This window comes from Gossypium arboreum, chromosome 4 (assembly GCF_025698485.1).
Source record: "Gossypium arboreum isolate Shixiya-1 chromosome 4, ASM2569848v2, whole genome shotgun sequence".
Lineage (NCBI taxonomy): Eukaryota > Viridiplantae > Streptophyta > Magnoliopsida > Malvales > Malvaceae > Gossypium > Gossypium arboreum.
In genome coordinates, this window is record NC_069073.1 from 100982064 (window position 1) to 101054152 (window position 72089).

The 72089-nt window shown below is 34.6% G+C and overlaps 3 protein-coding genes, 1 long non-coding RNA gene and 1 other non-coding gene across 6 annotated transcripts; 1 reads left to right on the forward strand and 4 right to left on the reverse strand.

Moving 5' to 3' along the window:
* Positions 1-8034: 8034 nt before the first annotated feature.
* Positions 8035-8812, reverse strand: LOC108489010 (uncharacterized). The gene is made up of 2 exons (XR_001871869.2): positions 8696-8812; positions 8035-8251 (listed from the first exon to the last, which is right to left on the reverse strand). It is a non-coding gene; the product is annotated as an uncharacterized LOC108489010 (long non-coding RNA).
* Positions 8813-25839: 17027 nt separating this feature from the next.
* LOC128291963 (small nucleolar RNA R71) lies at positions 25840-25946 on the reverse strand. The gene has a single exon (XR_008281947.1). It is a non-coding gene; the product is annotated as a small nucleolar RNA R71 (small nucleolar RNA).
* Positions 25947-33064: 7118 nt separating this feature from the next.
* Positions 33065-34272, reverse strand: LOC108488162 (uncharacterized mitochondrial protein AtMg00860-like). The gene is made up of 2 exons (XM_017792460.1): positions 34162-34272; positions 33065-33460 (listed from the first exon to the last, which is right to left on the reverse strand). Exons 1-2 carry the CDS (start codon positions 34270-34272, stop codon positions 33065-33067), a joined length of 507 nt encoding a protein of 168 aa, XP_017647949.1.
* A 20450-nt stretch (positions 34273-54722) lies between these two features.
* LOC108487379 (interactor of constitutive active ROPs 2, chloroplastic-like) lies at positions 54723-58686 on the forward strand. The gene is made up of 4 exons (XM_017791707.2): positions 54723-55144; positions 56172-56255; positions 56567-56750; positions 56911-58686. The coding sequence occupies exons 2-4, from the start codon at positions 56236-56238 to the stop codon at positions 58570-58572; spliced, it is 1866 nt and encodes a 621-aa protein (XP_017647196.1). The 5' UTR covers positions 54723-55144; positions 56172-56235; the 3' UTR covers positions 58573-58686.
* Positions 58687-60772: 2086 nt separating this feature from the next.
* Positions 60773-68838, reverse strand: LOC108489361 (E3 ubiquitin-protein ligase UPL4). 2 transcript variants are annotated; one of them, XM_017793867.2, is made up of 18 exons: positions 68577-68838; positions 67302-68007; positions 67066-67176; positions 66872-66988; positions 66608-66766; positions 66348-66509; positions 65933-66085; positions 65727-65848; positions 64486-65626; positions 64244-64339; positions 62843-64087; positions 62497-62730; positions 62291-62395; positions 61847-61927; positions 61687-61755; positions 61450-61578; positions 61265-61348; positions 60773-61172 (listed from the first exon to the last, which is right to left on the reverse strand). In XM_017793867.2, exons 2-18 carry the CDS (start codon positions 67938-67940, stop codon positions 61107-61109), a joined length of 4713 nt encoding a protein of 1570 aa, XP_017649356.1. In that variant the 5' UTR covers positions 67941-68007; positions 68577-68838; the 3' UTR covers positions 60773-61106. The 2 variants fall into 2 exon arrangements, with proteins under 2 accessions (XP_017649356.1, XP_017649355.1); XM_017793866.2 differs by having other exon boundaries at positions 68524-68838.
* Positions 68839-72089: the final 3251 nt, after the last annotated feature.

Below are 72089 nucleotides of genomic sequence, written 5' to 3' on the forward strand. Positions count from 1 at the left end.
GAGTTTAGGGCTACTGTTGATGACGATCTAGAGAGGGTTGAGTTTTGGCTTGAGAATGTCTTTGATGAATTGTCTTGTACTCCAACAGAATGTGTTAAATGTGTCATGTCTTCTGAAAGATGCTGCATATCAGTGGTGGAGCACTTTAATTTCTGTAGTACCGAAAGAATGGGTTATATGGGAATTCTTTCAGACATAATTTAAAAAGAAGTATATAAGTCAACGATTCCTCAATCAAAAGCGCAATGAATTTTTAAAACTAAAACAGGGTTGTATGACCATATCTGAATATGAAAGATAGTTTGTTAGATTAACAAGTATGCCCGAGAGTGCATTTCAACTGAGGTGGTTATGTGTAGAAGGTATGAAGACAGGATTGAATGAAGACATTAAGCTTTCATTTGGAATACTTAAACTGAAAGAATTCGTTGTGTTAGTTGATAGAGCACACAAAACTGAAGAGCTTAGAAAAGAAAAGAGAAAAGCTAAAATTTAAGCTAGAGATTCGAGGAAGAGATTTATGAGAAAGTCTTATCAATCAACATCGAAGAAATCTAAAGAACAACACCACCGTCCTACGGTTTCAATGGGACATTCTAATAGAGATAGAGATGCGAGACACTCCAGTCCTAAACTCCAGGCTACATCTATAGCTAGCTTGGGTAGTGTTAGAAATGCTAGACCTGAGTGCAAACACTGTAACATGCCACATTATGGCAAGTGTCGAGTTAAAAGCGGAGCATGTTTCAGGTATGGTTCCTTCGACCACTACTTTAGAGATTGCTCTGAGAAGTCTGAGAAAGAAAAAGCTCAAACCACGAGGTCAAGTAATACAGCTGTTAGAGGGAGACCACCCCGAAATAATAAAAATATGAGTGGTATTCGTGGTACAATGAGAGATTCAACAGTGAAATTCGAGGCTCGAGCACCAGCTAGAGCTTACGCTATTTGCGCTCGTGAAGATGCATCGGTGCCAGATATTATCACCGGTACTTTTTCTCTTTATAACACTGATGTAACTACTTTGATTGATCCTGGATCAACCCATTCTTACGTGTGAACAAGTTTAGTGTCTAGTAAGCGTTTACCTGTTGAGTCCACTGAATTCATGGTTAAAGTATCGAACCCTTAAGTCAGTATGTTTTAATTGATAAAGTCTACAAGAATTGTCCTTGATGACTCAGGGTTATAGTTTTTCGATCAATTTAATGCTTTTATCGTTTGATGAGTTTGATGTGATTTTGGGTATGGATTGGCTGGCTTTGCATGATGCGGTTTTGAATTGTAGACAAAACCTTATTGTGTTAAAATGGCAGAACGGTGAGACTCTTTGTATTGAATCTAATGATTCAAATGGTTTGCTTATTGTGATATCAGCTATGCTAGCACAAAAAATATGTGAGAAAAGGTTGCGATGTTTACCTTGCGTATGTATTGGATACAAAGATGTCTGAAGTGAAGATTGAATTAGTGCCAGTAGTTTGTGAATATCCAGATGTATTTCCAGAAGAGTTACCCGAATTGCCATCGATCAGAGAGGTTGAGTTTGCTATTGAGATAGTACCGAGAATATCACTGATATCGATAACTCCGTACAGAATGGCTTCGACAGAGTTGAAAGAGTTGAAAGTTCAGTTGCAAGAGTTAACGGATAGAGGTTTTGCACGATCGAGTTTCTCGCCCTGGGGTGCATCGATTTTATTTGTAAAGAAGAAAGATGGATCAATGAGACTGTACATGTATCAATTATCGACAGCTCAACAAGGTTACGATTAAAAATAAGTATTCTTTTTCGAGAATTGATGTTTTATTTGATTAGTTGAAAGGAACAACAATATTTTCAAAGATTGATTTGCAATCTGGTTATTATCAGTTGCGGGTTAAATATTCGGATGTGCTGAAAACCGCATTCAAAACCAAGTACGGGCATTATGAATTTCATGCTATGCCGTTTGGGTTAACTAATGCTCCTACAATTTTTATGGATTTGATTAATAGAATTTTCAGATCGTATTTAGACAGTTTCATTATTGTATTCATTGATAATATTCTGATCTAATCCCGAGATGAGTCTAAACATGCCGAGGATTGTGTTACAAGCATTGAAAGATAAACAACTATTTGCTAAACTTAGCAAATGCAAGTTTTGGCTCTGAGAAGTCGATTTTCTGAGACACATTGTATTGGTGGATGGCATCCGAGTGGATCCGAGTAAGATTTTGACAATTGTTGATTGGAAACCATCATAATATTTTTAAGGTCAGAAGTTTTTTGGGGTTAACGGGCTATTATCCGAGATTTGTTAAAAGTTTCTCAATGATTGCTACACCAATGACTCGATTGTTACCAAAAGATGTGAAATTTGAGTGGTCTGATAAATGCCAACAGAGTTTCAATCTATTGAAAGCACTGTTACCCGAAGCACTAGTTTTGGTTCAGCCTAAGTCGAGTAAAGAATTTTTGATTTTCAGTGGTGCATCATTGAACAGTTTGGGTTGTGTTTTAATACAAGAAGGCAAAGTGATAACCTATGGTTCCAGACAATTAAAGACGCACAAGAAGAATTATCTGACACACGACTTGGAATTAGTCGCTATTGTGTATGCATTAAAAATTTGTCGACACCACCTGTTTGGTGAGAAATGCCACATATTCATCGATCACTAGAGTTTGAAGTATTTGATGTCACAGAAAGTTTGAATTTAAGACAGCGAAGATGGCTCGAATTGTTGAAAGATTATAAGTTAGTGATTAATTATCATCCGGGGAAAGCGAATGTAGTCGCGGATGATTTGAATAGAAAATATTTGTTTGCTCTGAGAGCAATGAATACACGATTGACATTGTCTGATGATGGTTTGATCTTAGCTAAGTTAAAGGTTAAACAAATATTTTTACAAAAAATTTCAAATATGTGATAATGAATTGCAAGCTAAAAGAGTATAGTGCGAGTCGACTAATAATTCAGAATTTTAGACCAGATTCGATGATTGTTTGCTGTTTCAAGGTAGAGTTTGTGTGCCGAGGAATCCCGAGCTTATACAAAAAATTTTGCAAGAAGCACACAGTGGGAGCTTGTCTGTTCATCCGGGGAGTAATAAGATGTATAGTGATTTGAGACAAATATACTGGTGGTCGGGTATGAAACGTGACATTTTTAATTTTGTGTTGAGGTGCTTGATTTGTGAATAGGTTAAATCCGAACATCAAGTGTCTTTAGGACTATTGTAGCCTATGATGATACCTAAGTGGAAGTGGGATAGAGTTAAGATGGATTTCGTATTGGGATTACCCTTATCTCCGAAAAAGAAAGATGCTATTTGGGTCGTTGTTGATCGTTTGACGAAATCTGCACATTTTATTCCTGTACGTACTGACTTCTCACTTGACAGATTAACCAAATTGTATATTTCTAAGATTGTGAGGTTGCACGGAGTACTAGGCTCCATCATTTTGGATAGGGATCCGCGATTTACATCATGATTTTGGAAGAAGTTGCAAGAAGCTTTGGGTACGCGGATGCATTTTAGCACTGCATTTCAACCTCAAACTGATGGTCAGTCTGATAGAGTGATTTAGATTCTGAGGATATGCTTCCTTATTGTGTTTTAGAGTTCGAAAGTAATTTGGAAAAATATTTACTGTTGGTTGAATTTGCGTATAATAATAGCTTTCAATCGAGCATTAAGATGGCACTGTATGAAGCTTTATATGGTCATAAATGCCGAACTCCACTGTACTGGATCGAGCTTAGTGAGAAAAATATACATGGGGTTGATTTGACCCGAGAAACCGAAGAGAAGGTGAAAGTGATTCGTGACAGTTTGAAAGCCATCAAATCGACAGAAATTATACACAGATATGAAGCTTAGAGATATTAAATTTCAAATTGGTTATAAAGTATTTTTGAAAGTATAGCATTGGAAGAGGATTCTCCGATTTGTTCGCAAAGAAAAATTGAGTTTGCGATTTATCAGATTGTACAAGATTATCGAGAGAATAGGGCCAATGGCATATCGACTTGAATTACCGTTAGAGTTGAAAAAGATTCACAATGTGTTTCATGTGTCTATGTTACGACGATACTGACCAATCCCATCGCATATAATTTCTTTGGCAGAGGTAGAGATTCAGCCCAACATGCCGTATAATGAAGAACCGGTCAGAATTTTGGCATGAGAGATCAAAAAGTTGAGAAATAAAAGAATTACCTTAGTAAAATTTCTTTGGCATCGTCATGGGATTGAGGAGGCTACTTGGGAACCTAAGGAGACCATGAGAAAACAATACCCTAACCTATTTTCTGGTAAGATTTTATAGACGAAAAGTCCTAAGGGGGGAAGAGTTATAACGACCGTTTTCAGTGAAATCAGAATAGTGGTTTTGGGACCACAAATTTGAAGTTTTAAATTTCATTTTAATATTATTTTGAGGTCTACAACATGATAATATGATAGTATAAAAATTTTGTTAAGAAATTTTACCGTATGTATGCTTAATTTTTGAAAAAGGACTAAATCGTGTAAAGTGTGAAATGTTGTGTTCTATTAGCTTAAGGTGTTAAATAGCTATAGAACCTTAAAGTAGAAGTATTTATATAGTAATTAGACCATTAAATGAGTTAATGGATGTGCATGGCTTGGTAATTGAGTAATTATTAAAGTTAGATAAGGGTAATATGGTAATTAGGCAATTAAATGGTAAAAATAAACAAAACAAAAGCTAGATATCATCTTTTCCTATTTCTTTCTTCTTCAACCGAAAAACACAAAGAAAAGGGGAGTTTTGAAGCTTGAAATTCGGCTAGGCTAAATCCATTGCATATGAAGAAAAGCAATAAACAGAATTAGATTGAGGAAAGGACAAAGTTATCGAGTAAACGATCATTTTCCATCATACGAGTTTGAGGTATGTTCATGTAATTAAATTGAATAATTATATGCTTTAAATGGAAATATATGTATGTGAATGATTTAATTATTATGTATAACGATCGAGAGCATAATCGACAACGTATAAAGAATATTGAGCCCCTTTTGAACCTTAGGAATTCGTAGGATACAAATGACATGTCATTAGGGTTACCATTTTGGTTGATGTCTTGCATTTGTTGTAGACTCACCGCAGCTCGTATGAGCTTACCGATTTGTAACTCGTGAGAGCTCACCCATATTCAACTCAAAGGAGTTTACCAATTATCACTCGTAGGAGCATACATGTACAAGAATTGATGGATTATAGTTTAGTGCACCACGTGTGTACCACTCGCGTATCTAACGATATTCTAAGTGGTTCAATGGGCATAGTGTTATTATGAGATTATACAAGTTCGATATGAACAAGTACAATTATTTACATGGAAATGGTTGATATTTGATATATGTTTACATGGCTTAGATGTTACAAGTACATGGAATTCAATTAATTGATGAATTCATATATGATTCTCAGTTTTATGTGAATATATGACTAACATGATTATGGATTGTATGATAGACTTTGGCCAAATTGAATTGTGCCTTGCTTTGAGTTGCTTAATTAAATTGTAGTCAGATGGTAAGTCTAATTTCATATCACATGGACTTATTAAGCTTAATTGTTTACTTTTTTTCTGTGTCTTATAGTGTTTCAGAAGCTCACTCGGATTGGAAGTTTTCGGAGATCGCATCACACTATCAAACGTCATTTTTGTACTTATGACATTATATTTCGGGTTAAATGGCATGTATAAGTCTTTTTGGCTAATGGTAGCCTTTATGTTTTATTGTGTATTTAGCCAATTGATTTGGCTTGATTTTGGTATATTTTGTTATATAATTATGTAAATGGCCTTATTGTATTTGATGTATGGTTGTCATGTAATGCCTTGTTTGTGAATTGGTATTAGGGTACCAAATGGTTGAAGTTGAAATGTGATATGCATGTTAAATTTAGCACAAGATCTCATAGGTGAGGTTAACCATTTAGGTATACTTTAGAAGTATATTTGGTAAGTTTTAAAGTGATCATTTGAATGTGTTTATGGGTATCATGTTGTATGTGTGGGAATACATGTTATAAACTTGATATTGGTTGGTTTTGAGTGCCTATTTATGCCATGGTTATATGCAAATTGATATGTATAGGTTGGTACCAATATGGATGAGGAATATGACTTGGAAAATGATCTATTTTTGTCCACACGGCCAGAGACACGGACGTGTGTCTTAGCCGTGTATGACACACGGCCAGGTGATACGGCCGTGTATCCCCTGATACTTTTATAGAATTCAAGTTAGTAGTTTCAAACGGCCTAGCACACGGGCTTGTGGCTTGGTCGTGTGTCACAAGTCAGTACACCCTTCAGTTTTCACACGGCCTAGCAGATGGCCTGACACATAAGCGTGTGAGGTCATTTCAAAGGGTACACGACCTATCACACAAGCGTGCAGTCTGGTCGTGTGACCCAAGTCAGTGAGTTAGACGGGGTAGGACACAGGCTGAGACAGGGCCGTGTGTCCTCATTTCAAATGTCCACACGGCCTAAAACACAGGCGTGTCACTTGGCCATGTGAGACACACGGCTTAGCCACATAGGCATGTGTCCCCTAAACTTTGAAAATTTTCCATGTTTTTCTAAAAATTTCTTAAGTACTCGGTTTAGTCTCAAACCACTCTTAATGTGTATTTTGGGCCTCGAGGGCTCGTTTTATGGATTATATGATTGAATTTGAATGGTTTTTGTTTACATTGAGAAATGAACATGAATTGTATGATTGTATGAGTTATAAGTCTGGTAATGCTCCATGACCCTTTTTCGATTTCGGATACGAGTTAGGGGTGTTACAGATGTGTGGTGTACCACATGTACCTCATGTTGACATAGTAAACACCACGTGTAACACCCCTATCCCACATCCATTGCCGTTATAGAGTTTTGAAGCATTACCGATCAAACAGACATAATTTCAAAACATTTCATATCATATAATATTCAAGTCAAAACCAATCAAACACATCCAAAACATGTCATAACAATTATCCTAGGTGCCTAACCAATGTACCCTCATAGGTACCACAATTATATCAATAAAATATATCAATAGAATGACATTCAAATCCAACTTGTAAACATGGCAAATTTAATCTATTTTACCTAAATCATGTTCATTTTAGCATTAACTTAAAATATTCCATAATATGACCTCAAACATAAACACGTATTATATGTATATAACCAACCAATATTAAACTTATAATCCCATTTACTTTACAATCAAACTACAAAATAATTATTATTTAGACACCCTAGGTACATGCTGACACAAGAAAGGATAAAACATCACCACGTTTGAGTTCGGGACCGTTATTGGATGCTGAATCCGCGATCAAAATTTAGTACCTAACCTACGCACAAAAAACAAAATCGTACGTTGAGCAAAACTCAGTGGTTTTTCTATAATCCGAATATTTAAAGATAAAACAATTTAATATATATAATAAAATTTTAAGCACAATTGAACATTTTAAAACCATACAATATTCAATTTTCAATTACTTGCTATAGAAATAGCTTTTCACAATTTAAATAACATTTCATTTATGCAATTGCTTTATCCATACCATAATCAATTTACTATTTCACTTCATTTCTCATATCATTCTATTTCAGTATCAATTATAAGGCTTTATTATTCATTTATCCCTATTAACACGACTCGGGCTCGGAGGATACACGGATCCAACCAAAACACACCAGTTTGGCACCCACTGCCTCATCGGATAATTCAAAGTAATAATTTGACACCCAATGTCTCATCGACTAAACCGAAGTAAATTGGCACCCAGTGCCTCATCGAATTAATTCAAAGTAGTAAATTGACACCCAGTGTCTCATCAACTCGAAGTCGAAGAAATCCCTGAACTCTTCCAATCCTATAGCATGCCATCTATATCTAACTTAGCCCGATACAGTTAATAGGGTTCCAATTCACTTTTCAAATACAACCAATAGTCATTTCAATTCAAATAATCAATATATATATACCAATTCAATCGATATAATTTCAATAAATTCACCACATACTAAATCAATCCATTTCAATTGCAAAACACAATAATTCTCACCTCAACACTTACCATATACATTAAATTGAATTATAACAATTAACAACTAAATTCGAATTATAGAAATACAAATCGGAAATGCCGAGCTATTCCTCGTCGACTTTATCTTTTCCCTTTTTAATCGAGGGTTCCGGTACGACGTTAGCTACGAAATTAAAACAATTAAAATTCATCAATACAACACAATTCAATCTCATATTTAATATTTTAAATTTTTACTTAATATTTACTTAAATTCCAATTTAGTCCCTAAACCGAGACTAACTTTATTTCTTTACAATTAATCTTATATTTTCATACAAATTCCTTTAAACTAAATTGAACTCCCTAATTTCACTTAAATACCTAAATTTTGAATTTTCACAATTTAGTCCTTATTACTCAAAATTTACAATTTATTCTACAATTCAATCCTTTTTCATTTCTAACTTAAAAATCTATCAATTTAATCCCTAATACTAAAATTATTCAACATAATCAACACTTAAAAACTCAAAAATTGCTAAAATTTTGACATGGGTCGGGTAGTATTTAATATCGAGATTCTAAAAACATAAAAATTACAAGAAAAGAGACTAAATTAACTAACCGATTGAGCTTTGAACAATTGAAAACCCTAAGCCTTCGTCTCTTTCGTTCTTTCTTTCTTTCTTTCTTTCTTTCCTTCCCTTTCTGTTTTGTTTTTGCTTTTGTTTCTTTCTATTTCTATTTCTTTCTTTCTTTATTATAATATAATATAATATAATATAATATAATATAATATAATAATATATATATACTTAACACTTAAGTTTTAATATTATAATATTATAATATATATTTTTAACTTTAAAATTTTATAATAATATACTTATGCCGCCTCATTTATGAGAAATGATATAATTGTTTCTTTAGTCCTTTTAATTTTTTAATTTATAGTTTAACTTTCACCCTTTATACAATTTAGTCCTTTTACCTAATTACCCTTAATTCATGCAAATTCACCTAACCAAAATCTAATTAACCACACAACTATTGAGTCTAATTTACGAAGACAGAGTCTTGAAAATACATTTTTCGACACTAGTGACTATCGGGTTATTACACCATGTTAGCAAATATTAAGAAATCTTAAAAATAAATAAAATTTTCTAACAATTATTTTAAAAACCATGCCTAGGATGAATATGGAAATTTATTTAGAACTTATAGAAAATTATTTAGAAATTATAAGAAATTATAAAAGTATTACAAATTATTAAAAATAACGTTTAGATTGAACGTGAACAAATGGTTGTTAAGATTCAATTAAGTTTGGACAACCATTTGTTTAGGTTCATTCTCAAGTGATTTATTAAATAATTATAAAACAACATATAGAATTGTAAAAAATTAAAAATGTTAAGAAATTATAAATAATTATTAAAATTATCAAAATTAATAATAAAAAGTTATTATGTAAGGTTGTTATTGCATATATTTGTGTATAAATATATTTGAATTATCAAAATTATTAAAACTATAAGAAATTAATAAAATGACTTATTCACTTGATTAACTACAAATATCAACTCGGTTAAGAAGATACATATGTATGTGTGTGTATATATATGTATTTGAATTATTTAAATATGCTTGTGTGTATAGTTTTAATAATTTTAATAATTTTAAATAATATCCTTTAATTTATAATTATTTAAGAAACCACCCTAGAAGGATTGAATAACCATTTATCGAGGTTCAATTGTTTTTTTAAATAATTTTCACTAATTTATAATAATTCTTAATAATTTTAAATATTTTTATAATTTTTATGATTATTTGATAATTACATCCTAAATGAACATAGACAAATGGTTGCCTAAGTTTTCCATATTCAAATGAACCTGGACAACCATTTGTTTAAGTTCATCCTGAATTTGTTTTTTAAATAATTATAAAAATTATTTATTTATTTATACGATTTTTTTAATATTACAATGTTAGCATGAGGCACACATTGCATGCCACATGTCATTGTCTAGTTTCTCTATCAGCCATGTCAACACTTAATAGTAGAAATGGAGGTAAAAATAATATGGAGGCCCTTGTACTAGTTGTTATATTGCATTTTGCTCCATCTACTAAAAAAGGGCAAATTAGTCATTGTACATTAGATCAAAGAGCAAACTGGTCATTTCTGTTAAAAATTTCATCCAATTCTATTGTAAAAAATTGGCATGACTGACAAAATAACCAAATAGTGACATGTGGAGTGCTACATGTACCTCATGGTAACGTACATAGACCAGTTTTTAACAATCGAAGTGGATGGAATTTTTAATAGAAGGACCAATTTACTTTTAATCTAATGCTTAGCGACTGATTTACCTATTTTTCGAGTAAAAGAGGGCAAAATGCAATCTTGTTCCTAGCATAAAGTTCTCCATGGTTCTTTTACCTAGAAATGGATAGAATTTTTAATAGAATGACCAATTTTCTATTTGATCTAAAATGCATAGACTAATTTGTCCACTTTTTTGTAACACCCTAAAAGTTTTGAAACTACATTTGGTACTATTCCGAGATTATGCCCAGTGAATTTTGAGGAAATTCATAAATGAATCAAATAGAAAGGATTCATAAAGAATTAAATTTCCATTAGAGCTGGAAACCAATTTAAAAATTGTGAATGTGAAAATGTGGATAAGGGACCAAATCGTAATATTCAAAGTTAGAGAACTAAAATACAATTCAACCAAATTGAGTATATATGAGTTAATGATGATTTCCTTACACGAGAATGATTGGGAATATGTATAGCCATGATGAAGATCACTTTTGGGTCTAAATTGGAAAAAGATGGGAAAGTATAAGGACTAAATCGTAATTTTTCATTTTATTGAGAAAGGTCATAAAATAAATTTTAGTTAGTGTGAATAATAAATTATTACGAGTGATAAGTGTGAATTATGGGAAATTCGATGTATTAAGTGTTGGGATCTAGTACCCTCAGTGTAGTAATATGGTCTAAGTACTTGTAATTTTTTGAACAATGTAGTTACTAAAACTTCATCATTATCATTAAATATCTTTCATATAAAGTCCTCAAATAGTTTTTGCATGCAAAAAAAAATTAAATATTAGATCATTAATTATATAATGTTTAACTAATACTAAGTTGTATTATGCGGTTGGATCATAATGCAAGAAGAAAATTTGTATTAATAGATAATCTAAATAGTCCATAGTCTAATCAAAATTGAGCAAGTCGATTAAAAGACTACCATGTTGTCTATTAAGTCCAAATAGGGATATATCTTGTCTTGAGTATCAGAGCAGATGACTCCTAAAAGATAGAGGTATAAGTGTGACTATCTGGACTAAGAATACATCGGACTAGACCCAAGAAGAATAAATCCTAAATTTGTTTATGAATATGTTCACTTGAAACGTTCATAGTGTGACTTATCTTGGGATACAGACTATCTGTGTATGAATCGTTTACTTTGATATATTAAAAGCTTCAGTTCAATTGGTAATAGAGCCAAAACCTAGTAGTTGGGCATACAACTTCTGTATGACATAGCTTCACTTATAATAATGGAATTCATAGCCTAATAAAGAGTAAATGATATTCTCTAATTGTCATTTACATGATAGACGTAAAAGTAACATGGCTTCAGGTTATTTGTTTAAAGACAAATGATTTAACTACTATGTGTTAGTAATTGACTTTTTAATGAAAGATGTAATGGTTACCATGAGATAAAATAAGATCATATTGGGAGAATGAGTTTTATCCTAAAGAGATTAAGGATAGATATCCTATGAGGGAAACATACATATGATAAGGTCATTGGATGAGAACTTGGTATGTAGCTTTCATAATGTTATATAATAAAGAGAGCTCAGTCATGGTACTTTAGTGGAATAACTCCATAACTAAATAATGTTGTAATTAATAGACGAAGAGTCAGAACTTAATTAGAAATTATTTGAACCCTTACTATATATGTTCAATCATTCTCTCTATTTGCTCGATACAATTTATGATATGCATTCGAATCATTGACATGAAATTGTGAAAACAACAAATTAGAGAAATAACTCACATGTATAGCTATCTACAGTGAATGAATTTTCTCGCTATGAGCAAGAGAAGACTTAGTAATTAAATTAATATATTCATATTATTATTATATAATTAAAGTTTTAAGTGAAAATTAACTTTAGTTATGTCATCATAGTTTAATGAGAACAAGTTAATTAAATATATTTACTCATAAATTCTATTATAGTAAAGTTATCATGACTTTAATGTAATTAGAATTTAGTTGAGAAAATAATTTAATTAATTAGGTAAATAAATAATATTTTACGCTGAAAAAAAAATTATTGGGTTGGAAAAATTATATGAGTTGGTTTAGAGATTGGATAGCACATATAATTGAATTCGATACATGAAAAGGCTCGATATACCCAAATTTATTCTATAGGAAAAATGTTTATAGGAAGGGGTAGCAACCTAGTTCTTAGATAATATCCAAATTTATTCCATACATAAAATATCTTATATAAACAATATTTTTACCATAAAATTCTTGAGAATTGATCAAAGTGCCCTTTTAAGGTCAAATTACTTTTTTGCCCTTTTATGCCTCAACGCACAATTTCTTCACAAAAAATGATTATCAATCAACCCAATTTCCATAACTCTCATTTAATACTCAATTCAAATCATCGGGTATTGAGAATTATACTTTCACCCCTTTTTTTTGGTAAAATTGGTAATTTTTCAAATTTGTCCCTGTATTATCAAATCTTTCTAATTTGGTCCTAAAAATGATTTTTAACACGCTAACATGTGATCCAAATTATTCTTATCCAAATTAGTCATTGATAGCTCATGTTTCCCATTTTTTTCATATTTACACTTTAGTCCTTGAATGTTTCAAAATCTACGATTTGGTCCTTTCATCTCATTTTCACTTCTAAAATTCTTTTCATAAATCCCTATATCTAAAATTAATTTATTTTCATAAGAATTCATTTAATTGAATCATTTTCCAATTTTCTCAAAAAATTACTATATCCAATATTGGAATATTGCCATGTATTTAATTAGAAATTTTGAGATATTACAACTCCCCTAGGAAAAATTTGTCCTTAAAATTTCTCTTAGAAAGTTACCAACTCTCTTGATGTACTGAGTCTCTTTCCTTAACTTTCTTTCAACTTAGGGCATTAATTCTTAATTCGTTTAATATCACCATGGTTTCATTTTAGACTAAAATTAACTCGCGTCAGACTTTAACTGAACCAACAGTGGTTTATCATCCATCTTTCTCAAGGTATTGACTTGTGGTAAATCTCAAGAATCCTTGGCGAATGGAAATGAGTTCCACTGTAGATCTTATGTTATGAACAATTGTGCATGGAAAAAGAATAATAATGCAGGAGGAGAACGTAGTTGATAGATTTAGAGAAAGGAAAAATATTCCAAGGTTTTTACATTCCTTTTCATAATTGATGACACCATTATTTATAGTCTATTAACCATTCAGAACAAGAAAAAACCCATTAGCGCTTTAGGTGGTCTCCTTTCTAGAATTCCTCTGCGTTCAGCTGTTGGTGCAATGCTACTGTAACACCCCTTACCCGTGTCCAAAACTGGGATAGGATACGAGGCATTATTAACTTATTGATAAGCGTACAAACTTTCCCGAGTCATAAAAATGCGAACAAATTAAAAACCTTTCAAAATTTCACCTTTACAACTCTAATGTGGGTCTACAAGGCCCAAAATATACTTAGAAACCAATTCGGGATCAATCCAGATCTCTTAAAGAGCTTTGGAAATTTTCACTAAAGACAGGGGCACACGTTCGTGTGGAAGGTGACACGCCCGTGTGATCGGCTTGACATGGCCGTGTTGGTGACCCATGTGGCTCACACGGCCTGGTGTCTATCGGGACATGCCCGTGTCCCTAGCCCGTGTGAAATTTAATTTTTAGTTCAAGGTGCAGTGGATTTCACACGGCTTGGCACATGCCCGTCTGCCTGGCCCGTGTTTTCGTACACGGCCTCTACACGCGCCGTGTCCAAAAATTGGGGCACTCTGTTTCTAACGTCATCATAACCAAAAAGTCACACGACCGAAGCACACGCCCTTGGGGCTGGCCGTGTGTGACACACGCCTGTGTATCTACCCGTGTAGACAATATAAGACTATTTTCCAAACCTCATTGCCACCCTTGTTCACCTATCTTCATGCTATAACCAACCAGTACCAAAACAAGCAAAATTTCCATAATCAATTCGAGCACAATAGACATTCATGCATCCATGATGATGCATCTTCTATAAACTCAAAAAGGAATGTTAGCCATCATTCAAGGCTTAATACAAAGTGTGAGATTTACCCCAAGCCAATTCATTTGGTAAATGCTCAAGACACAAAATGATAAAGTCTAGACCCTACACATGCCATAATTCAAAAATATAAATCCAACTATACCGAGTGTTTCGGATGATAGTATGATCGATATCTCTGACATCCGATGATCCTTAGGCTAAATAGGCGGCACTATAAGAAAAATGGAAAGGAAGAGGGAGTAAGCATAAAAGCTTAGTAAGTTGCATATAAATGAATATACAACAACAATTTCATCGATGATCAACATATTCATGACCCAGATATAGGCATAGATGTAACTTACTCATTACCAACCATACAATTCACATATTATAATATGTATATTGAGCTCATATCACATACATACCAATTAGGTACCTGTACCACTCACAACACGGTTATACTTTCCTCATTAACTCAAAACATAACGTCCACTGTTGAACCATTCGGAGTATCACCAGATATTCATTAAACCCCGAATATGAGTAAGGTGCCAATGCCATGTTCCAGACATGGTCTTACAATGGCTCATATCTCAAGTCGATGCCATGTTCCAAACATGGTCTTACACTGACTATCATCTCGTAGCCGATGCACACGACTAGTCGATTTGCTTGGCTTTCCCCTAGTCAAGATTTGGATTTGACAACTCTTGATCTATAATAGTAAAATGCACTCATTTCGTCACTAATCATAATTAGACAATCAAAAATTCACATCCTTGGTAAAATGACCATTTTGCCCCTAGGCTCAAAAATTGATTTTTATAAAATTTCTTCACATCTTAAGCCTAGCCAAACCCTTTTTACTCTTATAGCAACTTCAAAATCTCACCATTTCACATATTTATCCCTTAGTTCACAACTTATGCAAAATAGTCCCTTTGGGTGTTTTTATGCTAACACTTCTCACAAAAGTTGTTTAGGACTCTTCTAAGACTCATATTCTTCCATAAAATTTTAGAAAATAACATGAACATTCACATAGTGAAACCCTTTACTTACTACCATTTTGCAAAATAGTCCTCTCATTTGAAAGCCTATGACACAAGCATGCCAAAAATGTAAAAATCATCAAGAAAATAATCAAGATCACTTGCATTATGAGAGGAATAAGTTTCTGCAAATTTTTAGTTTTTAAACCTCCATATTTGCTGATATTTTTGGTGGAGAGAAGAGATGGAGAAGAAGAAAAATGCTAGAAAGGCCTTAGGCATTATTTTATCACCAAATCATGACACTTACCTAAACTTTGACTATTTGTTTAAAATTCATTTCATGGCCGGCCAAGCTACTCCCTAAGGGTATATTTTCCCTTTAAAGACCCCCAATTTAATTCTTCTAGCTAACTGACACATTTGGGCACTAGTTTGCAACTTTTTCCTTTTATGTGATTTAGTCCTTTTTCGTAATTGAGCAAGCCATCGCTAAAATTAATTCACCAAATTTTCCATACACTAATATTAACATGCTATGACCATAAAATAATAATAAATAATTTATTCAAATTTAGATTTGTGGTCTCGAGACCACTATTTAAACTAAGCCCTAAGACGGGCTGTTAGATTTCTCCCCTCTCAGGGATTTTTATCCCTGAAATCTTACCAGTGAATAGATTTAGGTACTGGTCTCTCATAGTCTCCTCGGTTTCCCATGTGGCTTCCTCGACTCCATGTATATGCCACAAAACCTTCACGAGTGCTATACTCTTATTTCTCAACTTTTGGATTTCTCGAGCCAAAATCTTGACCGATTCTTCTCCATGGTCATGTTCGGATGAATCTCAACCTCTATTGGCTCAATCACATGCGAAGGGTCTAGTCTATATCGACGTAACATGGACACATGAAACACATCGTGAATTTTTTCTAACTCTAGTGGCGAAACCAAACGATAGGCAATCGGCCCTACTCTCTCGATAACCTCATAAGGTCCTATGAAACGATGACTCAACTTGCCTCTTTTACCAAATTTAAGGACTTTCCTCAACGGAGAAACTTTCAAAAATACCTTATCACTGACTTGAAACTCAATTTCCTTTCGTTTTGAGTCCACAAAGGATTTTTGTCTATCTGAGGTAGCCTTCAAGCAGTCACGAATTACTTTAACTTTCTCTTCGGTCTCTCTGACTAAATCAACCCTATGGATCTGTTTTTCTCTCAACTCAGTCCAATACAAAGGCATTTGACACCTTCGCCCATACAGAGCCTCAAAAGGTGACATCTTCAAACTTGTTTGATAACTGTTATTATAAGCGAATTCAACCAATGGCAAGTATTTTTCCCAACTTCCCTGAAATTTGAGAATACAACACCTCAACATTTCTTCTAAAATCTGAATCACTCTTTACGACTGACCGTTGATTTGCGGGTGAAATGCCGTGCTAAAGCTCAACTTGGTTCCCAAAGCCTCTTGTAACTTTTTCCAAAATCTCGAGGTAAACCTCGAGTCTCTATCTGAAACAATCAACCATGGTACTCCGTGAAGCCTCACAATCTTGAAAATATATAACTCGGCTAGCCTCTCAAGGGAGTAGTCGATATGTACTGGTATGAAATGAGCTGAATTTGTTAGCCGATCAACAACAACCTATACTGCATCTTTCTTTTTCAGGGTTACTGGCAAACCTGTCACAAAATCCATAGTGATACAATCCCGTTTCCACTCAAGGACCATAATAGGCTGAAGTAGACTCGAAGGTACTTGATGTTCAGCCTTTACTTGCTGACATATAAGGCACTTGGAGACAAACTCAGAAATGTCTCTTTTCATACCCGACCACTAATACATTTTCTTAAGGTCATTGTACAGTTTCACACTACCCGGGTGGACGAACAAACAACCACTATGTGCTTGTCTCAGAATTTATTGAATAAGCTCATCGTTATTGGGTACACAAACTCTATCTTTAAACATTATACATCCATCGGCATTAATGCAAAAATCTGACTCAACACCTAACTCGCACTGAGTTTCTTGGCTTGCAACTCACTGTCGTTCTTCTGAGCTTTACAAATCTCTTGTAGGAACATTGGTTTAGCCCTCAACTCTGTTAAAACTGAACCGTCATCCGATAAAGCCAAATGGGCTTTCGTAGCTCTCAATACAAAGAAGGATTTTCTACTCAAAGCATTAGCAATCACGTTCGCCTTTCCCGGATGGTAATCTATCATCAGTTCGTAATCCTATATTAGCTCTAACCATCGATGTTGCCGTAAATTCAACTCTTTTTGAGTCATCAAGTACTTTAAGCTCTTATGATCTGTGAATACTCGACATTTCTCTCTATACAAATGGTGTCTCCAAATCTTCAGCGCGAACACAATGGTGGCCAATTCACAAATCATGCGTCGAGTAGTTTTTCTCATGTGGCTTTAGTTGTCTCGAGGCATAGGCTATAACCTTCCCTTCTTGTATGAGCACACACCCCAAACCATTTAAGGAGGCGTCGCTATAAATCACAAACTCCTTACTCGACTCCGATTGCACTAATACTAGGGCTTTAGTCAACAAAGTCTTTAATTTCTCGAAACTCTGCTAACACTTTTCTATCTAAACAAACTTGACATGTTTTTGCAGCAGTCTCGTCATCGGGGTAACTATCATGGAAAATCCATTTACAAACCGTATATAGTATCCGGCCAAACCCAAAAAGCTTCAAACTTTCGTCACATTCCTTGGTGATTTCCACTCAACAATAGCCAAGATCTTATTTGGGTCAACTCAGATCCCGTCACCCGACACAATGTGTCTTAGGAATTTGACCTCCTTAAGCCAAAATTCACTCTTACTGAATTTGGCATATAACTGCTTGTCTCTCAAGGTTTGCAACACAACTCTAAGATGCTATGCGTGCTCGCTCTCGTCATGTGAATAAATTAATATGTCATCGATAAAGACGATGACGAACTTATCCAGATACGGCCTGAAAATGCGATTCATCAAATCTATAAACATCGCCGGGGCATTAGTCAGACCAAAGGGCATGACAAGGAACTCATAATGCCCGTATCTTGTCTGAAATGCAGTCTTCGGCACATCTTGCTCTTTAACCCTTAACTAGTAGTATCCCAACCTCAGGCCAGTCTTGGAAAATACTGTGGCTCCCTTTAACTGATCGAACAAATCATCGATCCTTGGTAAATGATATTTGTTCTTTACTGTTATCTTGTTGAGTTGTCTATAGTCGATGCATAACCTCATCGACCCATCTTTATTCTTTACAAAAAGTACTGGAGCACCCCACCAGGAAAAACTCAGTCTTGTGAAGCCCTTGTCTGTAAGCTTTTGTAACTGTGCCTTTAACTCTTTTAACTCTGTTAGAGCCATCCTATACGGAGCAATCGAGAAAGGTGTCGTTCCAGGGACTAACTCAATTCCAAACTTAACTTCTCTTACTAGGGGTAATCCAGGTAATTCCTCTGGAAATACATCTGTAAACTCACAAACCACAGGTACTAATTCTATCTTCAACTCAGACACTTAAGAATTTAATACAAAAGCTAGGTAAGCCTCAGATCCTTTTCTCAAATACTTCTCAACAGTCAACGCCGATATTACTATTGGCAGATTATCTAAATCACTTGGTCCAACCCGGAGAACACTTTCGTCTTCACATTTCAACTCTATTATCTTTTTCCCACAGTCCACTACAACACTGTGAGCAGTCAACCAATCCATCCCAAGGACTACATCAAACTCATTAAATGGCAATAACATCAAGTTAGCTGGAAAACAATGGCCTCTAATTTTCGAAAGGCAATTTCTACATACTTGGTCAACCAATACATGCTTGCCTATAGGGTTAGACACTTTTATCACAAACCCAGTGGACTCTACTATCATGTTTATACGGGATATCAAATCCATACAAATATAAGAGTCAGTAGATCCCGGGTCAATTATGGCAACAACAGTTATATCGTGGATAGAAAAAGTACCCGTGATTACATCAGGAGACTCTGCCTCTTCTCGGGCACGTATGCTGTCCTTGCTGGCGCCCTACCCTCAGACCTCGCTGCAGCGTCTCTTAGAGTGCCTCTACTGCTAGCCCCACTTCTTGGGTTCTTTTGGGGTCTACCCCTCAACGGAGCACTACTAACCTTCACTTCTTGCTTTCTTTCTCTCTTTCCTATATCAGGATAATCACAAATGAAGTGGTCTAGTGACCCACACTTGAAGTAGCCCCTCTTGTTTCCTCAACACTCGCTGAAATGATGTCTCACACATTGCAGACACTCTGGCCGGTTTGGCCAAGCATTGCCAACACTAGCAACCGAAGTGGTATGGGCTCTAGATGTCGAATTTTGCTGATTCTTATTTTTCTTTGAATACCCCACCGAGGCATTCGATCGAGTAGAGAATTCCTTTGATCTCTTGGATGAGGACTGATGTGATTTCCCCATCTGCCTCTTCTTCGAATCCCGTGACTCAAAAGCTGTTTTCCTCCTCTCTTTAATCAGCTATTTTGCCTTATAGGCTCTCTCCACAAGTGCTACAAACTACCGTAACTCTAAAATGCCAACGAACACTCGAATGTCCTCATTAAGGCCGTCCTCAAACCTCTTACACATCATGGCTTCGGTAGACACGCACTCCCGAGCATACTTACTAAGTATCACGAACTCACGCTCATACTCTGTTACTGTCATTCGACGTTGTTTCAATTCTAAAAATTCCTTCCTCTTTTGATCCATAAACCTTTGATGATATACTTTTTCCGAAACTCTCCCTAGAAGAATTCCTAAGTTACTTTCTCTCTCTCTCGGTACAACAGGCACGAGAGTATTCCACCATTGGTAGGCTGAATCTCGTAGGAGTGACACTACACACTTTATGCACTCTTCAGGCGTGCACGATAGCTCATCAAATACTCTAATGGTATTTTCTAACCAAAACTCTGCCCTCTCAGGGTCATCATCTATATTAGATGGAAATTTCTCGGCCCCATGCTTCCGAATTTTATTTACTGAAGGTTTCTCCCACCTAATCATTTCCGCTCTTTCCGGGGCTACAGGGGCATACTGAGGAATTTGGGGAGGTAAGGGAGGTGGAGTGTTCATATTTGCACGAAAAAAATCCGTGTACCAAGCGTCCATCATTTGGAGGTAGGCTTCTCTAGCCCCTCCACCTTGGCCTATGGTAATGGGCTCACTCTCCACTGGCACGGTCCCTTCAGCGGGAGCCGACGCGTTATTTTCCATGTCATCCGCTGTGGTTCTATCAGGATCCATTCACTATACATAAAAACATAATTTATAATCGTCAGAAATCATCACACTATCAATATAAAATTATGACATGTATAGCTAGACTAGTACTCTGGCTAGGTTAGTCCCAGAATCGACTAAACCATAGCTCTAGTAGCACTAAATGTAACACCCCTTACCCGTTTCCTACACCGGGATAGGATACGAGGCATTACTAATTTATTGATAAGTGTACAAACTTTCTCGAGTCGTAAAAATACAAACAAATTAAAAACCTTTTAAAATTTCACCTTTACAACTCTAATGTGGGTTTACAAGGCTCGAAATATACTTAGAAACAAATTCGGGATCAATCTGAATCTCTTAAAGAGCTTTGGAAATTTTCAATAAAGACAGGGGCACACGCCCGTGTGGGAGGTGACACGCCCATGTGATCGGCTTGACATGGCCATGTTGGTGACCCATGTAGCTCACACGGCCTGGTGTCTATCGGGACACGCCCGTGTCCCTAGCCCGTGCGGAATTTAATTTTTAGTTCAAGGTGCAGTGGTTTTCACACGGATTGGCACACGCCCGTGTGCCTGGTCCGTGTCTTCCCACAGGGCCTCGACACGCTCGTGTCCAAAAACTGGGGCATTCTATTTCTAACGTCATCATAACCAAAAAGTTACACGGTCGAAGCACACGCCCTTGGGGCTGGCTGTGTGTGACACATGCCCGTGTGTCTACCCGTGTGGACAATATAAGACTATTTTCCAAACCTCATTGCCACCCTTGTTCACCTATCTTCATGCTATAACCAACCAATACCAAAGCAAGCAAAATTTCCATAATCAATTCGGCCACAATAGACGTTTATGCAACCATGATGATGCATCTTCTATAAACTCAAAAAGGAATGTTAGCCATCATTCAAGGCTTAATACAAAGTGTGAGATTTACCCCAAGCCAATTCATTTGGTAAATGCTCAAGACACAAAATGATAAAGTCTAGACCCTACACATGCCATAATTCAAAAATATAAATCCAACTATACCAAGTGTTTCGGATGATAGTGTGATCGATATCTCTGACGTCCGATCATCCTTAGGCTAAATAGGCAGTACTATAAGAAAAATGGAAAGGAAGAGGGAGTAAGCATAAAAGCTTAGTAAGTTGCATATAAATGAATATTCAACAACAATTTCATCAATGATCAACATATTCATGACCCAGATGTAGGCATAGATGTAACTTACTTATTACCAACCATACAAGTCACATATTATAATATATATATATTGAGCTCATATCTTATACGTACCAATTAGGTACCTGTACCATTCACAACACGGTTATACTTTCCTCATTAACTCAAAACATAACATCCACCGTTGAACCATTTGGAGTATCACCGGATATTACTTAAACCTCGAATATAGGTAGGGTGCCGATGCCATGTCCCAGACATGGTCTTATAGTGGCTCATATCTCAAGTCGATGCCATGTTCCAGATATGGTCTTACACTGAATATCATCTCGTACCCGATGCATGTCCCAAACATGTCTTACATTGGCTTACATCTCGAGGCCGATGCATGTCCCAGACATGTCTTACACTAGCACACACAAGTGGCCCAATTATTACGACATGAATGTCCAGTCTACTTCCTAAGGTTCCAATGGAAATTCTATTATCTCAATTATCATTATCAATCAATTCATTCTATATCGATTCAATGACAATTCAAACACATATATCAACAACATAGTTGTATTGTTTACATACAACTTACCTCGGATTACAAAATGCACATGACTAGTCGGTTTGCTTGGCTTTCTCTCGGTCAAGGTTCAGATTTGAAAACTCTTGATCTATAATAGTAAAATGCACTCATTTAGTCACTAATCACAATTAGGAAATAAAAAATTCACATCCTTGGTAAAATGACCATTTTGTCCCTAGACCTTAGCAAAATGACCATTTTTCCCCTAGGCTCGAAAATTAATTTTTTATCAAATTTCATGGTATTTTAAGCCTAGATGAACCCTTTTTACTTCTATAGCAACTTCAAAATGTCACTATTTCACATATTTATCCCTTAGTGCACAACTTATGCAAAATAGTCCTTTTGGGTGTTTTTATGCTAAAACCTCTCACAAAAGTTGTTTAGGACTCTTCTAAGACTCATATTCTTCCATAAAATTTTAGAAAATAACATGAATATTCACATAGTGAAACCCTAAACTTATTACCATTTTGCAAAATAGTCCTCTCATTTGAAAGCCCATGACACAAGCATGCCAAAAATGTAAAAAATCATCAAGAAAATCATCAAGATCACTTACATTATGAGAGGAATAAGTTGCTGAAAATTTTTAGTTTTCAAACCTCCATATTTGTTGATATTTTTGGTGGAGAGAAGAGTTGGAGAAGAAGAAAAATGCTAGATAGGCCTTAGGCATTATTTTATCACCAAATCATGACATCACTTACCTAAACTTTGACTATTTGTTTAAAATTCATCTCATGGCCAGCCAAGCAAATCCATAAGGGTCTATTTTCCTTTTAAATACCCTCAATTTAAGTCCTCTAGCTAATTGACACATTTGGGCACTAGTTTGCAACTTTTTCCTTTTATGTGATTTAGTCATTTTTCGCAATTGAGCAAGCCATCGCTAAAAGTAATTCACCAAATTTTCCATACACTAATATTAACATGCTATGACCCCAAAATAAAAATAAAATAATTTAGTTAACTCCAAATTTGTGGTCCCGAGACCATTATTCTGACTAGGCCCTAAGTCGTGCTGTTATAGCTACTCACTGGTGGGTCTTGGTTCTCCAGCTCATTGGTTTTGACGTGGATCCTTCGTGTTTTTGCTCGTCCATAACATCACCCCCTCCAAGTGTGGGAACATCAACCTCAAGGTTTGGCATTGCATTGACGGACTGAGGTTTCCCTAGATCGATCAACAATAGAAGTGGAGTAATCTGCTGAAGTGGTTGTCCCTTACATGGTTTCAACTGAGACATATGAAATACGGGATGAATTCGTGTTGAATCCGGCAGGTCCAACTTGTAAGCTAGGTTCCTGATAAACCATAAATTATACATATTTTTACCCCATGTTTAATGCATTTTATGGATGATTTTCCATTAGAATTGGTGAATTCAATGCTCCTAATGCTTTAATTTCATGTTTTATACTTAGGAAAGAATAGGAGAGCGAAAGGAACAAGAAACGGGCCAAAAATAGAGAAAATGGGCCAAAGTACGAACTTAACACGGGCTGGACTTCCTCACACGGGCAGACCACACAGCCGTGTCATTCTGGTAGAATCGAAGCACGACTCACACATGTATAGCACATGCCCGTGCCATTCTAACAAGCTATAACATGGCCTGAAGTAATCGCACACGGGCGTGTCACACGGACGTGTCCTTGCCGAGCCCAAGTTAAGTCCAATTTGGAAAAGGCCACTTTTAAGGGCTTCTAGGCATTCCAAAGCCTATAAATACACCCTGAAAGAGGAGAAAAAGAGACACAGAGAATAGGGAGTAAGGAATTACTCCAAGGAAGCCAATTGATTCATCTCAAAAGTCAGATTCATCATCAAGACTGAAGATCTCTCCTCAATTCCCCTTTACGAGTTTTGGGTTTTCTTTATGTTTTGTATTCTTTATTTTTTTTGAGATGTTTTCTTATTTAGTTATGAACTAAATCCCCTAAATACCTAAGGGGAATGAAACCTAAGATGAATCTTATTATTATTTTCTAAATCGTATGATAAATATTTAAGTTGTTCTTAATTATGTGTTCTTAATTCTTGTTTTGATATCCTAGGATATTGACTCAAGATAAGCTCTTATTCAGAGAAGGAATAGACCCTGTCTAAGAGTACATTTATCATAATTAAGCGGAGTTGATTGCACGCCTAGACATAGGGTGACAAGATTTTGCCGAATTAGGGTGAGACCTAATAAGGGGATCCATAGATAGAGTTAATGCAACCCTAGAGTGTTAATTAGAGAAAAGTCTTAGTTATTTAATCTAGGGATTAGACGTTATTAGTCTTGAATAGGGATAATAACATAACTTAGGGATCTCTACGGAACAAGTTGAATGAATAAATCGTCCGATTCAGAGCCAGAATAACAAGTAAAGTCTAGGTGGATTTTTCCTTAGGTATTGTCTTCATTCAATCAATTTTCCCAAAAGCAATTCCCGAATTCTATTCTCTGTGAGTTCTTAGTTTAGACAATTAGTTAATTAAAATAAAACCCCATTATTCTTAAGCTAGATAATAAAAAAGACAGTCATTACTAGTACTTTTAGTTCCTTTGGGTTCGACAATCCGGTCTTGCTAAAACTATACTACTGTTCGATAGGTACACTTGCCTACATCGTGATAATAGTTAGTTCAAGAATGATTAATTATAAATATTTAAAACCTATCATGAAACCACACGATCAAGTTTTTGGCGCCGTTGCCAGGGAACTAAGATATTAGGAACACTCAATTTTTATTACTTTAGCCATTTATTTTTCTTTCAATTTAATTTTATATTATTATTATTATTTATTAACCTACTTTTTCTTTCTCTTGGCAGGTTTTCATAGTTTATGACTAGAAGAAACCGGTCAAGGCCACTACTTTTTGACAAAAAAATCGATCGCACAGTTCGTAGAAACCAAAGAGAAATAAGGCGAAGCTTAAGATACAAAGAGAACGAGCAAGAAGGCGATACTCAACCAATCAGCTACCTCCTGTAATTGAGGTTAATCAAAACCCTGCTCCACGCACTATGTATGATTATGCTAAACCCTTTTTAACAGGAACTGAATCGAGCATGTTAGACCTGCTGTAGCTGCAAATACTTTTGAATTAAAACCTAATACTATTCAAATGATACAGCAATTTGTTTAGTTTGATGGTTTGCAGGATGAGGATCCCAACGCTCATTTAACCAACTTTTTAGAACTATGCGATACATTTAAAATCAATGGCGTTTCTGATGATTCCATTCGTATTCGGTTTTTTCCCTTTTCATTGAGGAACAAAGCTAAACAGTGGTTGAACTCGTTACCACGAGGGTCAATTACTACTTGGGAACAAATGACAAAAAAAATTTTGCTAAAATATTTTTCGCTGGCTAAAATGGCTAAATTACGTAATGATATCTCTTCTTTTGTGCAGATGGATTTAGAAACACTCTACGATGCATGAGAGAAATACAAAGACCTTCTGAGAAGGTGCCCTCACCATGGGTTATCGCTTTGGCTCCAAGTACAAACATTTCACAATGGTCTGAATCCTTCGACTCGGCAAATGGTTGACACAGCGGTGGGCAGAACCATCAACAATAAAACACCAGAAGATAGCTATGAGTTTATAGAGAAGATGTCACTGAATAACTATCAGTGGCAAGTCATGAGGGCAAAGCTAACGAAAACAGCCGGCGTTTATAACATCGATTTGGTCACCATGCTCTCTAATCAGATATAACTCTGAAATAAAAAGATTGATGGTTTTCTTAATTCTTCACACGTTTACCCAGTAATGCAGTGCGAAGCAAGTAGCAGTGGAACAAACCATTCGGAATACCAGCCTTATGGCCACAACATGGATAACGAGCAATTAAGTTACATGGGTAATAATCCTCGACCTCAAAACAATCCATATAGTAACACTTATAATGCAGGTTGGAGGAACCACCCTAATTTTTCGTGGGGCGGTCAAGGAAATCAAAGACCACAACATCCTCCGGGCTACCAACAACCACCCTACCAATAAGAAAAAAAGCCAAATCTTGAAGAGATGCTCTCAAAGTTCATATCAGTATCAGAAACCCGTTTTCAGAACACCGAGACAGCACTTAAGAATCAACAAGTGTCGATCCAAAGGCTCGAGACTCAGATAGGCCAGCTTTCCAAACTAATCTCTGAACGATAGTTTGCCAAGTAATACCGAACCTAACCCAAGGGAACAACTCAACGCAATTAATATTCAAGATGACAAAGGAGTCGTTGAGCCTGAACCAGAACCGAGGCAAGAAACTGTGGTAAGCAAGGGGCAAGGTGAGGTAGATCAAAATACAAACAAACCAGTGACTGTCGAATATAAACCTCGTGTGCCATACCCCAACGCGACAAGAAAAGACCACTCAGATGAACAATTTGGTAAATTCCTTAAACTCTTAAAAAAATTACATATTAACTTACCGTTTATTGAAGCTCTATCGCAGATGCCAAACGCAACGAAATTTTTACAGGAGCTTTTAGCAAATAAGCAGAAGTTGGACGAGGCGTCGCATGTGGAGCTGAACGCGGTTTGCTCAGCCATTCTCCAAAATAAACTACCCAACAAACTAAAAGACCCAGGGAGCTTTACTATTTCTTGCTTAATTGGTAGTTTAGACGTTAATTATGCATTGGCTAATCTAGGGGCTAGTATCAATGTCATGCCTTACAAAATGTTTAAGCAACTAGGTCTCAGGAAACCCAAACAGACTAGGATGAGCATTCAATTAATAGATAAAACTATAAGATTCCCTAGGGGTATTATTGAAGATATGCTCGTTAAAATCAATAAATTTATATTTCCCGTTGACTTTGTTGTTCTAGACATAGAAGAGGATAGCAACACTCCCTTAATTCTAGGAAGGCCCTTTTTAGCAACTGCTAAAACCATCATTGATGTTGGCACAGGTGAACTTACACTCCGGTGGGAGACGAAACAATCACCTTTCAAGCTCGCAATTCTGGCAACACATCAGGAATTGAAGGTGATCATTTAAACCATTCTACTAAAACTAATAATATGGTGCGACCTACTTTGCAGAAAATGAGTCTGAAGGAAGCACACGAGTCGTTCTCAAGCACCAGTAGAGGACCTGTTCATGAAGATCGAAGACTACAAATCGAGAAACTCGATGAATGGCGGACACACAAACCAAGAACACCCGACAAACTGAAACTACATCAAAACAAGCCCGATACCTTTCCAAATCAACTTAAGGTTGGTGATAAGGTCTTATTAAATTCTGCAGATCCTTACATCGTCACTACCACACAGAATCAGGAAATTCCTCTTACTGTACTCAATATTTTTCCATTTGGTACGGTGGAGGTGAGTCATCCCAAGTTTGGCACTTTTAAGGTAAACAACACCCATTTAAAACCTTATTTTGATGAGATTGATAGCAAGAATGAGGAGAATAAACTCCTCAAACACCATGATTATTCAAACGGAAGGGTAAGTCGAGCTTAGACTATAAATAAGCGTTTATCAGGAGGCAACCCGAGCACTAACAATATTAATTTCTTTAACTTTTGGTATTTAACTCCTAACGTACTAATAGAAATCTTGAATACAGGGGTTTCCACAGAGACACGGCCAAGCACACGGGTGTGCTTAAGGCCACGTGAAAATAGGGCAAAAGATTTCTCCAACATGGGCTATGATTAAACGCCACGGCCGTGTGATATGGCCGTGGTCGAGCCTGCCAAAACAGTAAGGGTGTGCGACACGCCCGTGTCTAACACCCGTGATCGAACCTACCCTCCCCAGTATCGTCTCGCCCAATCTACCGAGGAGGAGGCCTACGAGGACATTACTGATGATGCCCTTCACAGCACGAAGACCCACCGACTCAGCCACTACCACCCTTTCGTCCAGTTCATGCGGCGGCTTCATATGCTGATATCTTTGAGCGCCTCACCCGATCCGAGAAGCAATGTTTTCAAAGATTTGACAACATTGATACTACTCTATAGCAGATTTGTCAGCACCTCCACATCCCATCGCCAGTCCCACCTCGCGAACCATCCAGCGATGAAGATGTTTAGAAATATTTATTTCTTATTTTATGTTTTTAATTTTTATTGAAACTACTTTTTATTTTTATTAAATTTTAGAAATTTTATTTTTAATTATTAAATCTGGTTTTCCTTTATGAGTAATTATTATTCCTAATATCCACTAAAAAGTTCCTGATTTTATCACAGTTATATAGAGCTCTTAAGCTCATCATCACATAGGAACTAAAACTCCACCGGGAAAGGTTCTCCACGACTGCCATGTCCTGCTCGACCACGACCATAGCTACTACTAGATATAATATTCTTTTGACGCAGGACTTATAGCCTACTGAACCTTTACGGCCCCCAGAGTATCCTCCTCCACTCTCGAACCGATTCCTCTCTAGAACTCCAGTTCGAGGATTTCATCATATAGGAAGTTTCACCTCTCTCCCTATCTTATTTTTATACTCTAATATCTATCTTTGTACATTGAGGTCAATGTACATCTTAAGTGTGGGGGGCATTCATTTCATTATCAGAAAATCCCTAAATGATTACCTTGTTCTCTTGAAAAGCTCTCATATCATATTTAGGATAAATTTTAATTGATTTATGATTTTGATTGATATATCATGAGTTAAAACATAGGCATTTATGCATTGATTGTTTAAACTTTAAGACATTAGGGAATCAAGCATGATGAGTTGATTTTTAAGAATTTAAAATTATAGATTGTTGCCCCAAGTCTAGGTATTACTTTGAATTGGAATTCACGAGTCTACACATAAAAAAAAAGCCATAATTTTTGTGAGATTTTTGAGCCTTTTGAGCATCTATTAATCCTTTCATGCTCACTTTTATTACTACTTTGAGTGCGTCAGTATTGAACTATTATTCTAGAACTTGCTTGATTATGCATGTTGAGACCACACCATTTGATTTGATATATCAAAATGATTAAGGCACTTAGGATTAACCCACTCATGCCATGAAAAGTCTACCTCCACGATTAACCCCTATAAACCCCATTGAGCATAAGAAGCCATTTCTTGTATTGCCCTTAATATTGACCCTTAACCCATTATTTTTGAAATCCCCTAAATTAATTTGATCCCTATTTTTGTCGAGATTTGAGTTGAAGAAATTGCTTAGCTATGTCTTGTTTGTAATAAGTTAGCCTATGTATTTAACTTGTTCTTAAAAAAAAAGGAAAAAAAACTATGTATATATATTAGTAATTCCATATTCTGAGAAGAAGCTCTGTTGTACGCAAGTGAAGATTAACTCTTTTTCTAGTTAGGCAATTTTTTAATTCAATCTCGATTCTAACACTTTCTTTCAGCTTGTGACCACACCCCCCTAACCAAGCATCATTACAACCCTCTAAAGACCTTTTGATTGATGTATCATCTTAAATTATAGTGGTGGAGATTTGATTTTCATACAAGCCTATGGTAATGACTTGTCATTATTGACTATTGAGTGCTTCACTTATTGTCCTTAAACACCTCGAGTGATTTGAGTGAATCTTTAGTGAGGATGTGAAACTCTGTGATATTCTGAATCAAAGGTAATTACTTAGATGCGGAGAGACACCTATATTTGCATGATTAAATACTCAACTTGGAATGTTTGAAACTTTTATATTCTTTTAGTTGAATTCTCAATGTATGGTTACCTATGGATTATGTTAAGATATTATCGATAAGAATTATAAGTTGAAGAGAATTTATTTTGATTATGAGTTGAGGATTTTGCTTGGGGACAAGCAAATGCTTAAGTGTGGGGGTATTTGATAAACTGTAAATTATACAAATTTTTACCCCATGTTTAATGCATTTTATGGATGATTTTCCATTAGAATTGGTGAATTCGATGCTCCTAATGCTTTAATTTCATGTTTTATACTTAGGAAAGCATAGGAGAGCGAAAGGGACAAGAAACGGGCTAAAAATAGAGAAAATGGGCCAAAGTTCCAACTTAGCACAGCCTAGACTTCCTCACACGGGTAGACCACATGGCCGTGTCATTCTGGCAGAATCGAAGCACGACTCACACAAGTGTAGCACACGCCCGTGCCATTCTAACAGGCTTGAACACAACCTGAAGTAATCACACACGGGCGTGTCGTGTCCCTACCGAGCCCAAGTTAAGTCCAATTCAGAAAAGGCCACTTTTGAGGGCTTCTAGGCATTCCAAAGCCTATAAATACACCCTGGAAGAGGAGAAAAAGAGACACAGAGAATAGGGAGTAAGGAATTACTCCAAAGAAGCTGATTGATTCATCTCAAAAGCCAGATTTATCATCAAGACTGAGGATCTCTCCTCAATTCCCCTTCACGAGTTTTGAGTTTTCTTTATGTTTTGTATTCTTTATTTTTTTGAGATGTTTTCTTATTTAGTTATGAACTAAATCCCTTAAATACCTAAGGGGAATGAAACCTAAGATGAATCTTGTTATTATTTTCTGAATCGTATGATAAATATTTAACTTGTTCTTAATTATGTGTTCTTAATTCTTGTTTTGATTTCCCAGGATACTGATTCAAGATAAGCTCTTATTCAGAGGAGGAATAGACCCTATCTAAGAGTATATTTATCATAATTAAGCGGAGTTGATTGCACGCCTAGACATAGGGTGACAAGATTTTGCCGGATTAGGGTGAAACCTAATAAGGGGATCCATAGATCGAGTTAATGCAACCCTAGAGTGTTAATTAGAGAAAAGTCTCAGTTATTCAATCTAGGGATTAGACGTTATTAGTCTTGGATAATAACATAACTTAGGAATCTCTACGGAACAAGTTGAATGAATAAATCATCTGATTCGGAGCCAGAATAAAAAGTAAAGTCTAGGTGGATTTTTCCTTAGGTATTGTCTTCATTCAATCGATTTTCCCAAAAGCAATTTCCCAATTCTATTCTCTGTGAGTTCTTAGTTTAGATAATTAGTTAATTAAAACAAAACCCCACTATTCTTAGGCTAGATAATAAAAAGATAGTCATCACTAGTACTTTTAGTTCCTTTAGGTTCGACAATCCAGTCTTGCTAAAACTATACTACTGTTTGATAGTTACACTTGCCTGCATCGCGATAATAGTTAGTTCAAGAACGATTAATTATAAATATTTAAAACCTATCATGAAACCACGCGATCAGTTCCCACTCGTTTAAGTACACGATAGGGACCAAAGAATTGAGGACTGAGCTTGTGTTGCTTCTTCAAACGCAGTGACAATTGTCGATACGGCTGCAACCGTAAAAAGGCCCAATCTCCCTCTTTTAATTCCAGCTCTCGGCGATGTCTATCGGTTTTTATTTTTATCCTATTTTATGCTTTGAATAGATCCTGCCTCAACTCTCTTAACAGAAGATCACGTTCCTTCAAGTCATGGTCGAACTGGGTATTTGAGGAACCACCATTCGTATAACTTACTATTGTCGAGGGTTCACAGCCATACAAAGCCTTGAACGGTGTCATGCCTGCCGAATTTTGATAAGCAGTGTTATACCAATATTCGGCCCACGCAAGGTAACTTTCCCACTTTCCCAGATCATCTCCTGCCATGCAACAAAGATACATCTCCAAACATCGATTTAGGGCCTCTGTTTAGCCTCCGTCTATAGATGGTATGCAGAACTAATACACAACTCAGTGCCCTGAAGTCGAGCTAGCTCAGTCCATAATTCACTGACAAAAATTGGATCTCAGTCACTAACAATGAAACGGGATATCCCATGAAGTTTCACCATGCCTTTCACTATTATTTTGGCCATGGATTTGCTATCAAAGTGTCTCGGCAAAGAAAAGAAGTGGTCGTACTTCGTGAGATGATTGACAACTACCATGATGGATTCCTTTCCATTCGACTTCGGTAGCCCCATGATGAAATCCATGGATATATCTTTAAACACTTGTTAGGGAATAGGAAGGGGTTGGAGTAAACCGGTCAGGGCTAAACTGTCACTTTTCATTCTTTGACACACTTGACAATTGCAGACAAAAGAACCCACTTCGTTGCGCATCCCCTTCCAATAATTATTTACTAATAGTGGATTCAATGTACACGCATTCCTTGCATGACCTCCCATGATTGAACTATGAAATTCCCTAACTAGCACTACGCGTAAAGCAGCTTCCTTAGGCACCATGATTCTGCCCTTGTACAATAGTAGCCCTTTCTGCACCGTGTACTCAAAGTGTTCATCATGTCCAACAGATATTTGATCCTTAATTTTCTTCATTTCTGCATCACTATCCATTGCTAGGTGAACATCATCAAGGATACCAAACAAGGGTCGGGAAAAAGCCATCAAACTAGTATTGACCTCCCTTGATAAAGCATCTGCCACTACATTAAATTGTCTGGGTCGGTAGCGTATTTCAAAATCGTACCCGATCAGTTTGGAGAGCCATTTCTGCTATTCCAGAGTTTGGATGGTTTGCTGGGTTAATTCTCGCAATGATTTCTGGTCTGTTATGATCATAAAATGTCTACCTAATAGATACTGTCTCTATTTGCCAACGGCTTGAGTAATCGCGTACATTTCCCTATGCTAAGTAGAGGCCCCTTGCATTCTCGACTCAATTTCTGACTGTAATAAGCCAAGGTCGATTCTCTTGTGTCAAAACTGCTCCTATCCCCACTCTAGAGGCATCGGTTTCCACTACGAACTCCTTAGAAAAATCAGGCAAGGCCAACATTGGAGTCAAACATAGCTTAGTTTTAAGCAACTCGAGAGCTTCTTGTGCCTTGGTAATCCATTCAAATTTTTCCCCTTTCTGTAGAAAATCTGTTAAAGGAGCAGCCAAGGTTGCAAAAGTTTTGATGAACCACCGATAGTACCCAGCGAGGTCGAGGAATCCTCGTAGCTCTTTCACATTGGTCGGTGTAGGCCAAGCTTGTATCGCAGCCACTTTACTTGGGTCCACAGCTAAACCCTCCTTAGAAACTACATGGCGTAAATATTCAATCGATGTCTGCCCAAACATGCATTTAGATTTCTTAGGTACAAAACCATTCTCCTGTAGTACTTCTAAAATCCTCTTTACGTGTTCCAAATGGGAGGCCAGTCACGACTAAAGACAAGGATGTCGTCAAGGAAAATGAGGACGAACTTACATAAAAATGGCCAAAAAATGTCATTCTTGGTGGCTTAGAATGTGGACAGTGCATTCGTTAATCTGAACGGCATAACACAAAACTCGTAGTGGCCGTCATGAATGCGAAAGGCCATTTTGTACACATCGTCCGGCTACACCCGAATCTGATGATAACATGCCAACAAATCCAACTTTGAAAAAAAAATGTGAACCACCTAGTTCATCGAATAACTCATCAGCAGTGGGAATTGGGAACTTATCTTTGATTATGATGAAGTTCAATGTTCGGTTATCAACACAAAATCTCCACGTTCCATCTTTTTTTTTACTAAGAGCACCGGAGATGAGAATGGACTATTACTCTTTTGAATCAATTGATTCTCAAGCATTTGTTGAACCTGGCGTTCAATCTCCCCCTTTTGACAACGAGGGTATCGATAAGGTCACATGTTTATTGGTTTAGCATTTGGAGATAAGGGGATGAAGTGGTTAGTCTCTCTCGGTGGTGGTAAACTTCTAATAGACTCAAAGACCCCCGCAAATTTCTGAAGTAATTACTCCATATCCGCTTGCTCCACCTCTTCACTCTGTCCTGTGGTACTCCCCATCTGTAATTGGTAGAAACAAGCCACAAAACCAGTATCCCTCATTCGCTGCAAAGTTTGAATCTGCACCGGAAGAGGTCCCATATCGGTGTCCCATTACCAACGATGGAGAGTGTCATGGAGACGAAATTCCAATGTAAGGTTGGAAAAATCCATAATGACCGGCCCCAAAGTAGTCAACCATGCCGTACCCAAAACCATTTCAGTGCCCTCAAGAGGTAAAAGATAAAAATCTGTAGCCAAAATAGTGTTCTAAACCCAAACCTATAATTTTTTTATACATCCTTCCTTTCACAACTTCTCCCTGTTCCCTACCAATACCCGAAATTCAGTGTTGCAGTAACATGGAGGCCTAAGTGACGAGCCACTCTCGATTGCAAAAAGTTATGAGTGCTTTCATCGTCGATTAAAATCCTCACGAAGTGGCCTTGAATAGCCCTGGTGATGCACAAGGTATTTGGAGTATTGCAGCCTGCTAGAGCATTAAGGGACACCAAAGAGTGTCCCCCGATCGTCTAAGTTTCTTTCACCACTCTCAGGATTTTCACCAGCCTCGGCTGGTTGATTATCATCGAAGGCATCATCTAACAGGGAAAACTGCGGTTCTTTACAGCGATGGCCTGCAACAAACTTGGCATCACAGTAGTAACATAACCCTTTGGCACGTCAAGCCTGAGCCTCTGCGGCTGAGAGTTTGTGTGGTTGGGGAAAAGCAAGATTAGGAGCTTTTGATAATTGATCGATGGGTGGTGGTCGGCCAGGCATATTGTATGGACTAGTAGGAGATATGGGTGGACTGGGTAGAAGGGGTGCTGTCTTGGGCCCAACACTACGACCAATTAGCTGTTTCATATCATTCGATCTGGCCTCATGAAAATGGGCTAAGGTTATTGCCTCACTCATAGAGACTACACGAAATAAAACCTCATTTTTTATATCAGATTGGAGACCCGAAATAAAACACTGAGTTAAAAAAACCTCAAAAAGATTGGTCGTACGCAGAACCAAATCCTCAAAACGAGTCTGGTATTCTGCCACCGTTGCTGTCTGAGTAAGTTTTGTGAGTTGACCTTCCGACGACTCAATTTCTATCACAGCAAATCGTTTGCGGATAGCTTCAATCAGGTGATCCCAACCAGCTAATTGTCATTGATGCTGCATCCACCGGAACCACTTCTTGGCAACCCCATCCATGCAAAATGACGCCATCGTCACCCGATAGTGATCCTCAGTATCGTAAAAGTCAAAGAAGTCCTGGGCTGACGCGATCTATTCCTCTAGGTCTTGGTCGGTGAAGACGGGAAGCTCGATTGAAACTAATTTTGGAGAAAAAGGAAACCCATCATTGAAATCAACCTTAAGTTTCCCTTTTCCCTGAATCGCTTTGGTATCACTCGATCCGTCCTGAACAACTGTTGACTGAACCGGTTGGCCCAACTGCACTGTGAGCACGGATAATTGGCGTAGAATATCCTGAAGAGCTTGCTTATTTTCTGTCGTAGTGGCTTGAAGCGTTGTCAACGATTTTTCATGGTGAGAGGAAATCTCTTGGAGGGTTTTGATTGCCTCTTTGTTGTTCATCATAGCTCATTCGCCTCTTAATGAAAGCACCAATTTGTTATGAACAATTGTGCGTGGAAAAAGAATAATAATGAAGGAGGAGAAGGTAGTTGATAGATTTAGAGAAACGAAAAATATTCCAAGGTTTTTACATGCCTTTTCATAATTGATGACACCATTATTTATAGTCTATTAACCATTCAGAACAAGACAAAATTCGTTAGCGTTTTAGGAGGTCTCCTCTCTCAAATTCCTCTGCGTTCAGTGGCTGGTGCAATGCTACTCACTGGTGGGTCCTGGTTCTCCAGATCATTGGTGTTGACGTGGATTCCTTCATCTTTTTGCTTGTCCATAACATCTTAACTGGTTAAAAGTTATAACATATAAACTTTTAAAGGAATCCTTTTCATACTTATCACTTCCAAAATCTTTAGAATAGATCAAACTCACTTATCCTTCACTACTTTGAACCTCCATAACCTTGTCCTGATAATGCCCAAGACTTTACATGAGTATTTAAATCCAAAGGCTCCAATTAATTCCTACCCATATTCCCTTTTGTATTTCCCATTTTTCATTAATGAACTCCAAAGGTCAAGAATAAATCATAACACTTGATCCAATGTTTCTCATTTAACGTATGCTTTCACGTATTGCTCTTTTCTCTCTCATTATTAAATTCACAATAATAACACTTGGCTTATTACTCTTTAAGCCCTTCAACATCTTACTCTTTTATAGATTGGGAAATTAATCGCCTACCCAATTGCAACTTAGTTCATACCCAAATATATATATATTATACTTTATCACTTCTACTACCTTAATATTTGACATCAAACAATAAAATTTGTAAAATATAAAAACACAAACAATAAAATTATTGGCGTGGATTTCTTTGGCGAATGAAAGAACCTGCACCAAGTGTTTAGTAAATTGGAAGATTTGACCATTTGTATATGTGAAGATGAAGATTCAATTAGACTTTAGGAAACATCTTGAATATTTTGACTAAATCAAACTAATAAAATTATTTTGGTTGTTGGTTTTGAAAATTTATTGCTATTTTGGTTATTGTTTTTAATTTTTTTTAAATCTCAAGGATATTAGGTTGTAATTTTTAAACATAAAAAATCAACCCATGATCATGTCACGTCAGCTTCATTACCTTTTTAGTTAAAAATCAAGCAATTTAACTTGAAAGGAAAATTTGCTAAAAAAAAGATAATTTGTGAAAAAGATGTAAACGTTAAGGATATTCTTTATTCTTTACAACATGTTTAGATTAGATTTAAAAAGAAAAAAAAGCTAAGTAAAATAAATGAGTAATGATTCTTCTTTCCTTATTTGGATAATATATATTTTTATCAAGTACTTCCTCTTGTTTTAAACAAATTTATTCCTCTGAATATTTTGAAACCCCCCAAAAAATGTATTGTTTTATAACATGAATATTTTGTTTGTATCATGAGTTTAAAAGAATATTACTATTTTTCATAAGTTTTAATTGGATTAAATTCTACTATTATAAATTATTACATAAAAGGTCGAAATTGAAATTTTAATTTAAAATTATATATATAATTTGACTAACAAAAAAATGCTAGAATTATTTTCCTTAATAGTTTTAAATATCCAAATATATAATAAATATACACTTACCTTTTCGACTTTGATTTTCTTTTTTCTTCTACTTTCCTTTCCTTTAATAAAATGTACCCAACCGTAGTGATAATCATTCAAACAGAAAGTCCATCAATATTCTACTAACAAGCTACTCAATTGTTGGTTTTGACCCATAGTGATGTTATTGTGTTGATACTACAGTGAAAGGAGGTTTTCAAAGAAGGTTGGTGGTGGAAATAAGTGATTGCTTCCTCCTGTCATTTTTTTTCTTTAAATCCACAAAAATTGAGTTGTCATGTTGTTTTTATTCGTCTCATTCGTGTCCAAAAGGAATGATCAAGATCACAAGCAATAAATTATAGCTTTTGTTGCTTTCATTGCAATCAAAGCAAAGGTCTTAAAAACATATGAAAACAAAATATTTTTCTCCCTTCCACTTACAAACTAATCTTAGTATCTATCCTGAAATAGATGAAAGAAAAGAAAGGTTTTATTATAATGCAAGACATATAAATCTTAGTGCCAGCTAATAATTGGAATTCCACTAAGAAGATCAACGAGAAACTAGACAATAGTTGATAACCTTTTAAGTTCTCAAAACCTAGAGACAATATTAGGGGATCTACAATAGTAACAATATAAAGATACATCCTGTTGCTTTAAAGTTCTTTAGCTAAAACTTGATTCATTGTACATATGGTAACTAAAATAATGTTGGTGGACAGTTTTATTTCATTTTATAAGAAACAAACAATATGGTCCCCAAAATGGTGTTATTTCTGGGACCCTATCAAACAAATTGTAATGCTTTATAACCGACCCGATTGTCAGATTTCAGGTTATAGAGCACTATCAACAGTTCAACGTAACTTTCACAAGTTTAAAATAGAAAATAAAATATTCTAATAAATCCATCAATTATTTATTATTAATACCAAAAATTGAATAATAAGTCAAAATTAACTTTCAAATAATTTGATAAATTGCCATGAAGAGTAGTTCAGTTATAATTCCTGACTAACTAATTTACATACAGACCTCTAGAAAATTTACAATAAATGTTAGCAGAACAAAAACTAAGGTTCATAATTGGTTACAATAATTCAATCCTTGAGGCGTAGCATCAAAGGATGCCCCACTATATGCATGATAAACAACAATTCTTAGAACACTTGTCTAGGAGAATTTTGGCTTGGTCCTTCCGCTACTCCTCAAATTTGCCTTCATACCTACAAAGCATAATAAACTCGAGTAAGTTCTATTGAATTTAGTGAGTGATCCATACCTACTATCTATTGCTACGTTATTATGCTTGCGCTTCATAAATCTGAAATCTTGATTGACTTCATTTAGGCTAAAACAGTATTGTGCAACCACTGGTGTAGACTTGTCATTCATTACATATTCAGTGGCCTTCTATCTTTTATATGAGGATTCTCTTCTGGCACTTCTATTCGTGCAATCATATGAACGTACAATCGTATAAGCTAATACATAATCACGGATACTTTTTTGACAAATTGTTTCCACCTCTTTCACATGAAAGGTGTGCCACATAATCTCTTGGCTCATAGTAGTTATTTCCATAATTTCTTGGGAGATAGTATATGCGAATACCTTTTTGTAAAGCAACATATGCGGGTACTTACATATATTTTTAAATAGGGGAGGCATACTTGGTGGATTCAAAACAAAATAACTTCATCACAAATTAGAATCCAAATATGTAAACAATTCTACTTCAATCACAAGATTGAATCTCATGTCTATTTTGGACACAACGCCTTAATAACATATATGGAAGATCGTCATAACTCGAATTCGCCTCATAATAACCGTTGGACCATGCATAGAGGCTTACTCATAATAACAATTCGCCAATTTCGGACTCATAAAAGCGGACCCTTTCGTTGCGGAGTCATATTTGTCAGATAATCCTGAACTTCTACATACTTTATAGTTCAAGAGAACTTTCCACATATAAGATAGTCTTGACAAACTTCCCTCATATAAGATAGTCCTAGCGGACTTCCACATAGACGATAGTCCTGACGAACTTCTCGCATAAAAGATAGTCTTAGCGAACTTCCACATTTACGATAGTCCTAACATACTTCCTATATATAAGATAGTCCTAGCAGACTTCCACATTTATGATAGCCCTGACAGGCTTCCACATATAAGATAGTCTTGGAAGACTTCCACATTTATGATCTTTCATTCACAAATATGACTTTAAGCCTTACACTGCCCATTAGGGGCTTTCATATACCAGTGCGCACCTTTCTCTGTACAATTTAAAACTCTATTCCTAGCTCAGTCCAATCGAACCTCCCTCAAAGCCACAATTTTAAATAACTAACTTGCGCATCACAAAAATTTACTCTGCCAACAAATACTATTTATCATCTGACATATCTCACGCCCATCATTTCATCCACGCAACATATTCATTTTTACTCACAGCAATATAATTTCATATCATTAGGCAACATGCATCACGCCTAACATTTCATCTAACATGATCAGACTCACAACCAAATATGTTTCCACGTCAACACTACATACACACACAAAACTTCAATATCTCGCCTTAGTGTACTCACCGGTTGCAAAGCTTAGCGCATACAACAAACTTCATGAAGAACATACTTCATGATGCATAAATACTTAGCCACAGGATGAATCACCATTTGTAAAAGACTAATTCAAACATATTCAGTACACTAATAACATAGGAAACATCCATTTAAGATCTCACCTAAAAGTTAACGCCAACTCATTTGTGATGTCTTTTCTTTGCTATTTGCCAATAGTAGCAGCAACTTAATCATCAAAATATAAGACCAAGTTTAGAAAATCCAACAAAGATAATTCATCATCATAAAAACCATAATTTCCTTGCATGAATAGGCCATTTAGATGATTATCTGCCACCTTTAACAACATAGGACATAATCAATAGTTTAACTAAAATTCTTATCTTTCTTCCCCTTTTTTTTAATCTATTAATATAGAGAGGTTAGAAAGTTTACTAGTTTACAAGATTTTCAATTTCTAAGTCTCAAACCTCTATTTCTGTCTCCGTGCACAAACGCTCCTTAAGCCTTCTCTCTTCCATGAAAAACTAGAGAAGGATGAAGAATAAACAAAAAAAATGAAAGAATAATCCTGAAAAATAACACCTCTCCTATATATAGTCCTCTGGTACCCCTTTCACCAACCCCAATTCAATGGCCACCTAGAATAATATTAATCACCGTGTCTCCGATTAAGATATTATCTAGTTCATAAGCAATTGAACTAAGGTTGAAATCTAACCTTACTCAATTAGCCCGCAAAATACTCTTATTTATAAAAAGAACCCATCAGAATGGAAAGCTTTTCGATTTAATACGCAAGTCTCCCATATGACTTAAGATTTTTAACAATTCTGGGTGTGACACTAAATTCCCTAAATAAGAAGGTTATGCAAATTTGATTTTTATGTGTATGAGGTTATGAATGTAGCTTTCTTTAAATGAAAATAACAATGAAACTGACTTGAAAATGAACTTATGATTTTTGAATTAAATTAAGTTTAAAATAGAAATAAATTATTTGGTCATGATAAATCCATTGAATATAAAAATATTAAATATATTTTCTTAGGCTAGATGATGGATTCAATGCTCGGGACCTTGAGATATACCTAAACTTGTGTACGAGAAAGCAAACTGTACACTGGACGATAAAGCTCAGTGGTATTACCATGTTTCAAGTCAAAATAATATATGTTTCAATCAATTGTATACAATCAATTTGATAATCTAATACCAATTATCAAATTTATCATATGGCTCAATTTACATTTCATCATTTCCAATTCATCAACCAACTCATCATCTCATTACATAACATAATATGATTCAACCCCAATTTAAAGTCAATTTCATATTTTTATCAAGTTACACTATTTTCAATTTATTCAATTTATTCTTCTATTTCAATAATCAATATCAATCATAACAATTCAATTCAAATAATCATATTCAACCACCTCAGTATCATATTATGCAAAACAATATAAATATGTAACAATTATAATGATTCGAATCATAGAAATACAAACTGAAGACTCGAGTTACTTGTCATCAGCTCTCGCCTTTCCTTTCACTCTCGACGAACCTGTATAATATCCCGAATTTGGGCCTAATCGGAATAGTGGTTTCGTGACCACAAATTCGAGATAAAAATAATTATTTTATAATTATTTTGTGGTCTATGATATGATTGCATGATTGTGTGAAAATTTCATGAAGAAATTCTATGCATAAAGTGCTTAATTTGAAGTTAGGGACTAAATTGAATAAGTTACAAAACTTGCATTCTAGAAGTTTCTAGTATGAAATTGCTTCGAAATATTAATTAGGAGGTTTTAAATAGCAATTTTACCAATTTTACCAATTTCTAAGTTTATGGACAAAATTTTGGACATGGATGGAATTTTTGAAAGTTTAGTAAGGAAGGGTATTTTGGTCATTTTGATATTAAATGAAATGAAATGGGAAAAATGACAAAAAAATGATCATCTTCTCCATAAGTTGCTGCTGAATTTTGCTCTCCACCATAGCTAGGGTTTCAACACTTTTAAGCCTTGATTGTAAGTGATTTCAAGTCTCGTTTTTAATGATTTTTATGTTTTTGAAATCCCGGTAGCTCGATTTAGCTTATGCAAGCAATAATTCAACCTAGGGTTCATAATTGGAAAAATACCCATAGTTGAAATTTTTGTATTTTGGTGTTTTATGATAGAATATGAGGTTTTAAATTATGTTAGACAACTTGTGCTACTCGGTTTTAAGTGAAAACGAGAAAAAAGGGCTTAATCGGTAAAAATACCTAATAGTCATAAGTACATGTTAGAGTGAGAATTTGATGTTGCCATAGAAGGGAAAAATGATCAGCATGTCATAAAACATAAGAAAATAGGATGAAGTTTAATTTCCAAACCTTGGGGCAAAAGTGCAAATATGCAAAAGTTTAGGGGTCAAAATGAAAATTTGTAAAAATATGATTTTTGGACCCGTATGAATAGTGTGACTAATTATTAGGCTAAATTAGATATTATAGATGAAGGAAATAGAGATTCGGGCTTAAATCGGGAAAATACAAGGTTATGGACTAAAATGGTAAATTGTCGTTTCTAGATTAAGGTATGTTCGTGTGTTAATAATAATGCAATACCATGCATGAATTGTAATTCTCTATTGATATGGCATAAATTGTATGATTTAATATGTTTAAGTGAAGTTGATGGATGGTATGTATGATATGGAAAAAAAAAATGTAATGCTTGTTGTGTCATGTGAAATTGAATGGAAAATTTTTGTTACATGAATTGAGTGTTAAATTACTATTATCTGGGTTGTATGAATTGCTGCACGATCGTACCTGATGAGATTTCGACAAGTTTGTACGTAAATAATGTAACGCCCCCACGCCCGAGACCGTCGCCGGAGTCGAGAATGACGTGTTACTAAGCTTAGTTTAACATTTTTAGAACTTTGGATTATTTGTTTCTACATTCACAGCTTTTAAGCTACTTGCGTCACAGTCACAAGAAAAATCATATCTCGAGTTACAAAACTCGAAATCAAGATCCGTAAATTTTCCCTGAATCTAGACTCATATACCTATCTACTAATTTTTTTTATAAAATTTTTGGTTGGGAAAATTAGTACATTTTATTAGTTAAAGTTACCCCTGTTTCAGGACTTGACTGGTCTGACCTCTGTTTACTACAAACCACATTTCTCTCTGTAAAAAATTAATATGACTATGAGGTTTGTTTCTCCTAAAACTAGACTCAATAAGGATTCTGAGGGTATAAAATAAACCACCTAATTATATCTTTAAAATTTATGGTGAATTTCTAAAGTAGGAACAGGGGATTCAGAAACTGCTATGACCCTGTTTCACTAAAATTCAAATATCTTCTAACATATAATTCCTTTACCTGTTTCATTTGTTTCATGTGAAACTAGACATAATAATATTAAATTTGATATGTAATCCATCACCAAATTCAATTTCTATGATTTTTAGTAAATTTTCAAACTCGCATCAGTGTTGCTGCAGTATTCTGTTTATGGCAAATTTCATCCCTCTTATGAGTTTTTATGCACCAAGTATCTTAATAATTTTCCTTAACATCAAACATAATCTAAACTTACCATTTTCATAATTTATCATTATCAAATATTTTCTCAACCATTCTGTCACCATATCATAAGATCATTTACACAAAATAAGTATATTGCTATACATGCCATACTTAAATTTACAAGCCATTTACCAAAAATCTTAGGATAGTGTGGTGAGCCTTCGACCTATCCCGACTCCTGAACTGGCTTGTCCAAAACTACAATGAGTAAGAAGGAGGGAGTAAGCATAAATGCTTAGTAAGTTCATATGCAAATAATAAGTAACTTAACAAACAGTCATACCAATCAACATTAGCATGTATCACTAAAACACATGTCACATTTCTAATCATTTTTCATCATCTTATTACCTTATCGTGGTTGTATCAATACTCAACCCGAGGGTTAAATACATACCTGTTCAAAATATCCATTTCACATCACTTACCAATACGTCTCTTTACATCTTAAATATTCCTCCATTTGAGTAAAGCTTTACCCGTTGAACACATCGGAATATAATTTGGATACATGGATAACTTGCACATAAGTGCCATATATGCAATCAAGCAATCATGTAACCCGCCCATGTTTAACTCGGACTCAACTCAACGAGCTCAGCGTTCGCATCCATAAGTGAACTCGGACTCAACTCAACGAGTTCGGATGCCTAGTTACATCTCACGAACTCTGACTCAACTCAACGAGTTCGGACATTCGCATCCATAAGTGAACTCGGACTCAACTCAACGAGTTCGGATGCTCAACCATCCTAGTGACATGTCACTTGTATCCTAATCTATTCCTAAGGTTCAAACGGGCTTTTCCTCGAACACTTATCCTTGCCGTCTTTCAGAGAATGCCAAATCAATACTCAGTAACAATTATATTTAACAAGTAGTTCACATAATTTACATATTATTTGAAATTAACCACAAAGCATACATTTCATAATGAAATTCAGCATAACATATAATTAATATCAATAACTTAAAATAACAATTATGCTACATTATTTACACATGAACTTACCTTGGTACCAAAATACAAAGATTTTGCAATTTAGTCCACAATCTTTTCTTTTCCTCGATTGAGGTCGATTCCACGCCTTTCTTGATCTAAAATAACACATTTAGCTTATTTAATACTCACATTATCAAATTAATCCTTAACTCAAATTTTGGCAAAATTACAATTTTACCCCTAAACTTTTGCATATTTACATTTTTGCCCCTAGGCTCTGGATTAAACTTTATTCCTTATTCTTATGTTTTACAACATGCTGATCACTTTTCTCTTCTATGGCAACATCAAATTCTCACTCTAACATGTACTTGTGACTATTAGGTATTTTTACCGATTAAGCCTTTTACTCGCTTTTGCTTAAAATCGAGTAGTACAAGTTGTCTAACATAATTTAAAACTTCATATTCTATCATAAAACATCAAAATACACAAATTTCACCTATGGGTATTTTTCCAAATATAAACCCTAGGTTAAATTATTGCTAACATAAGCTTTATCGAGTTAAGGGATCTCAAAAACGTAAAAATCATTAAAACGGGCTTGGAATCACTTACTATGGAGCTTGGAAGCTTGAAACAAACCCTAGCTATGGAGAACCCTTGAAATTTCGGCCTAATGAAGAAGATGGACAAAATTGGCTTTTAATTTTGTTTTTAATTCATTTTAATAACTAAATGACCAAAATACCCTTACTACTAAACTTTCCAAAATTCCTTCCATGTCCTAATTTTGTCCATGAACTTAAAATTGGTCAAATTGCTATTTAAGACCTCCTCATTAATATTCCAAAACAATTTCATACTAAAACTTCTAGAATGCAAGTTTTGCAACTTATTCGATTTAGTCCCTACTTTCAATTTAAGCACTTTAGGCATAGAATTTCATCACGAAATTTTCACACAATCATGAAATCATATCATAAACCTCAAAATAATTATAAAATAATTATTTCTATCTCGGATTTATGGTCACGAAACCACTATTTCGATTAGGCCCTAATTCGGGATATTACAAATAATTTATCGATTCTTTTTATTTTATTATATTTTGCTATCATATGTAATGTGGCTACCTATAGATTGACTATTTGTTGTAAATTGAAAATTGAAAAAAAAAAGACTATGAATAAATTTATAACATGTTGGAAAGTGAGGAATTTCCCGGTTGAGCCTTCAGAATAAAAACAATACGAATGATCTATTGTGAGGTCGCATGTGTAGTACTAAGTGCATGCTACTATGCGTACCCGATAACTTCGATCACATGTGTCGTACTAAGTGCAGTCTACTACGTGTATCGTTTGGTTAGGTCATGTGTGTAGTACTAAGTGCAGGCTACTACATGTACCGGATAATTGGTCGCATGTGTAGTACTATGTGCAGGCTATTATGCGTACCAGATAACCTTGTCTACAAGAGTGAAAGTATGTGCAGGCAACTGAGTATCAGTTATTATTCCGAAGAGTTCAACGGGAAAATCGATTAAGTAAAAATATATGTGAACATGATTATATGATGAATAAGTGCAGGTATATGTTTATGAAAATTTTGAGCAATGTGCTCGATATTTGGGTGAACTTCGATAAGACAAAATGGATTAAGTGAAATTATGTAAGAGTGAATTTTAGTAGTAAAATAGTGTTGGACAGCAGCAGTTGCGTGGCTTTGAAAATTCACCAAAAATTGTGTAAGTTTAATTAAATTTCAAAAAATTATGGAATTAAATATTAATGAGTCTATTTTCATATAAAAGAAACAGAGGGAGCAAAAGAGTTATATATTATGTGATATTATAATTTTTGTGAGACAATGGTAGAATGAATTAGAGATCCCCTATTCTGAATTGGAAAATTGTTAAAATTGTAAAAAATAATTTTGAATTATAATTTACATGAATAGAATCTTGAATGAGTCTACTTTCAGGAGGAATGGACGGAAACATCATCCGAGTCTCGAAATATGAGATAAATAATTTTTAGTGAAGAGAGGTCAGAACTGTTGGACAGCAAAACAGAGGAAACTTTAATAAATAAACTGTACTAATTGGCCAAACCAAAAATTCTGGAAATTTTATGGAAGAAAGATATATGAATCTAGTTTCAAGGAAAATTAACGAAACTAAATTTGGAGTTTTTTAGCTTCATATATGAATGATTTAGTAACTGTAACTCGATAACACAGCTTAACCTAAACATGTGTAATTGTACAATTATAGTGTTTTATCTTGAAAAGTGTGGTAGTAATTGCTTATTATTTTCATATGAACTTACTAAGCGTAAAGCTTACCCATCCTCTCTACTTCTTTAGTATTGGCAGGTCGGCTCGGGGTTGGAGATCGTCGGAGGCAAAATCACACTATCAAACTATCATTTTTGGGAGAATTAATTCAAATATTAGAAATATCAAGTGAGTGGCATGTATAGGAAGCTGGTTTGTGATATGTATTTTTATTATGATTTTGACCATACGTATCAGTCTGCATTGAATTATCGTATATGATCATGAGATGTGGTCCTTATCCATTATGGTTTATAAGTTTAATTAATCGTGCCATGTCCTATGTTTTGATGTAATGATATATTAACTTTGTTTGTTATGCATGTGTTTGCAAAGTTTTGAATTAAATGAAATTTTATGGCCCAATTTTCGTCTATGTGTATTATTAAGTCTGGTAATGCCTCGTACTCTATTCCGGCCTTGGATACGGGTAAGGGGTGTTACATTTAGTGGTATCAAAGCTATGGTTTAGTCGGTTCTCGGACTAACCTAGCATGTGTAAAAGTCCAGCTATACATGCCACTGATCCGTGATAGTGTGATGTCTCCCGACGCGTATGAGCATCCTCTTGTTTAGGCAGAGGTACTCTCCAACCAAGCTGCACTGACCATGTTCAATGTGATGCGAAGGTGTTTGAATAAAATTACGATTATGATGAGTCTCGATTCAGAAAAGTATGAATAAAAGTTTATGATATATATATAAGTGATAACACGTGAGATGAAAGGTCATGTTGTGATAAATATCCATACTTGCTTGATGCTCATATGATGTAGTGTATTTGACTTACTTGATAAGATGAACGGGATAAATAGAAATTCGTAGAGGTATGAGTAAAAGTTCCTAATATCATGATATGAATGAAAATGTCATTACCTTGATTGAACGTTGAATGTTGATGAATGTCAATGATATTTTTTTTATGAGATAAATGATTATAATGAAATGAATTTATCTATGTTAAATTGTCTGGACTGAATTATATGATTGTAATGATATGTATATGATGATGCACGAAATGAAAGTTGCGATTGTGATGCAAATATCTATGTCTGTTTAACCCTTATATGATGTCATGAGTATGATTTGTTCGAGTAGATGACTGGATAAGTCAAGCTATCCAGAAAACATAGGATGCATGCATAATCATACTTGACTAAATGAGATAACTGGAAAGTGGGCATTAAACCAATATGAATGTTAGTTACTCGAAATGAATGGCATGATTGAGATATGATTGCTATGATGAAAACTGTGTTACATGTATATGTATATGAGAGTTGAGTCAGAGGCTCTACGACCCTTCCCCCTTACCAAAGTCGTGTTTTATAATGGAATTTTATGAGATTTGTACTGAATAAGTTTCCGGTTGAGAAACCAAAGAGTTCAGTGCTAGAATAATTATAAATATGATTAGAGATTGAAGAATGAGTTGATAAGTAAAGTCAAAGCTAGAAAAGTATCAGATTGGCATAAGGATTATTGGAGTTATGCAATTGCTCCGATTAGAGAAGAAATTTATTTTGATAAATCGAATTACTAAGGTACAAGGTCGAGAAAAATGCAAATCAAAATTTATTCAGAACTAGTCTTCTTTAGTGAAAAGTAATATGAAATTTGTGATAACAGGAATAGTTGGGGAAATAATATCTGATATGAGTAATATCTGAGTGTGACAGTTACGGCTGGACAGATTTTAGCAGTTTTTTCTAAGATGTTCTATGTGTTTATCCGTTCCCAGAAATATTTCTATGGTTGTTGATCTTTTGAAGAAATTCTTGTTATACTATTCCTTCGGGCATTCTATTATATTCTGCCTGATAAAAATTGATGACAGAATATGTATGATACTATGATTCTGTTTCTTCTACTTGATGCTCTATTTGATATATATATATAGGAAGATACATTGTTCTTGTTGCATTTGATTCCAGTGAGATTAAATGATGTTTTCTACTGGATTTCTTTTCTCTGAGGAATTATCGGGATCTTCTATATTTTCCAATGAGTTTGGTTTTCAATTTTCCGGCATAGTATCGTATATTTGGTTTCTTTATTCTGGATTTCTTTATTCTGGGTTTTTCTATCTTGGATTTCTTTATTCGGTTTTCTTGTTATCTTTATTCCGTAATTTGTCAATTATGACTCATGTTCGGAGTGTATTCTTCAGCTCGTGATAATCATGTCAAGTATGACTATACTTCTGATTTAATTTGGGTAAGGTGTTGATTTCAGTATTGGGATTTTTCTAATTTTCGTGTAAGGTTTGACAACAGTAAAGGCATAAGTGATAAAAGTGCAAATTTCAATCGGTATGATGGATTACTTCTCTCAAATAAGTTAATTATAGTTAATGTCTTCAATTGAGATATTTTGGTTATTTGAGCTAATGCAATTGAGAAGGTTTTGATTAACGTAAGGAATGAATAGTAAAGGATGGCATGATGAATTGTTTTGTAACTAGAAGAAAGGATTACTTGAAATGCCATTCACTGGTGATTAAGATCGACTCGAGTGTTCAATCTGTATGAATTGACAATAAGGTAATGTAACAGTTTAGAGCATTCGATGCCATGGAAAATCTGAGTTGTTAATGGGGTTAAAGCCGAGCATTAGGATCTACCAGAGTTATCTCTGCCAGTATTGATATTAGGATGAAAATGAGAAAGGATTATTTTCGAGGCTATATCAGAATTATTTCCGTAACGGAAAGAGGAAAATGTGATAGTTAGTAGTAAACTAAAAGAGTACAGTGAGGATCGACTTCTGATGTTGAATTTTAGATTGGATTTGATTCATGGTATTATTATTCCAAGGCTTATACAGAAAGAATTGTATGAAGCTCACAGTGAAAATTTGCCTATTCATTCAGAGAGTAATGACGTGTACTGTAATTTGATTCAAATGTTATTGGATTGTGATTTATTGATGGTGAAAATCTGTATGATTATTTCGGAAGAGTGCAATTCCCTTTGATTGTTGGATTTCTTGGAATTCTAGTCTCCATTAACCAAATTGAGATCTGGTTTTATGTTAAGATGACAAGGGAAACTGAGAAGGGTTAAAAATTTAAGAACAATTGAGAGATGAGTCCGTAAGCTTTCAGAATATATGAGAAATTAAAAAGATATATTGGAGGCACTGCCTAAGTGAAAGTTCTTTAGCACCGAATATGAAATTGAGGAATCTAAGTGAAGACCACTTTTCCGGTAAGATTTTCGGGGACGAAAATCCCTAAAGGGGGGAGAGTTGTAATATCCCGAATTAGGGCCTATTCGGAATAGTGGTTTTGTGACCACAAATTCGAGATAGAAATAATTATTTTATAATTATTTATAGGTCTATGATATGATTGCATGATTGTGTGAAACTTTCGTAAAGAAATTCTATGCATAAAGTGCTTAATTTGAAGTTAGGGACTAAATTGAATAAGTTGTAAAACTTGCATTCTAGAAGTTTCTAGTATGAAATTGCTTTGAAATATTAATTAGGAGGTTTTAAATAGAATTTTACCAATTTCTAAGTTTATGGACAAAATTTTGGACATGGATGGAATTTTTGAAAGTTTAGTAAGGAAGGGTATTTTGGTCATTTTGATATTAAATGAAATAAAAAGGGAAAAATAACAAAAAATGATCATCTTCTCCATAAGTTGCTGCTGAATTTTTCTCTCCACCATAGCTAGGGTTTCAACACTTTTAAACCTTGATTGTAAGTGATTTCAAGTCCCGTTTTTAATGATTTTTATGTTTTTGAAATCCCGGTAGCTCGATTTAGCTTATGCTAGCAATAATTCAACCTAGGGTTCATAATTGGAAAAATACCCATAGTTGTAATTTTTGTATTTTGGTGTTTTATGATAGAATATGAGGTTTTAAATTATGTTAGACAACTTGTGCTACTCGGTTTTAAGTGAAAACGAGAAAAAGGGCTTAATCGGTAAAAATACCTAATAGTCATAAGTACATGTTAGAGTGAGAATTTGATGTTTCCATAGAAGGGAAAAATGATCAGCATGTCATAAAACATAAGAAAATAGGATGAAGTTTAATTTCCGAACCTTGGGGCAAAAGTGCAAATATGCAAAAGTTTAGGGGTCAAAATGAAAATTTGTAAAAATATGATTTTTGGACCCGTATGAATAGTGTGACTAATTATTAGTCTAAATTAGATATTATAGATGAAGGAAATAGAGATTATTAGGCTAAATTAGATATTATAGATGAAGGAAATAGAGATTCGGGCTTAAATCGAGAAAATACAAGGTTATGGACTAAAATGGTAAATTGCTGTTTCTAGATTGAGGTATGTTCGTGTGTTAATAATAATGCAATACCATGCATGAATTGTAATTCTCTATTGATATGGCATAAATTGTATGATTTAATATGTTTAAGAGAAGTTGATGGATGGTATGTATGATATGGAAAAAAAATGTAATGCTTGTTGTGTCATGTGAAATTGAATGGAAAATTTTTGTTACATGGATTGAGTGTTAAATTACTATTACCTGGGTTGTATGAATTGCTGCACGGTTGTACCTGATGAGATTTCGACAAGTTTGTACGTAAATAATTTATCGATTCTTTTTATTTTATTATATTTTGCTATCATATGTAATGTGGCTACCTATAGATTGACTATTTGTTGTAAATTGAAAATTGAAAAAAAAGACTATGAATAAATTTGTAACATGTTGGAAAGGGAGGAATTTCTCGGTTGAGCCTTCGGAATAAAAACAATACGAATGATCTATTGTGAGGTCGCATGTGTAGTACTAAGTGCAGGCTACTATGCGTACCCAATAACTTCGATCACGTGTGTAGTACTAAGTGCAGTCTACTGCGTGTATCAGATGGTTAGGTCACATGTGTAGTACTAAGTGCAGGCTACTACGTGTACCGGATAATTGGTCGCATGTGTAGTACTATGTGCAGGCTACTATGCGTACCAGATAACCTTGTCTACAAGTGTGAAAGTATGTGCAGGCAACTGAGTATCAGTTATTATTCCGAAGAGTTCAACGAGAAAATCGATTAAGTAAAAATACATGTGAACATGATTACATGATGAATAAGTGCAGGTATATGTTTATGAAAATTTTGAGCAATGTGCACGATATTTTGGTGAACTTCGATAAGACAAAATGGATTAAGTGAAATTATGTAAGAGTGAATTTTAGTAGTAAAACAGTGTTGGACAGCAGTAGTTGCGTGACTTTGAAAATTCACCAAAAATTGTGTAAGTTGAATTAAATTTCAAAAAATTATGTAATTAAATATTAATGAGTCTATTTTGATATAAAAGAAACAGGGGGAGCAAAAGAGTTATATATTATGTGATATTATAATTTTTGTGAGACAGTGTTAGAATGAATTAGAGATCCCCTGTTCTGACTTGGAAAAATTGTTAAAAATTGTAAAAAAATAATTATGAATTATAATTTACATGAATAGAATCTTGAATGAGTCTACTTTCAGGAGGAATGGACGGCAACATCATCCGAGCCCCGAAATATGAGATAAATATTTTTTAGTGAAGAGAGGTTAGAACTGTTAGACAGCAAAACAGAGGAAAATTTAATGAATAAACTGTACTAATTGGCTAAACCAAAAATTCTGGAAATTTTATGGAAGAAATATATGTGAATCTAGTTTCAAGGAAAATTAACGAAACTAAATTTGGAGTTTTTTAGCTTCAGATATGAATGATTTAGTAACTGTAACTCGATAACACAGCTTAACCTGAACATGTGTAATTGTACAATTATAGTGTTTTATCTTGAAAAGCGTGGTAGTAATTGCTTATTATTTTCATATGAACTTACTAAGCGTAAAGCTTGCCCATCCTCTCCATTTCTTTAGTATTGGCAGGTCGGCTCAGGGTTGGAGATCGTCGGAGGCAAAATCACATTATCGAACTATCATTTTTGGGAGAATTAATTCAAATATTAGAAATATCAAGTGAGTGGCATGTATAGGAAGCTGGTTTGTGATATGTATTTTTATTATGATTTTGACTATACGTATCAGTCTGCATTGAATTATCGTATATGATCATGAGATGTGGTCCTTATCCATTATGGTTTATAAGTTTAATTAATCGTGCCATATCCTATGTTTTGATGTAATGATATATTAACTTTGTTTGTTATGCATGTGTTCGCAAAGTTTTGAATTAAATGAAATTTTATGGCCCGGTTTTCATCTATGTGTATTGTTAAGTCTGATAATGCCTCATACTCTGTTTCGGCCTTGAATACGGGTAAGGGGTGTTACAACCTGTGCCATCTATGCATTGACAACTATAATTAGTTTATCAAAGAACTTTGAAAATCATCTATGCATTGACGATCAAACTCATGAATCAAATGGAAATTTTATCTTTGACTAGAGCTTCGTCTTATTGATTTTCTCACAACTTTTAATTATTGCTTTCTTTACTAAGTTTAAATTAAGTTTTTCTATTTTCTATTTTTAAAAAATTCCTATCATCTTTATTTTGTTGATTTTATTTAGGAAAAAATTATCATTGGTCTTTATAGATTCGACTTTATTCACTATTATTTTCTATAAGTTTATTTTGAATAGAAATTGATTTTGAACAATCCTACAAATTTTGCCTATTGCTAGGGACTGATATTAATAATTTTATTTCTTTTCATTATCCTTAGCATTCGATCATGATTGCATATTGACAATATTTGGAATTCAAATAGGAGTTTCCAAGTAGAGCGAATGAAACAAAAAAACTTTTTTTTTTTTCTTGAGAATCAAATTTCTGAACTAACCTCTTTTATCCGACAATTAGTTGCACCGATATATATTCCACATTTCAAAAAGACTCGTATGAATTTAGGAATACAATTGGAAGAAATCTCAATTAGTGGTAATGGAGATATGATCCATATTCTAATACATACAATCATGAATGGAAGGATACTTTACTTGAGTTGAAAATATCAAAATTGACCTAAAACAAAAAGAAAGTTATATATTTCAAGGCAATTTTTGATTGCATAAACCATACTAACAACTCCAATGTTTTTAAATTAAATGAAGATTGAAGTCAAGTCATAGCTAAAAATTACTACTTAATTATATTTGACTATTGTGGTTTGTTTGTACTTTGGGAGCAAGATAGAGATGCCAGTTTCTTATGGATGAATCAACTCTGTTTTTATATGCTTTGATTACAATTTACGACAAACATCAATTGATTAATTCTTGAGTTAAAACAAAAAAGAAGGCATATTCGAACACGGGAGTTAATTGAAAATATCGAAAAAAAATTCATATTTTAAGTTTATTAAATCGAGTTATTTAAATTATTCGAGTCAGTTCGAATAATTCGATTCGAGTTGAATTTCACACTTCAAATAATTCAAATAATATATTGGTATAAATATCTTTTAGTCATTATCAACTTTAAAAATAAGCAAATTAGTTTCTATCTCAACAAAATTACAAAAATTAAATTAAATTAAATTTAAAATATTTATAAAAATTCAAAATATATATTTAAAATTAAAAAATTAAAATTTTAAAAATTTCTAAAATAATAATTTTATTTAATTAATTATTCAAATTTATCATATTCAATTCAAGTATCTTAGTTTTTATTATTTTACTTTGAATATTTTTAAATATATGTAATTTTAAATTTATGTGTTAACCCATATAATAACTTGATAATCAATAGTATTTATCACCCCTTGATCTGAATTTGAATTTAATTTTTTTTAATTTAACTCAAATTTATTCACAGATTCAAATCTAGAAAGAAACTGAGTATGCAGATAGTGTTAACCTTGGGTTGGGATTCGGGAGCCTCAACAGCACCAATCATAACGTAGCAGCAGTTGAGTGAGGAGAGGAGCGTCAAACAGCGCGTGAAAAAGGAGCGTGGTGCTTTAATCAATCACAATCTCCTGTATAGGTAAACGTCCCTATAAGCCAATAGCTTTTGCTTCCTCTTTCCCTTAACTGACATTCAACAAAAACAGTAAAACAAACAAAAGTAAGAAAATATATAAAAGAAAGCGAGCTTCTCAAAAAAAGAAGAAAATATAAGAAAGAGAGACTCGGCCTTAGGGAACCTGAGCAGTGAGCATTGATAGAGAAGAAAAAGAACCTCAGCTCCAAGAGAAGCTTTAACTTAACCAACCCTGTTTGGTTTTGGGTTTTCCAGGGTTCATTATTTCCAAGCCTTTTACATTTGTTCTTTTTCCTGAAAATATTAACTGAAGCTAGCTATCTCAAGGACTACCATCCATCCTTCAGGTAAAAACTAAAAATCCAGCTCTGTTTTCTCCTTATCCTTTCTGTTAAACATGTATGTTTCAGGTTATATTTCATTTTTCAGCAATGTAAATTTCTAGTGGTGTTCATGTTCCTTTAGTTCCTTCATCAGAAAAGATTGTTTCTAAATGTGTTTAAAAGTGAGTAGGTTTTGCTTTATGTTAACAATTATATCTATCTCTCTTGCTCTTCAGACCCTTTTTCCCTGCTTGCCTTTTTTATATATCCTTGAAACTATGTCTTCTTCAAGTTCATCTACTCCTTCATTAAGCATTGTTCATTTAATTCTTTCTTCCATGTTTTATTTTCAAAGTTATCAAGCAAAATTTGGGGAAGATAAACGAGATTTTCATGGAGTTATAGAGCTTTTTGGTCTTAAATTTGCAGGAGAAAATGGAAATATAGGAAAAAGTAGTTTTATTGGATTGGTTGAGTACACCCCACTGCCACATATTTTCATTAAGAGCATAATGTTTCAGTTTTTTGGTCCAATAAGTAATGTAAATAAACAAATTTTAATTCCAAACTGAGTACAAGCAGTCCCTCATGGATTATTAATTTACTTCGTTCATTTCTAGCTGGTCCTTTGTGGTTTCAATAATGTGGGTTCTTCTTTTTTGATCGTTGGTTTCAATAATGTGTTGTGTAGCATATCTTTCACTAGAGAGACAGAGTGAAAAGATGGTTTTTTTTTTAAAATAATCTCATCATATTTGCTCTTTTTTAGACAATGCCTAGAACTATCCATAACCCCTCCTTAACTCATGATAATACACCTCAGCGCGCTCGAATCCACATATGGCAACTTTATTTTTCCTTTCATTTTAAATTAGGTCATTTTGGTTCTGGTTGGTAGTAGTGGAATTAGTTTCTGTGGAGTTTCTTCGAAGGAATTGTATTTGATTGTTTGTTGGTTAAGGCTTGATATACATTCCAGCTTGCACAACCTCTACATCTATAATATCAGAATCTACCCAATGTAGCTTCTCAATCCATGATTTCTTTGCAGCTTGTGTGGGTCAAGTCGGGTTTGAAGCAAGGCCCTTTTACCAGTTCAAGGGGATATATAAATCATGCAGACCCCAAAAGCAAGGTAAGATCCTCATTAGTTGCTCGGTATATTGTTAAACCCCTTTTTCACCTCCTTTGAAGTAGGGCAGTTTTTAGTTGTTTAGCTTGTGCTTGAAAAAATGGTTGCAACATTAACTTCTTTAAGGTGGGTGACTGCTTAGCTATGAATTTGTTAGTAAGCTATCTATCCGCCCTGCATTATGATTGGTTATATAGAAAGTTGTAAAAGTAGTTACAACCTCCTGAAAGAACCTCTTGTATGATGTAATAGTAGTCATCGACTAGAAGCTTCATTGATGTTTTTTTTAATTGTATTTTCATTGTTTTTGGCAGTAAAACAAGCCCCCTAGAAGTGCCTCAGAGAAACTCTTCTGCTACACCTCGAACTTCTCATCAAATGAAGATATCAGGATCTGATGCTGACACGGTCTCATCCCCAAATCCTGCAAGTAAGACACCCAAAGATAGAAGTCCGAAGGTTACTGAGCGTAAAGCATTGAGAAGCCCGGTATCTGAGGTATTCTTTGGTCATTTATGAATGGTTAAGACTAGGATGATGCTTACCGTAATGAAATCTGCAAATTGTTTTCCGTTATTACCGGATAGTTGTCTATTTTAACTTCTCCACTTGATTACTCGCACTGACAAAATGTCCAAATGTTTGGTGTGAGCTCTAGAAAAAGCGTGGAAGCCGAGTGACCGAACTGGAAGCGCAACTCTGTCAACTTCAGGATGATCTAAGAAAGACCAAGGACCAACTGACTGCTTCCGAGTCATGGAAGAGGCAAGCCATGCAAGATGCTGAGGAGGCTAAAAAGCAGCTATCAGAAATGTCAGCCAAGCTTGAAGAATCCGAACAGCAGTTGCTGGAAATTTCTGTCTCTGAGGATGGTCGGGTTCAAGAACTCCGTAAGATCTCACAAGAACGAGATAGAGCATGGCAGTCAGAACTCGAGGCTGTCCAGAAGAAGCACTCGATGGATTCTGCTGCCTTGGCTTCTGCTTTGAATGAAATCCAGAAGCTTAAAGCTCAGCTGGAAAAGGCATATGAATCAGAAGCCATTCAAACTAAACATGCTGAATCCGCATATGCTGAAATTCAGAACTTGAGGATTGAACTGACTGAAACTCTTGCCTTGGTTGAAACACTTAAGTCTGAGATCAATAACTGCAGAGAATCTGAAGCCCAGGCCGTTGAAGTTGTTAGCGAAACAGAAATGCAACTGGAAGCAGCAAATAAAACCGTGGAAGTACTGCGATTCGATGCCACCAAAAGGACCGAAGCTTACAACAAATTGTCATTGGAGTTAGAACAGTCACAGGCTAGAGTTAAGTCTCTGGAGGAACTTGTGAGCAAGCTACAGGCAGAACTCGTTGGTAATAGCAGCAAAACATTGAAGGATCGCAATGATGATGAACTGTCGCCGAAGAATGGAGAAAATGAGGATATAGAGAAGCTCAAAACGGAGCTTAATTTTGCGAAACTTGAAGTGGGTCAATTGAAATCAGCATTGGATGCATCCGAGGTAAGGTATCAAGAAGAATATATTCGGAGCACATTGCAAATTAGAAGCGCTTACGAACAAGTGGAATGCATACGAACGCAGTCATGTCAGAGGGAGATGGAACTGGAAACCGAATTAAATAAAATGAAAGCTGATGTTGAAGAATTGAGAGCAAACTTAATGGATAAGGAGACTGAACTGCAGAGTATTTTGGCTCAAAACGAGGAGCTGAATTTGAAGACCGAGAAAAAACAGTTCGATGAAGGAGAGCTGGAACTTTCAATGAAGTTGAAGAAAAAGTTAGAGGCCGATTTGACGGAATTGAATGCAAATTTGACAGCCAAAGAAACCGAGTTGAAGAGCGTAACCATGCAAAACGAGAAGCTCAAAATGGAGATTATGAAGATGGAAATGGATAGTAATAAACTTAGTGATGAATCTGCTGCCTTGTTAGAAGCAGCAAGGGCAGCAGAGCAAGAGGCTCTACTGAAACACGACAATTTAACCGAGGAAGCGGAAAAAAGTAGAAAAAGAGCAGCTCAGGTGACCGAACAACTTGGTGCAGCACAAGCAGCAAACAATGAAATGGAGGCTGAGTTAAGGAGAATAAAGGTTCAGTCAGATCAATGGAGAAAAGCAGCTGAGGCAGCCACTGCCATGCTTTCTACTGGGAACTACGGAAAACATATGGACAGGACCATACCTTTTGACGGTAACCATAACCCTGTAACGGGTTCACCCAACTCGGAAGACATGGATGATGACTCACCAAAGAAGAAAAATGGCAACATGTTGAAAAAGATAGGTGTGTTATGGAAGAAAGGCCAAAAGTAGCTGAAAATGTTGCATATATTTCTGCTCTAAATGTTTCGTGGTTTTCTATATGTTTTCAATTTATGCAAAATTCATCTTAAATTTGCTATTCCAATTGAGTCATTCTTATGCAAATTTTCAAGGTTTCTTCTAATCCCTCATAATTTTGAGTTCATTTCTGAATGCTCATTAATTATCTCAGTGATTGAAATTAGTTAAAAGGGAGTACCGTTACTTGCAAATTTTGTGAACGCAATTTTTCTTAGGTAGATGCAGTTGTAACATCTAAAAATCTCAATGTTGAAAATGTCACAATTTCGACATGAATATTCAACCTCTGATGTAAAGTATGATGGAAAATATTTAAATTTTTGTTACTTACTTAAAGTGTTAGACAGCAATGGTTACTACGGCTTGACACTGCGAAAAACAATGCAAACAAAATAGAAATAACATCAAAATTTGTTTACATAGTTCGATTTTACTACGTTTGTGGAGTTTAACTCAGTAAGTAATTCCACTATATTTAATTGTAAATACGATAAGTGATTCACACTCTATCACTCTCTAAATATAGAAATCTCACCTTTGTATCTAAAGACTAGAAATAAACCCTAATATTACATTGGGCATTAATATAAAAATGGGCGAGAAATAATTAATGAAATAAATATATGGTTATGGAATACATAATTGTGAAATGGTAATTAAATGTTGCAAAGACATGAACTATGTGTATATTAAAGTTAAAAAGAGAATTTTTTAACACTTATTGTAAATGTTGAAGTATGCTTGTATGTCATCACATTCATGTGGATTTTTATGTTTTCATCTTATCTTTTTGCTATTAAGCTAACATGTAAGCTTATTGAGCCATGTGTTTGAATGTCCTTTCAAGTAAGTAAGTATAATATTTACAATTTAAGTTTAAGTATTTTATGCTTACATATTATTATTTTTGTGCGTAAATTCTCACTTTTAGATTCTTGAAGTTATCTCAACTTAAAATCATCATACCATCAACAAAATTATTAAAAGTATGGAAGTTAGTGCAATTTGTAACTTGTGACATGTATTTAGAATTTCAATATGTATAATCATGCTAATTTCAATTGCTACTAAGTATTTTGTGTAGTTTAGTATTAAGTCGGTATGTCGAAGGATAGTGGTTATGTTTGAGCTTATTATTTTGAAGTTCTAATTAGTTGGCATTCATGGTGTCATTTCCTCAGCTAATGCTTTGCTTGAAATTTGTTTTTCATGATGTCTTTAGAGTAGGGTTGAAGCATTTGGAGGTGTTTCAATAGTTATTTTTTTATGTTTTAAACTTGTTTTTTTGTTCAAGTTTTGTTATTAAGCTTTTAAATGTTAAATAAGTAATTTTCAAGTCAATTTTTAATTCTAGAGGATATGATATTGATATTAAACCTCTATAGTATCACAACAAGTATGACAGAATCCCAAAATCTACAATAATATACTTCTTCGCACCTTTCAATACTCGATTTAAGTTCTGAACACTTTCAATAAACTTCGAACCATTTTTAAATGACATTAAACTAATTCTAAAACCTTCTAATCATCTAAAAGTTTGATATTGCACGTTTTAAAACCATAACTAACTTATACACTAAGATAGTGCATTGCAGGATAAAAGATTTTACATAATGTGTTATTTATAATAATTTTTTTGCACTTCTTATATTTTTATAATCGTTGTAATGTTCTAATATTTGTGTATAATTTTTATATTTTTATGATTTTTAATGTTTTAAAATATCTTCTAAAATATTAGATACTACATTTCACCACCTAGCACCATCCTATCGTATCACTCGGTAAACACAACCTCCCATTACTATTTTAACTTACGAGTCAAAGGACTTAATTGATAGCAACTTTGACATTTAAAGGCCGAGTGCAAAAAAGTATAATTATTATTATCTTCTTTTGGAAAAGTTCAAAGGACCCTTTAGCCATTATCATTTCATGAACATACATGCAACATGAATAGGTGAGATAAAAGTTCATTTTAAAGAAATGTAGCACTTAGCCACCATGAGGTACACATACATTTCATAAAATTCATATTTTTATGCAAATATTGTTCATATAACTCATATTTTCATGATATCGTGTTTTACATCATGTTCCGAGTTGAAGATTGTGCTTATGCCTTAAACACCTCATTACATGATAACAAAGCCAATGAGATCTAAAATTAAGCATTGTAAAAGAGACCAGATGTTGACAGTGCCAAGCATCTTTGAGCATTAATAGCAAAGTTAGAAACAGCCAACCATCTCTGACTATATATACAGCCAAACCCCAACTTGAAACCTAAAACAACTAGTTGTGCATTCCCCATTCTTTACTTACAAATCCCACCCCAAATAATTTAGTCAGCTATTTTCATAGTAACTTTTTCCTCCCATCAAAATCCTCAACTAACCCAATCATCACTGTTCAACACCCGTTTTCATGTACACCAACCAGACCAAGGACCTACCTAGATAATAATTACAAATTCACAGATTATAGTACCTCTAAAAAGGCTACGAAAGGTGGAATGAGCCTTGCCCTTCACTTATGGCATATAATAGCTTCTCTTTCATCTTCTCCTGCAAAAAATATTGATATCCCGTATTTCTCTTTTTAACTTTATCTTTACGAGAAACTTAATTTAAGATTCAATTAAGGTGTGAAGGATTACTTTTGAAGAATAAGGAGGCAACTTCAGGTAATTGGCACAAGTCATAACACTGGGCAGCTCCGTATCAGCACAATTGCTACTATGCTGAAGGAAACATTAAAATTTAAAGAAATTCATACATGGTATGACAATGGGAAAATATATGTACAAAAACTGGGAAACTAAGCTTCAATTATTATACGGACCTTGCGAACAATTGTCAATTTTGGATTTAAAGACGCCAAACCTCCTGGAGGTAGCCGGGGAGCACCAGTCACAAACTGCAGAAATGCTCGCCTTTGTGAATATTCAAATTCTTGTATAATTTCCAGAAGCTGAAATTAAAAGAAACAGTGACTTAAGGTTTAGCAGATGACAAAAGGAGAACTTAAAAAGGAAAAAGAAAATGGAAGTGGGAAAATAATAGAAAATGCAAGGCTAACATTAACGATTGGTGGACTGCTAGCCGTATATCCATGATCAAACTTGATATGTTCCAGAAGTTCATTGAACTGCTTGAAAAACAACATTAAAATTTAGTAAAGTTAATCCATCTCTGCTAACTCCAAAAATACTGATTAATCAAGAGATAGATATACATACAGCCCAGATATCACATTCTCCACAGAGTAAACGCTCTAGTTCCTCCTCCGTAAAAACATGGAGATGGATAATTGAAAAAACCTGGAATGACAGCCAGAATCAGACTTGCGTATTTTTGAAAATAAAATCCAAAATGAGTCCCGAAGGAAATTTCTTAAGTGCAATATATAATAGGCAAGAGATTTCAGACTTGGGAGCACATAGATGAACAAACAAATTAGGCCCTGCTAAACTGAATTGCCAACTCGTAGAAGAACCTTTCATTTTCAATGAATTAAAGGTGCAAGGAATTACTCTACAATCATTCAAACATTATTTTCTTGAAGTTTACAACACAGCACATAGAACAAATTGAACATCTCACGGTTGATTTCAGTAAAGTAGAACACAAAGACATTACCATTTTGCTTACTTCTTTAGAAAAAATTTCATGATGATACATACCTGATTAAATCCAGACTTGAAAGCTTCAACTTGTCTGGCAATTCCACTATGTATGGTAGCATCCACAATAAGCTCAAGATATTCCTCCAAATTGGCAGAATTTACCTGGAAAAATGCATAACTTATGTGAATCAAGTATTCAAGTTTTTAACTAAATTAATGGATCTCAGGATAAGTGAATGTCATAATGCTTAAGAGAGACTCACCATTTTGAGATTACACTCAGAAGAAAGAACATAATCAGGATAACCAGGAAGGGTAAAGTCCAGAAAAAGGTCCTCAATCCTGGTATTTCGAAAGCACAAATCCTGTTTCAATGCTGTGTTTTCAACACAAATGGATTTCTGATGCCTTTTCTGATTAACAATAATAGCCTGAAACTCCAGTAGCGTCCTACCAAGCTCAGGATCGAAAGATTGGATATCATACAAACTAAGGTCCTACAAAACCAAAAGGTTGCCTATCTTAATTGCTAGAGTGTAAGGTTAAATTTTTTAATTAAATGCTTAATGGGAAGTTCAATCATTAATTAAGTTAAGGACAGAAGGGTACCTGCCCCAAAATTAATTTGTAGAAGGCTTTGGAGAAGGAAACATCAAGTACTCTTCCATCTTGAATAGCCTTTGCGACAATTTGACCCAAAAGAACAAATTTTTTTAGTACTTGAGAAAACTGTATTCCATTATTCGCATCAGATTTAGGTGAACATGGACGAGGGAAAAGCCCAGAACCGTTTCTCAGAATTACAGATTCTGTAGGCAAGGTAGTTGAAGTGATAAAAGAACAATGATCCCCTCTCCACATGCCAAGGCCAAATTTCTGAAATTCATGACTAACAAGAGTATAGAATTCCAAAGTTGGACCAAGACCAGTGCCAACTTCTTCATTATACTCCACTTCAAGAAGTCCCTTATGATGAGCATGTAGGTCCATCATTCTGGTTGCAGAATCTAGAATTTGATCACGTGAGACTAAAAATTTCTTACGAGGCAAACCACCTGAAGTAGTTTGCCTGTCACTTGAAGCGCCAGAATTACTACGTGAAATGGCATTGAGTTGACCTCTTCGTGGACCAAAAGCAGCCAAACGGAAGTACTTGCATCTTGCCTCAAAGCTAAACAGAAAGGGACAAGAAGAAACTAAATCATTACACCATGAAGGCATACCACCAGTGGATAAGGTGAAAGCATCCTGCATCTGCTGTTCTAGCTTTCCTGTCAATCTACTGCTCACAAATTCATTTTGAGACACTGAACGAACCATTACCTTCAAATTATCCAAGTTATCATTCCTACCTTCAGCAAATGCACGAACTCTCTCACAAGACATCAGATGAAATGAATATTTGTTGATGCCTTCCAAAAGTTTGAGCAGAAACAATATATCATAAATAGGACTTGACTTATCCAAATCAGAAGTGAGTTTGCAAGCAAACATGCTGGCAAAAAATCCCATATTCTGAATAGAGGCAATCTTTTGATCTGATACTGAGAACTTTCGTTCTTTATATGTATGTTCTTGAGGATCATCTTGGTTAGATTCTAGAGCTCTTTTGTATGTTATTGTGTATACTCGACTCCATAACTTTGCCCATGTCATAAATTCTTTCTCTGAATTTAGTAGCTGTTGAAGAATCACTTGATATAGCGTCAAAGTTCGGTCTAGTTGATGTCCTTCTAGATAAAGCAATAGTCTAGCTGAGGAATCTTTAATGTCATTGTCACCAGCTGCAGAACAGGGAGTTCTCATATTTTTAGTTGACTCTGTAGGAAACTCTTGTTCCTTCCCAGCAGAGCCCTGTAAAGTAATCCAATTTTCACTCAGTGAGAGTATACCCGTTTTTAACAGGCAGCCCTTACAATAAGAAAAAACCATTGGATATAGACATTTAAGATTCATTTAAGCACGCTCTTATGATACATACAAGAATTAAACAAAACTAGGAATATATACCATATTGGTTTCATCCAAAGACATTGTTTCACCAGAATTCAATTCTCTGAAATGAACTTGTTCAGATGCAATCTGTGAAAAGTTAGCTTCATCTTCCTGCAGGAAAGCATAACTAAAAGAATTGAGTATAGCTCAAAACTTATAAAAAATAGCACAATAAAGATATGAAAGAACAGGAAAAAAAGGGGGTCATGATACTAAACAACTCTACTAATTTAAGATCAACAAACTACAGGAGTGACCTGCATCTCTGGCAAGTCAATGGACATGCTGTCTATAAAACCTGAACTCTCGCCTTGAGTAGAGTTTGCATTCGATGATAAAAGATTAGGCAGAACTTCTCTGTGTTCCAACTCTTCAGCATCTAATTCCCCATATTCTGTTCTTTCAGTAAAAACTTTGGGCCAAAGATATCCTTCAATGGCATCTAAGGAAGAAAAAGGGTCAACAGCCAAAACATCTTCAGCGCAATCAGATAGGCAGTTCTCCCCTTCCGCCCTCGCAAAACGAACCCTAAAACATGGATACATAACACAACGTCCATTTGGGACAGTAGCAAATGAATTTCTCTGCTTGAATCCATGGCTTGGAATAACAGGGAAATTTTCCAAAGTTGACAATCCACTCTGTAATTTTTGTATTAGTATAGAGAGAGGCAAGTCCTCGACAAGGATATCTGAATAAGAAAAAAACAACTTTGTGAACACCTCAAATCTCTTCCCCAGAACAACCAAATGATCATAACTGCCAGTAAATTCCACATTCCCTCTCATGTGCAGCCCATCAGATAGGTAATGCATAAGCGATTTCACGATTCCACTTTCAATAAATTCAAAAGTAGAAACAGGTTCTCTACCATTAAGCTTCAGCATAATTTGATGTAATATGCTGTAGAACTTCTCTTCATGATGAACAGTAGTATCATCATCAACAGGCATGTTTATCAAATTACTCAAGGCAGCAGACAAGGTTCTGAGATTTTGAAGAACATCAGTCATCCCTTTGTCGGATTCAATTAATTCTGGAGCAAAGTAATTGGTTTTAATATGTTTTGCAAGATTGCAAACAGTATCCTTGTCAATCTTACAAGATGAGACTGAAGAAGATGGCACCATATCAAATGCATAACACAAGCATCTCTGGAACTCCCTCACAGAAGACTTTTGGCTTGAATCAAATGATGGTTGGATACCACCAAACACCGGAAGCATCAATTGCGAGCATTTTTCAGGCATTAGAAGTGCGTCTATCACATAAAAAACACCCTCCTTTATGAATGAGCTCAAAAAAACATCAGAAAGCTTTTTGAGGATGATCTCAGCAATCTGTAGGGCTAACATCAGCAAATGGTGATCCTTCCGAGTAAACACTCCAGCCAGGAAACTGCCATTTATAGATTCATGAAAATATATCCAAGATCTGTTGACTTATCATTATGCATTTTATAAAAAAGAAAAGCATAGGAAAAAATATCCCTATTCACCTTGGAATGTTGGCAGTCTTAAGCAATTCACCAAGCATGTCAGGTTTGCTCAGAAAAACTAACTTGCTGATGACAGAGAGGCAGCCATAACAAACATATATGTTTGCACCAGAATTGACTACCTGTTCAATTGGTGAAACATGAATTGTAAAACTACTGAAAGAACAAAATCCTGAAACTTCAACTTTATATATCAGGGAGCTAACCTGGACCAGCATGGGAAATAAATCCATTCCAAATCTTTGCAGAAGATCATGATGGTCAGCTAAAAATGATTCCTTATCCAACACTACCTGATTAGCTTGATCTCCGGTGGAGGTGGGAAGCAGCTCATTGAGCAATTTCAGAACTTCATGTACCTGCCAGAGACAATAGCAATAGTGACCGGGATCTTTTCTTTTAGAAGAACTATTGTTGACTTAAATAGAGACATTTCAATTTGCCTCTGAACCAGACAACCAACAAAAAAAGAAAGCATCATTATAGGAGATGACCTTGGTGCACATCACCACAGTAATTACTATTATTCACTACAAGGGTAGACTCAGAAATAAACGCCCAAGCCAATATCAACCAAAATGGAACACCATTCAGAGAAGTTGTCCACTCTAAGATGCAAACCTGATTGCAATTGCCATCAACTAAGTCCGGAGGAGATATTCCATGTGAGAGGTCATAAGTAGATAAGACATCCTTCAGTATGTTGCTTATATTTAGCTCATACAGACTTCTAAAAGCTACAAATGAACCCGAAGAAAGCTTGACAAGTAATCCTATCAAGCCCTGCCAAGTGCCAACCAACATGGAACAATCAAATCACCATTTAAAAGGCAGTGGAAAATATAGCTAATCTCTGACCATGATCAAGGAAATTTGCATACATTGTATATTGGCTGGGATATAGTAGTTCGGCTATTCGATTTCATAACAAGTGTGACTTGATTAATCAGCTCATGCTTACAGAGTTCCTCCATCAGCTCAAAAGACTGACACATTCTCTCAGATATTTTGATCAAGCAAGTTGCAACACTTTCAACAAGCTAGGAATTTCAACAATGTAAAAGTTAATAGGTCAATATAATTTATGAGAAAGAAATAAATTGAAGGGGTCATCAAAAGGAGGAAAACTACAAATAGTTAAAGACCTGTTGGTCCTCATGCTGAAGTAAATCACATAATTTGGGAACCGCTTCAACAAAAGGTGCAGGACCCTCCAAAGGAAGTTTCTTACAAATGTTCACCACCGTGGCAAGTGCAACTCTCTGGCATAGAATCAAAACTCAATTAAACAAAATATACCCTAATTCCAGAATTAATAACAGAGTGCAAATTGAATTACCTGCACACTAATTGAGAAAAAATCAATAAAATTTAGAACAGCCATAATTGCACCAGCTTGTAAACAAGCAACTGGTTGATCGCGAGATATTTTCTCCAATGCTTGCAAACACTGCATAACAAATATTTCTCAGCATAACCAAGTTTTCTTACTTCAATCACACTGTAATTTCTTACCCTAACAAACTTAGTCACTTCAATCACAGTATAATCTAACAAGCAAGCTTAAAAAAATACCTGCTCAGCTACATCCACATATTCAATAGCCAATAATCTTTCACAAAGAGCAGGAACTGCATCGTGTCTAACAAGGAAACCAGATGATCTAGGATATACATCACATAGATAAGTCATACCCCTAATTGCCAACAACATTATATTAGCATTACTCTCGTTCTTCGCAAGCTTTACAAGTACTGGTGATAAAGAATCCGCCATCAAACTCGAAAGCGAATCCTCATTACAAAAAGACAACACTTCACAAAGTTCAGTCAACGCAGCCAGTTGGCCCGAACCTCCATTTCCTTCGTTCAAATTTGACAAAATAGTATTCAATTTTCCATGATCACTCGACGATCTTCTTCTCTGATAGTCTCTTAAAATGTGGTGCCGTGGTTGTTGCTCAGCATCGTCAGAATCGCATGATCCATAAGCTGATTCGTCTTCCTTCTCGTGTTCACCATCCGATCGGCTCGAAGCCGAGGTGGAGGAGGAAGTTTCCATGTCAGCATCGGGAGTGGAATTTGGTAAATTGAGGTGAGTTCTGACTGAGGAACAGTTAGAGGAACTTGGTCGAAAATCTAATGAACTACAAGCTCGCTTATCTGCTGGTAATTCGTCGGCTGTTTCCGTTCGTTTCTGCCCTCGACTTCCCATGTGAATTCGTTCCCTTTTTCTTTCTTTTGGACTGACGAATTTCCAAACCAAGACAATTCACTCCAACCTGAATAAAAAAATTAATCGCATTAAACAAAGCGAAAATTAACAGTTTCATACGGAAGAAAATAAGAATATCATCGTAGAATATGAACATTACTGTTGTACAGTAGCCCAAAAAAAATCTATATAATCACCATCAAAATTTTAATCATAACAAGGCTCAGTTTAGAACTTCAAAAGGGAAAAAAGGGAATTTTTTTTAAAACAAATAAATAAAAGCATAGTATTTAGAAGACGAAAGAAAATCAAAACAAAGAAAATAGGGTTAGTTTGAAGAGGGCAACTGAATCGTCAAAACCATTAATAAGCGATCAATCCTCAAAACAATTAAAAATATATATCTCTTCAAAGCAAACCTAATACAACTAAAAATGTTCTTTTTTAAAAAGGAAAATAGAAAAAACAAAGAAATTAATGAGAAAATAAAAGCGAAAAACAACTAATCGATGAGCTTAAAAACATCAAAGAGAAAAAACAAATCACGTCAAAAAAATTTATTTTTTTCTTCCTGTTCAAGTACCTAAAAAGAAGAATTGGTGGTTAATCGGTCTTTCGAAAGAATCGAAGACCTACAAAATTTTAATCAACGCGATCAACTTATAGAAGATTGACGATCTTTTCTTCCCTTTTTCCTTTTATTTTTCTTTCGCTCTTCTTCCTACTGCTGATGTTTGATTTATACGATTGTGATGATAATGAAGAAAACCAGGGATTACCGAATAAGTTATCGTAATTATATATATAGTACAGACTCCTACAGTATCGTGTGCTACTCGACCGTATGGAAAAACGTACACCTTCAAAAGTACTAGCTATACAGATTATCATCGTTGGCTTAGTTGTGGCTTTGTGCGGTAAAAGTATTATATAGTTAACAAGGTAAGAGATAGATTGTATTTGATTTTTTATTTAAAATATATATTAGATTAAAACAAAATTGATCTTTTCAATTAAAATTTTATCAATTTGTAATGTTAAAATTAATGTGGTTAATAGAATAATCAAATAATGACACGTAATGTGTCATGTATTTCTCATGTTGATATCTAAAGATTAGTTTTAAAGAATAATTTGTTTTTTTAGTAAAAATGAAAAAATATAATATTACCCTAAATACAAAGTAGATACTTCTACTGCCTTTGTGATAATAAGATGCAAAAGTTTTTACCTTGGCAGTTGGAGAGATTTTAATGTTTTTTGGTCTTTTAAGTCAGGAATGCCTTTTGGTTTAAGGTCACCCTTCCTTAATTCAGCAAACACAATTGTAAATGTGTAATTTGTAATTTGTAATTGTGATTTTAGGAAATAGCAATTAATTTTTAATAAATTTTTATTATGAAATAAAAGAATAGAGAGAATAAAAATAAAAGAAATTTCAAAAAGAATAAAGAGAAATAGGAAAGCAAAAGATAGGTGTGTAATTTATTTATAATGAGAACATGCTTCTCCAAAGTTTATATTTATAAACATAAGAAGTATACATTATACCAAAATTACTTCTAATAGACATTAGGGTCCCAAAATAAATCAAACTTATTATCCTAATCACATCCACTTCTATAATAATAAAATATTTATAACATTCCTCATTGGATGTCCATCGATAGATAAGTACCTCGTTAAAACCTCACTAAGATATATGTGGAAAATATTATCGATGAAGAAAAAGAGTAAATATATGCATTAATATGTTGCCTCATTAAAAACCTTACAAAAAAAATCAATGGGACAAAACCTCGGTTAAGAGGGAAAAAATGTCGCTAATTTATTCCCCCTCATGACAGCATCACATAATATTTCATCCTATATATTTAATCTTGAATACTAGCTTTTCAAATGATCACTTGAGCAAATTTGATAAATGTTTACATCATTATTATTCTAGAGTTCATGAGTGAGGAATAATTTTGGAGAAATATATTTTAATCTCTCAAAAAATTCCAACAATAATCATAACAAACTTTGATCATATCCCTCTATGCATGCACATGTTAGATCATTTTATAATTTTCCTTCAACTATTATTCACTGAGTCAAATTTACCACATATGTTCAAGTCAATTTAATTCATATAAATATTTATGCAAAAGTAGTGAACAATTTCCCTAGGATTTCTATATGCTTCCAACATTCTAAATCCTTTAAGGATTTAATATATTTACTATATAGTAATTTATATAGAAGGTTGTAAGAACAACCATTAGACGCATATCAAATCTTTCATGAGCTGCCAAACTAATAAGATATCTAAATGTTTTGCATTCACCACAAAAGAATATTATATCTTTCATAATCAATGCCAAGACTTAGTGAAAATCTTCATTTTCTTTTTTCGTTTTCACAAAGCTACACATTCGCACCCTCACTGGCTTTATAGGTTTAGAAATCTGGACTATTGGTTCAAAAACCTCATGAATTTTATACTACTTGAACTGTATATTTCTATTTTTGGTTAATCTATTTCATGTCTATATTTCTCGACAAATTTATTCAAGTCCTCTTTTTTTTTGTCATTATTTCAACAATACGATTGCATGCAAAACTGTTGTCAACAACTTTTCATTCTCGGATCCATATTTTCTCATATAGACGTAATTGATCCAGACATTTTTTCCATTATTTCCACCGTCAATTTTAGGTACCTAATTTCTTTTTGGAATTTTAGTAATTAGTTATGTATTTAGTCTCCTCTAGAGACTTACCTCCAGTATATGACAATCTTGATTTATTATTTTCAGTATATGACATCATTTGGTTTTCTCATTATGTTAGAAAATACATCGATAGTTAACTTGCAATAAATTGAATTATCCTTTTGAACTTCTAGTTCAAATTACTTTATATGAGGATCAAGATAATAATAATTCATTACAAGTAATTATTTCATCCAACTGTTATTTATCTCACTTTAATGTTGGAAAAAAGTCAAATCAAAATAGTAATAAATCTATTTTAGAATTTCACCCAATTTATTCAAGACATTTAATTATATAATGGGATTAATAATTAATATATATTCTCAACTTTCTATGAATACTCATTTTATGCATTGTGGTGGTGCAACTTGAACATATACTACACATTAAAAGAAATTCTAAAATGGGTTGTATTTGGCTCTTGACCAAAAGCCAATTGTAATGGGGGGTATTTATCAATAACTTATGGAATGATGCGTACAAGTGTCAATTCATATAAAAATCCTATCCTTATACATATACAAAGTTTTTTTTCAAAAGATATGGTTTAGCCACTAGAGGCATTTAATTCATAATTCTACTAAACCATTTTATACATATAAACACCAGGCTTTACAATACTTACTTACACTAGCAATCTGACATTCAATGATAATTGGAAGTTTGAGAAATAAACTCACCAACATTAGCAAGAATTGTCTCAAGCATAATTTGAAAGTTGATCTACCATGAACTTTCATGTCTATTTATATCTTTTTGCACTTATTTTAGCATGTTTCTAAGCAAAATCGAGTCATTTTGATGATAATTTATGTTTTTAGAGTTTAAGCATTAAAAGTATGGTTTTTAGTAGTTTTCTATTATTTTATATTTAATAAAGATTATGTGGTTATATAGGATGGATTGGGAGCTGAAGATGCAACTCATGGGATGAAACTACAGTTGATGCCACAACAACAAAGCGTGGAAGTCGTGACACCAAAGACAGACACAAGGAAAGGCCAAACAGACTTCACGTTGTGATGAGGAAGTACCTGATGTCATGATGTCATGACAAATTCCTGCTTGTGTTGACTTCAGTTTTAAAGGCAACCAATGTCATTTTCCAACTTTAAACCCTAATTATTGTATTAAACAGAGGGACAATTTGGTCTTTGGATTAGTGACTATATAATCAACATTTTATTTAGAATTGAGGGAGTCAATAGCCAGTGAATGTAATGGTCCCTTACCCAGTTCAATCAACGGGCCCAAGTTACAGGGTACTACCATAGTCACCGAAGCAACCACATACCCAAAATAATTACAATAGAATAGATTTACTATAGCCCGTACAAATAGCGAATAGATGAAATGAGAATAGATCTTGCGGGCAGATACAACACGAACA

Coding starts and splice junctions, on each gene's coding strand:
- LOC108487379 (XM_017791707.2), top strand. CDS start 56,236: ATGCAGACCCCAAAAGCAAG. Junction 56,256..56,566: donor ATGCAGACCCCAAAAGCAAG/GTAAGATCCTCA, acceptor TGTTTTTGGCAG/TAAAACAAGCCCCCTAGAAG. Junction 56,751..56,910: donor TGAGAAGCCCGGTATCTGAG/GTATTCTTTGGT, acceptor TGTGAGCTCTAG/AAAAAGCGTGGAAGCCGAGT.
- LOC108488162 (XM_017792460.1), bottom strand. CDS start 34,272: ATGGGACCTCTTCCGGTGCAGATTCAAACTTTGCAGCGAATGAGGGAT. Junction 33,461..34,161: donor CCACAGGACAGAGTGAAGAG/GTGGAGCAAGCG, acceptor ATGTTTGGGCAG/ACATCGATTGAATATTTACG.
- LOC108489361 (XM_017793867.2), bottom strand. CDS start 67,940: ATGGGAAGTCGAGGGCAGAAACGAACGGAAACAGCCGACGAATTACCA. Junction 66,510..66,607: donor TATCCCAGCCAATATACAAT/GTATGCAAATTT, acceptor GGCACTTGGCAG/GGCTTGATAGGATTACTTGT. Junction 62,396..62,496: donor CTGAGTGTAATCTCAAAATG/GTGAGTCTCTCT, acceptor GCATTTTTCCAG/GTAAATTCTGCCAATTTGGA.